We start from the raw sequence: 69561 nt of genomic DNA, 5'->3' as shown, positions 1-69561 counted from the left end.
GTCATTGAGCTATATACTGTAGGTCACAGTTGTCGTGGAGCTGTATACTGGCGGGCACAGTTATACTGTATGTGTCTTTGCTGCTGTTGTCTGGAATAAACAGGGAATTAGTGTCATCCACACACACACACACACACACACACACACACACACACACACACACACACACACACACACACACACACACACACACACACACACACACACACACACACACACACACACACACACACACACACACACACACACACACACACACACACACACACACCCCACATCAATGTCCTTACTATTTGCTTTGACCAATAAGCTGTTTGGATTAAAGAGCAGGACAACCGTTTTGCCTCGTTCTTATTGTTTTCATCTTTCTCCTTTTCCATCCCCAGGCCTCCAGCATCACAAGAAAGGGAAGGAGCTGTACTGGTTTTAACGACCCTCCTCCGTCGCCATCGACCAGCCATTACCAGATCCAATTTGGACCTCTGGAACTCTACCATTGACGCGCCCCTTCCTCCCCCTCCTCCCGTCCCCTCGTCCCTCTTTATCCCTCACCCACTACCTCCTCGTCTCCCCTCGCCTCCCCCCAGGCCCACAGTGCCAGGCGAGAGGCTCCAGGTCGGCGTGTTTGCACCGTGGAGATAAGGACTCATAGGCTGGACTCGTGGAGAGCAGAGCAGAGAAAGAGAGAGACAGAGAGAAAAGGGGTACAGCTTTGGTGACCTGTGTTCTGTGGCGTCTGGCCTCTCCTCTCCTATCAGCTGTGTGGCTGCGGTAGCATAGAGACCGTTGGAGGCCACTGGCATGGTGCTGGCAACAGTGACCTGGTTTTGACAGAAAGGCAGAGGGGGTAGAGACTTCTTTTGGACACGGGGGAAGAGCAAATAAAGATGGATGATATCTGGTAGCCCGCTGTTACACTACACCCCCCTACTGCAGATTATCTTCTCTGTGTTGACACTGTATTCGTCGTCGTCCATATTATCTGGGTAATTATCTGCATGTTAACAAATGGACATGCGCCCATCGGACTGGCTGTGTATGGATTTGGATTGTGACTGTAATCATAATGCTGTTAGGTTTTTAATGTGCATTTCTGAAATGTAATCTTCATTTGGCCAGCGCTCAGGAAATACTTTAGTTATGCTTTCTTAAAAGATGGTTGAGGTACGGATGAGGAATGATTGAAGAATGGTTGAGGTACGGATGAGGAATGTTTGAAGAATGGTTGAGGTACGGATGAGGAATGATTGAAGAATGGTTGAGGTACGGATGAGGAATGATTGAAGAATGGTTGAGGTACGGATGAGGAATGATTGAAGAATGGTTGAGGTACGGATGAGGAATGATTGAAGAATGGTTGAGGGAGGCGACCATAAAGGTGTTTGATAGTATTGGTTTATATATGAACTCATATTTTAGTTAGAGGAAGGGAAACACGACGTTAATTCAACAACATCAATCAGCCCAGCATATCAAACTGCTGATCAAGTATTTCATCATTTTAATGTGTTCCATTGATGTTACTGTCGTTTGTAAATACATGCCATTTTTTGTCGTTTTAAAAGTCGAATCTTAGTGTGTCCTTTCTCTTGCTTTTGTCAAGAAATAATATAATTATCAATAAATATTTTTATGGTAAATTCAGACTTTCTTTCACTATCTGTCTGGATTTCTTTGAGTGATTCACTTATTTATTATTGATCATTAAATGGACCAATTATTTCATTATTATATGGACCAGTCAGCATAAAGTAAAAAGTATGAACCCAGAGGCAAAACTGATAGCAATGATATCATCAGCACGTCTGGTTGTAATGATATCATCAGGACGTCTGGTTGTTAACTAACTGGTTGTAATGATATCATCAGGACGTCTGGTTGTAATGATATCATCAGGACGTCTGGTTGTAATGATATCATCAGGACGTCTGGTTGTAATGATATCATCAGGACGTCTGGTTGTAATGATATCATCAGGACGTCTGGTTGTAATGATATCATCAGCACGTCTGGTTGTAATGATATCATCAGGACGTCTGGTTGTTAACTAACTGGTTGTAATGATATCATCAGGATGTCTGGTTGTTAACTAACTGGTTGCAATGATATCATCAGGACGTCTGGTTGTAATGATATCATCAGGACGTCTGGTTGTAATGATATCATCTGGACGTCTGGTTGTTAACTAACTGGTTGTAATGATATCATCAGGACGTCTGGTTGTTAACTAACTGGTTGTAATGATATCATCAGGACGTCTGGTTGTAATGATATCATCAGGACGTCTGGTTGTAATGATATCATCAGCACGTCTGGTTGTAATGATATCATCAGGACGTCTGGTTGTTAACTAACTGGTTGTAATGATATCATCAGGACGTCTGGTTGTTAACTAACTGGTTGTAATGATATCATCAGGACGTCTGGTTGTAATGATATCATCAGGACGTCTGGTTGTAATGATATCATCAGGACGTCTGGTTGTAATGATATCATCAGGACGTCTGGTTGTAATGATATCATCAGGACGTCTGGTTGTAATGATATCATCAGCACGTCTGGTTGTAATGATATCATCAGGACGTCTGGTTGTTAACTAACTGGTTGTAATGATATCATCAGGACGTCTGGTTGTTAACTAACTGGTTGTAATGATATCATCAGGACGTCTGGTTGTAATGATATCATCAGGACGTCTGGTTGTAATGATATCATCAGGACGTCTGGTTGTAATGATATCATCAGGACGTCTGGTTGTAATGATATCATCAGGACGTCTGGTTGTTAACTAACTGGTTGTAATGATATCATCAGGACGTCTGGTTGTAATGATATCATCAGGACGTCTGGTTGTAATGATATCATCAGGACGTCTGGTTGTTGACTAACTGGTTGTAATGATATCATCAGGACGTCTGGTTGTAATGATATCATCAGGATGTCTGGTTGTAATGATATCATCAGGACGTCTGGTTGTAATGATATCATCAGGACGTCTGGTTGTTGACTAACTGGTTGTAATGATATCATCAGGACGTCTGGTTGTAATGATATCATCAGGACGTCTGGTTGTAATGATATCATCAGGACGTCTGGTTGTTAACTAACTGGTTGTAATGATATCATCAGGACATCTGGTTGTTGACTAACTGGTTGTAATGATATCATCAGGACGTCTGGTTGTAATGATATCATCAGGATGTCTGGTTGTAAAAGGAAATAGTTGCTGTCCAAAATATGGCGTCTTTCCTATCATGTGTTGACGTTGTCATGAGTATGTATACAACTGTCTTTACCTAAGATCAAATTACAACCAGACAATTACGGAATAGTCACATTACATGTCCAATTTTGCCTGCTGGGAAAGCTGGTGATAAACAAATGCCTGAAGGTATATGTGACACTTGAAATGATCATGTTTGAGTTGTCATTGTAAACAACATAGTTTTGTGGGGCATAAATGAAGTGAAACAGAATTCAGTTCCAAATTCTCAAGGTTGGTGTTCTTTTCCAGCCTCAATCCAAAGACCTTTCATTCCATTCCGTTCCACCCCCATTTGACACTTTGTCACCTATAAAGTGGGAACGAGCGGTGAATTTCAGTTATGTGTAATCAAAGATGCCTCCAACGCTCCCAGTTAGGTTCCCTGTTAAGTCTCCACGTTGAGCTAAGTTTTGCTGCTCTGTTGATATTTGTGGTACACTATCATCAGTGTCCACTGCCGTAGAGGATGTTTTCAATGTAATTGGTCATGGCGTGGGAAACTTAGAATGCACATTTGTTTTTCGATGTGCTGAAGCAGAGGTGTCAATGTGAACCACTTACTTGCAGCAAGTAGCTATGGACAGTGCTGCCCTCTGGTGGAGAGTTCTCCTTAGTACTCCAGATAAGCAAAATGCCATCCGCCAGCACCGAGAGTAAAGTACCTGAGTGAGCATAACTGCTATAGGTCATGTTCATTTATATCCACATGGGAACTGAAATAGAGAATAATTTGAGTTAAGAATGCTCATTAGGTATATTCCTGCATCAACATTTATTGACCGGGATCATGAATGACACCAGTGGGAACAAAAAAAGTATTTGTTACATAATAATGATAATATGCCATTTAGCAGACGCTTTTATCAAAAAGCAACCTACAGCCATGCATTTTTCATACGGGTGGCCCCAGCGGGAATGAAATCTACGACCCACGGCGTTGTAAGTGCTGTGCTCTACCGACTGAGCCGCATAGGACCATTCACAGTGATCATACCGTGAGTTTTTCTACATCATCAGAGGCCCTAAAGGTTGTTATTGTAAATGTTTTCTCATTGTATGGCTGGTTAGATAAAGGCAAAATAATAAATAAGTAAATAAATGCTAGACCACGAATATGCCATGTAACATGATAATCCCCAACATCATGTACAGTAACAGAAACCCAAACTGACCCAGAGTCAGTTACCAGAATGACACGTTGTCCACCTGACAGCAGGTCATCTGAGTTACTGTAATAGAATCCCAAACTGACCCAGAGTCAGTTACCAGAATGACACGTTGTCCACCTGACAGCAGGTCATCTGAGTTACTGTAATAGAAACCCAAACTGACCCAGAGTCAGCTACCAGAATGACACGTTGTCCACCTGACAGCAGGTCATCTGAGTTACTGTAATAGAAACCAAAACTGACCCAGATTTAGTTACCAGGCGAAGTGAGGCGAAGGATCATGGGATGGAGTCACATGTCTTGTAAAAAAAAATTTTTGTTGAAATTCTTACTTTCACATTTATTATGCTTATTTATTACAATTAATTAATTGAGGCCTGTTTGACACAATTGTTTTAAAGTCCTATTTAATATGACGGATGTGTTGGTGATAACATTGTTCAATGTGGTTTTATGGCAGCCTAACTTTCAGCTGATTTGACCTTATTGGTTAAATTGATTTCAAAATTGCTGGTATGTTAGCAGATCAGTTTCTTTGTTCCTTTACCTTGTTATAGACTACCAGGTTATTGGTCTTGAATTGCAGCCAGGTGACATTTCTTGGACAACAACCAAGTTTTAATGTCAGAGAATGGCTGTGCATTTGCTGGCCTAAAGTGTCTGTCACATTGGCTGCGTTTATACAGGCAGCCCAATTCTGATCTTTGCCCAATTATTGGTCTTTTGACAAATCACATATTTTGCCAGTAAAAAGACAAAAGATCATAATTGGGCTGCATGTGTAAACACAGCCAAAATGTCACACAGTACTATAATAACGATATGAACACATGCAACACTTCCATGGAACCACTGGCCCATCGATGAACATTTGACATAGTCTGACATGTGACAATATCAACATGATCTCACAAACACGAGTCAAAATTAGACGTTTGGCCAACTGCCACCTACACACCTCGTGAAAAAACACCATCAACATTGATCTATGAACTCTCCTTCCTTTCTAGTTAGTTATATGTTCTTTCTGGCAAATCAAGTAGACTTGTCACCTGACTCCAGCTGTAAATGCATTATAGGTCGTTAACTTTATGCATCCACACTTTAACTCACATAGCACCATACCAGGTGTTCAGTGGTTAATCCACATGTGAAATCATGTGATTTTTCTGTTAGGGTCTGTGTGTGCGTGCGAGCTTGCAGGAGTGTTGTGGTTTTACTGTACAACTGTGGTGGTCTCACGGTCTCATTCAGAAAGTCACTTTCGGTGGTTAAGTGACAGCACACCTCCCCCACAAGCCCTGGCCTCATTTTGATAGCTACGGTATACATGAAATCCCAGATTGAAAATAAATGTTAGCTAAATTCATTCTAATACAGTATAACACATACATATAAATGTAGTCAAAATGCAATGAAGGGGTTTGATATTACTTTGATATTTTATGATATGAATGCATAAGATGCATACAAAGAATCTTTTACATACAGTTACTGCACTTATGAAAACAGACCAATTCATTTGATAAATGTCATGGCCTTTTCTTTTCCTGTATATCATTTATGTATTTTTCTATAAATACGTGGGATCCACACACCCAGCAAGTCTTCCCCTAATAGAAAAACTGAGTTAATACTAAGATTGGTGAGGTGACAAAACCATTGCACTCATTCTAAACAACATCTTCTCTCAGTAATGTAGCCAGTTCTAGATTAATGTTAATAGTGTATTGTACCAGTCTGTTTAGAATAGTCTGTTAACACTTTACTCCTTGTAATCCATGTCATTGTCAAACAGACTGGCCTTTTGGCAATCTTCAGATATGAACAATCTAACATGACACAGAGTACAAGCAGTGGAATGTTAGCTAAACAGATTGGTACCCAGGCTAGAGGAATGTTCGGTAAACAGACTGGTACCCGGGCTAGAGGAATGTTAGCTAAACATACTGGTACCCAGGCTAGAGGAATGTTAGCTAAACAGACTGGTACCCAGGCTAGAGGAATGTTAGCTAAACAGACTGGTACCCAGGATAGAGGAATGTTAGCTAAACAGACTGGTACCCAGGCTAGAGGAATGTTAGCTTAACAGACTGGTACCCAGGCTAGAGGAATGTTAGCTAAACAGACTGGTACCCAGGTTAGTCTCTGAAGACCGGTACCCAGGCTAGAGGAATGTTAGCTAAACAGACTGGTACCCAGGTTAGTCTCTGAAGACCGGTACCCAGGCTAGTAATTTCCTACACACCTGAAGGGTTTTCTGGCTGGAGTGTGACAGACTGCATGACCTGACAGCACCAACTCCTGTCTTCCCGTCACACAGTTCAAAGAAAAGCTTAATGGATTTCAAATCAATCAAATCAAATGTTATTTGTCACATGCTTTGTAAACAACGGATGTAGACTGACAGTGAAATTCTTAATGATGGGCCCTTCCCAACCATGCTGAGAGAAAAAAAGTATTAATATAATAATGTTAAAATAATAACACAAGGAATAAATACACAACGAGTAAAGATAACGTGGCTATACACAGTACCGAGTCGAGGTAACTGATGTAGATATGTAGATATATGTACATATTTACATACCTTACCTTCCTGCCAAAATAGAACATAGATACTGAACACTTTTTGTATACAGTGTTCTTATAGCTCTGAGAAAGATAAACTACCTAGACATGTGACCAGAAGAAGGCTGACTTCGAGGTTTTACTGAGTTCATTGCCATTCCTATCAGAACGTTTGGCTTACCTTTTCATTTGTCTTTTTACTGTATTTTATTGTCTGGGGCTTTTGTTTTGACAGGAAAGTCTTGTGACTTGGAGAAACGCCCATGTCCACTGCCCTCATGAGGACTATTGTCCTACAGTGACCATGCTGAAATTCACCATTGGAAAAGTTCTGTCAGATTTAGTGACATTTAATCATTGTAAATATGTCACCTAAGCTGACATATTAGGTGTCACTGAAGCTAACATATTAGGTACTGTTGAATACTTGTTCCTGACTGGCTTGAAGGGCATTCTAGACAGTACATTATTTCTCTATATAACGCACGATATATCAGCACGGTAGTAATCAATGGCTTTAGTTCATTCTTACATGTTCTATGTTTGAGGTGCTTTGAAAGTTGAATTGAAAACATTATTGGCATTGCTGAATACGATCGTGGAACACACCTTTCACGTCGTTCATTATTTTCCATAGAACGTATATACCCCTCGTTGACTTTCCCGTACGTGTCACTTTTGGTGGCATATTACTTATGTCACTAAAATAACTTATTAGCTATATGTCACATAGAATGGCTACGATTAAGGACAGGTAAAACGAGGGAGAGAGACTTAGGAGGGAAAGTTATGTGAAAAACATTGAGAGGGAAACTTTCCAAGCTGAACTTCTAACAGGAAGTTTGTGGGTAGACAGGATGTTCTGCACTGTTGTTGATGGAAATATACAAGAATAATCTATGTTTTTTGAACAGAGCAGGCACTCAATACCTATGGCTTGAATTCACACAAGATCAGAACAATAGCAGGTTGCTGCTGCAGGAAAGAGATCTCTACTCTTGATTAGTAATTCATCAAACACTGTCTTAACTAAGGTGTTGCTATTTCATACTGATGCCAAAACATGTATGTTTGGCCCCAAAAAAAAGTAAAAAGAAAACTGAAGGAGACACGAATAAGAGACATACAGTGCATTCAGAAAGTATTCAGACTCCTTGACTTTTTCCACATTTTGTTACGTTACAGCTTTATTATAAAATTGATTAAATTTAAAAAAAAGTCCTCATCAATCTACACACAATAGCCCAGAATGACAAAGTGAAAACAGATTTTTAGAAATGTTTGCAAATGTATTAAAATTAAGAAACAGAAATACCTTATTTACAAAAGTATTCAGGCCAAAAGGCAGCTAAAGGACTCTCAGACCATGCGAAACAAGATTCTCTGGTCTGATGAAACCAAGATTGAACTCTTTGGCCTGATTGCCAAGCATCACATCTGGAGGAAACCTCTGAAGGAAACCTGGCACCATCCCTAACATGAAGCGTGGTGGTGGCAGCATCATGCTGTGGGGATGTTTTTCAGCGGCAGGGACTGGGAGACTAGTCAGGATCAAGAAAAAGATGAACGAAGCAAAGTATAGAGAGATCCTTGATGAAAACCTGCTCCAGAGCGCTAAGGACTTCAGACTGGGGTGAAGGTTCACCTTCCAACAGGACAATGACCCTAAGCACACTGCCAAGACAACGCAGGATGTGCTTCAGGACAAGTCTTTGAATGTTCTTGAGTGGCCCAGCCAGAGCCCGGACTTGAACCCGATTGAACTTCTCTGGAGAGACCTGAAAATAGCTGGGCAGCAACGCTCCCCATCCAACGTCACAGAAGAGGATCTGCAGAGAAAAATGGGAGAAACTCCTCAAATACAGGTGTGCCAAGCTTGTAACGTCATACCCAAGAAGACTCGGGGCTGTAATCATTGCCAAAGGTACTTCAACACAGTACTGAGTAAATGGTCTGAATACTAATGTAAATGTGCTATTCCAGTTTTTTTTTTAAATATACATTTAAACATTTATACAGTCTGAAAACCTGTTTTTGCTTTGTCATTATGGGTTATTGTATGTAGATTATTGAGGGGAAAACGATCTAATCCATTTTAGAATAAAGTAAATTCTGTAAGGGTCTTTTTTGTTCCAATGTGTTCTCAGTGTGGGACATGAATTAGATACTGGAACAGCTGTGATGTTACGTGTGTGTGTGTGTTCCTCTTATGCCCTTTCAGCGTCACCTATTTAAGAGGAATTAGCATGACCATTACCACAGGACATCTGGACACCCCCGAAACAGTCCAATAGGAAGACATGGTAGTGGAGAGCACTGCACACACCACTACCATGTGACACCCAGTAATAGATGAGAAATGGGGAAATTAACATCTTCTGTAAATGACACGTCAGTCATTTCTTGCAAAGAAGTTGAAGCATCACCGTTGACGGAAATCCTGATTAGAAAATGAAACTCACCCAATTCAGGCCTACATGTACACTGGAAACAAAGTGATTCAGTCAATATTGTTTCCATGCTATTTCACTTATGTTATTATGCTACTGCACTGTAATCATGTTGCATCAAATAACTGTTGACATACAGCTTTCATCTCAATCGATCCCGGGTTTAATGTGAGTGTAGCGAAATGCTTGTGCTTCTAGTTCCCACAGTGCAGTAAAATCTAACAAGTAATCTAACAATTCCACAACAACTACCTAATACACTCAAATGTAAAGGGATGGAATAAGAATATGTACATATAAATATATGGATCAGTGATGACCGAGCTGCATAGGCAATAGATGGTATAACATTTTATTTTTAATTTTACTTTTATTTAACTAGGCAAGTCAGTTAAGAACAAATTATTATTTTCAATGATGGCCTAGGAACATTGGGATAACTGCCTTTTTCAGGGGCAGAACCATACAGTATATATGTACATATGAGATGAGTAATGTAAGATATGTAAACATTCTTAAAGTGACATTTATTAAAGTGGCCAATGATTTTGAGTCTATATGTTGGCAGCAGCGTCTCTGTGTTAGTGATTGCTGTTTAACAGTCTGATGGCCTTGAGATAGAAGCTGTTTAATAGTCTCTCGGTCCCAACTTTGATGCACCTGTACTGACCGTGCCTTCTGGATGATAGTGGGGTGAACAGGCAGTGGCTCAGGTGGTTGTTGTCCTTGATGATCTTTTTGGCCTTCCTGTGACATCGGGTGCTGTAGGTGTCCTGGAGGGCAGGTAGTTTGCCCGGTGATGCGTTGTGCAGACCGCACCACCTTCTGGAGAGCCTTGCGGTTGTGGGCGGTGTAGTTGCTGTACCAGGCGGTGATACAGCCCGACAGGATGCTCTCAATTGTGCACATTTTTTCAGCCTCCTGAGGTTGAAGAGGTGCTGTTGCGCCTTCTTCACCACGCTGTCTGTGTGGGTGGACCACTTCAGTTTGTCCGTGATGTGTACACAGAGGAACTTAAAACTTTCCACCTTCTCCACTACTGCCCCGTTGATGTGGATGGGGGGAGGTTCCTGAAGTCCACGATCATCTCCTTTGTTCTGCTGACGTTGAGTGAAAGGTTGTTTTCCTGACACCACACTCCGAGTGCCCTCACCGCCTCCCTGTAGGCTGTCTCGTTGTTGTTGGTGATCAAGCCCACTACTGTTGTGTCATCTGCAAACTTGATAATTGAGTTGGAGGCATGCATGGCCACGCAGTCATGGGTGAATAGGGAGTACAAGAGGGGGCTGAGCACACACCCTTGTGGGGTCCCAGTGTTGCGGATCAGCAAGGTGGAGATGTTGTTTCCTACCTTCACCACCTAGGGCGGCCCGTCAGAAAGTCCAGGACCCAGTTGCACAGGGCGGTGTTGAGACCCAGGGCCTCAAGCTTAATGATGAGCTTGGAGGGTACTATGGTGTTGAATGCTGAGCTGTAGTCAATGAACAGCATTCTTACATAGGTATTCCTCTTGTCCAGATGGGATAGGGCAGTGTACAGTGTGATGGCGATTGCATCGTCTGTGGATCTATTGGGGCGGTATGCAAATTGAAGTTGGTCTAGGGTGGCAGGTAAGGTGGCAGTGATATGATCCTTGACTAGTCTCTCAAAGCACTCCATGATGACAGAAGTGAGTGCTACGGGACGATAGTCATCTAGTTCAGTTATCTTTGACTTCTTGGGTACAGAGACAATGGTAGCCCTCTTGAAGCATGTGGGGACAGCAGACTGGGATAGGGATTGATTGAATATGTCCGTAAACACACCAGCCAGCTGGTCTGCGCATTCTCTGCGGATGCGGATAGTGATGCCGTCAGGGCCGGCAGCCCTGCGAGGGTTAACACGTCTAAATGTCTTACTCACGTTGGTGACGGAGAAGGAGAGGGGGAGTCTCTGCCTATGGGACGGTAGAAGCAAAATGGAGTCATGGTTGGATTTGCCGAAGGGAGGGCAGAGGAGGGCCTTGTATGCATTGCGGAAGTTAGAGCATCAGTGATCCAGTGTGTTGCCTGTACAATTCCTACAATCAATATGCTGGTAGAATTTAGTTAGCCTTGTTCTCAAATTTGCTTTGTTAAAATCCCCAGCTACAATAAATGCAGCCTCAGGATATATTGTTTCCAGTTTGCATAGAGTCCAGTGAAGTTCCTTGAGGGCTGTCGTGGTATTGGCGGTGACAATCACCGACGAGAATTCTCTTGGGAGATAAAATGGTCGGCATTTGATTGTGAGGAATTCTAGGTCAGGTGAACAAAAGGACTTGAGTTCCTGTATGTTGTTACGATTACACCATGTGTCGTTAATCATGAAGCATACATCCCCGCCCTTCTTCTTCCCAGAGAGATGTTTATTTCTCTCAGAACGACGCATGAAGAATCCCGGTGGCTGTACAGACTCCGACAACATATCCCGACCGATCCATGTTTCCGTGAAACAGAGAATGTTATCATCTCTGATGTCTCTCTGGAAAGCAACAATTGTCCTAATTTCGTCTACCTTGTTGTCTAGAGACTGGACATTGGCGAGTAATATACTCGGAAGCGGTGGGTGGTGTGCATGCCTTCGGAAGTCTGACCAGGAGGTTGCTCCGTCTACCTCTTCTGCGGCGACGTTGTTTTGGGTCGGTCGTGCGAACAAAGGATCCGATTCGGGAAAGTCGTATTCCTGGTCGTAATGTTGGTAAGTTGACATCGCTCTGATATCCAATAGTTCTTCCTGGCTGTATGTAATAACATGTCTTACTCTTTTGGTCCAGACAGGATCAGATACATGGGCTACACATACTGAGACAGAGAGAAGCTGTTTCTGTCTCTCGGGTGATATATCTGGTGAAATTCAGCCACTTGTGAATTGATGTAAAATTATGAAAACACAGAGAGTGACAAAAGATAAATTAGTATCATTATTTAAAAAATGTATTGGTCATTTATTTGCGGAAGCTTGTCATCCAAGAATACACGGCACTGGATTGGTTGATTGCAAATTCAATTTGTATGTATTTTTTGCTCTGTCACAAAATACTGTAAAGACAAATGTAACTTCTCTATCTACAATAAAGAAGATCTAAATGACATACTGTTCCCTAAAACAAAGGCATGTTTGTCATGCAACTGTTCTAGTGTGATTTCCCACACCCTGTTTTCTTCCAGTAAATTGACTGGTAAGCATTCTATGGTCTGTCTCGCCCCCGTGTCTTCCCCTGCTGAAGTTTATGGCTTCGTGACAGGCACCTGACTGAACAATAACCACAGCAAGTACTTAAGCAGAGGACAGAGTGACAGTTCTCCATCACCAGCCAGTGGCTTCAAGACAATCTACACACACACACACAGGTGAGTAGTCACAGACACAGACAGACACACACACGCTTCCTGTTTCAGAAACATCTGACGCTTACTGTAGCTCCCTGTATGATCTGTCTCCTGTTGTTCTTAGTAAATCTCTGCTGTCTTTCTCCTCAGAATGAAGTTGTTGGTAGTTGTGGCTGCTGCTCTGGCAGTGGCGAGTGCCGCTAGCTTCTCATTGGAGGACTTGGAGTTCCATGCCTGGAAACTGAAGTTTGGTAAGAGAAGCATCTCTTTTCACGTCAGCTTGTTTCACTTTAGCTTCTTATCATTGACAACAATGGAGTCTGTGACTATCTCCTCATTTCTTCATGTTTCTTATCAATCTGAGCCTCTGCTCTCTTGTTATCCTGTTTAATGGAGTCTGTGACTATCTCCTCATTTCTTCATGTTTCTTATCAATCTGAGCCTCTGCTCTCTCGTTATCCTGTTTAATGGAGTCTGTGACTATCTCCTCATTTCTTCATGTTTCTTATCAATCTGAGCCTCTGCTCTCTTGTTATCCTGTTTAATGGAGTCTGTGACTATCTCCTCATTTCTTCATGTTTCTTATCAATCTGAACCCTTGCTCTCTTGTTATCCTGTTTAATGTGATGTAGAGCAGGATGACAACAACCTTTTCTTTCACAAGAGCTGCTTACAGACAACTACAAATGTCTCGAAATACTCACAGCCTGCATAGTATGTTATTATATTTGGTGATATTTAATAGAGGCACCGGTTAATCCTGAACGTCTGGCTTTATTGTTTTCTATTGTTTCCTCACGGAGGGCCTTGAGATAAGTAGATTTAACATGGACTTAAGTCAATAAAACATGGATTTACTGTAATTCAAAAATAGTCATGTTTAGTCAACTTATCTCAAGTCTGAATAAGGCCTTGAATGAACTGACTTTGACTCCTACAGGGAAGTCGTACAGCTCTCAGGTGGAGGAGGCTCAGCGTATGAGCTCCTGGATCTCTAACCGGAAGCTGGTAGTGGTTCACAACATGCTGGCTGACAAGGGCATCAAGTCCTACCGTCTGGGCATGACCTACTTCGCTGACATGGTACGGCCCAGAAACTTGTCACTGTAGACATAGAACAGATCACATACGTATATGTCAATTTATGAAGGATAAAATGATTAAATGAACAATAGAAGGATCTCTCTTTGTCTGTCCCATTTTCAGATTTACAGCATTCATAGAAAAATAAAGAAAACTGACACGATTAAATTGACAATTAAATTGACATGATTTTGATGAACTATGGACTTGTTAATATTTTTGTGATCTGTATCTTTTATCTGAACTAAATCATGAAAAACAATAGAAGGATAGACCCCCCCCCCCCCAAAAAAAAAAACAAGGGAAATAGTCTTTCTGAAATAATTTTGTCCATTGATAATAAATAATTATTATAACGGATTGGATTTATATAGAGCCTTTCTACCAACTAAGGTTCTCAATGCGTTTTACATAGTAAGTGGAAAACCTACCTCATCCACCACCAATGTATCTAATATAAATGATGTATAAATTAGTATGTGTATCTATTGTTGTGCCCCTCTATCGCAGGATAATGAGGAGTACAGACGCGTCATCTCCCAGGGCTGCCTGGGCTCCTTCAACGCCTCCAAGGCCCGCGGCTCTACCTTCTTCCCAATGCTTGGGGACAACGACCTGCCCACCACCGTGGACTGGAGGGACAAGGGCTACGTCACGCCCATCAAGGACCAGAAGCAATGCGGCTCCTGCTGGGCATTCAGTGCGGTAAGAGAGGGAGAGGGAGGGAAGGGGTTAAGAGAGTGAGTTAACTACATCCTAAACTCTGCTCTAGTCAGATGTAGTTGAGCAGTAGAGGCTGGTGGGAGGAGCTATAGGGGGATGGGCTCATTGTAAAAGCTGGAATGGAATTAATGGAACAGTATCAAACTCATCAAACATATGGAAACCACATGTTTGACTCTGTTCCGTTTATTCCATTTCAGCCATTACATTGAGAACTCCTACAGCTCCTCCCACCAGCCTCCACTGTAGAGTAATTGGTCAGCCTGTTCTAATACTTGTTCTCTTTTGTCTTGTGCGTGGTGAGAGAGAAACAATATCCCCAGTCTGTAAATGTTTCCATTTTTGTATTCAGCTGTTTTCAAAACACTGTGGGTTGTGACCCTAAAACTTAGCAAAGGTACATCTATTAGAATGTGAGCGTCCTTCATTTGACATTTCCCTGCCATGTCTCTCTAACTCCCCATCTCCCTCCCTCAGACTGGATCTCTGGAAGGACAGTACTATAAGAAGACCAATAAGCTGGTGTCCCTCAGTGAGCAGCAGCTGGTTGACTGCTCCGGCGATTTCGGCAACATGGGCTGTATGGGCGGTCTCATGGACCAGGCCTTCGAGTACATCAAGTCCTTGGCCCCTGGAGGCGTGGATACTGAGGACTCCTACCCCTACCAGGCTGAGGTAAGTACTGAGCAGTGAGCAGTGGGAAGGGTTGTGTTCATTAGGGTCAAATGTTTAAAAACATTTCCCAATGGAAAACGAAAACTAGCATTTCTTAATGAACTCATTAGGCCTTCCCTGTTTCAGTCCATTTTTAATGTCATCCTTCTCCCAATGTGGGGCACACAACGTAGTAGTAGGCCATGACAGGGGTTTTCAAACCTCTCCCTCGTTCCATGTATCTGAACTTCCAGAGCTAGCACACCTTATTGAGCTTGTTGACTAATTATGGGTAACGTCTGGGGGTCCCGGAGGAGAGGTTTGAAAACACTGGGATATGACGCCTTTCTGACTCAAGGAAGTAGCACAACACTGCCATCTATGGTATATATTTAGCGGTGCAATAGATTCTGACAGAAAGGAGCATTATTTTACAACGATGCATTTAGGTATGAATTTTAGGTTTTAAATTCGCTATGATGTATGTGCTTGCACTTCTACTAGTTCATGCTATTTTTGCCAATTTTAATGTAGAAAACTTAATATTTAAGAAAACTTCCTATTTTTACGCTCAGTCAAAATAATGCTGTGGAATCCCTCATAAAACGTTTCTATGGAAACGCGTAAACAACTAGCAACTATGCTTCTGTAGTGTTTATTTAACAATGTCTTTCCTTTGACAGGACAAGACGTGCCGCTACAAGCCCGACAGTGTGGGTGCCACCTGCAGCGGGTTTGTTGATGTGACCAGTGGTGACGAGAAGGCACTGCAGCAGGCGGTGGCCACCGTGGGACCGGTGTCGGTGGCTATCGATGCCGCACACTCCTCCTTCCAGCTCTACGACTCAGGTGAGGTCTTTTTGGACACACCTCTCTCTAGAGGAATCATGTTATGCCTTTTAAGACACGGCTCTCTCCAGCCTGAACCTACACCTGTCATCTTGGTCACACTTTAAACAAACTACACCTCTAATGTGCAATCACGCCTTCATAAACCCTTGATAAGGCCCATGTATATGCTTCACACATCTTTTATAAGCAAATAACAGGTCCTGACATCTGGTTCTTTACCAAATGTGGCATAACCTTATATAGTTTATAGTATGACATTTTCTTATGAATGATTTGTGAAGCATTTATGTAGGCCTTATAAAGGGCTTATGAAGGCTTCATTGAGACGGACTCCATAACTGGTTGTTCATAACTGTGAACTGACTGTGACTTGCGGTTCTGGACGGCAGGTAGCTTAGCGGTTAAACGGTTGGGCCAGTAACTGAAAGGTTGCTGGTTAGAATCCCTGCGCTGACTACTTGAAAATCTGTCAATGTGCTCTTGAGCAAGGCACTTAACCCTAATAGCACCTGTAAGTCGCTTTGGATAAGAGCGTCTGCTAAGTATATGCTCCCTGTGTGTTTTGTACATCGAATGCAATATATTGACTTAGGTGTCAACAACTGTGACCCCTTTCTTTTGCAAAAGCCTCACAATGTGACAAATATAAACTGATACCAGGCTGACATTGGGTGCATATTGAGAATAATGACATGTTTGTTTATTCCCAGGTGTCTATGATGAGCTAGAGTGCAGCAGTGATGATCTAGATCATGGTGTGCTGGCTGTGGGCTACGGCACTAGTGATGACGGCCAGGACTACTGGCTGGTGAAGAACAGGTAAACAACAACATATTGCATACTGTATCAAATAAAGCTAGGCCTATTGGATTGGTCAAGAGCAACCATAAATCAATGGCGTTGCAGCTGCATTCCATAATCTCAGTACTGTCAAAGATGGGCTCTGGTAAAACAGGACTGAGGACTGAGGGGGTATTTTAGTTAGCATGGTTCCTGATGTACCCATAGCAAACTGTGATGCTAAAAACAGGTGGGGGAAGCAGTCCGACACACTAATATCAATGAACGATGTTATGCTATTGCTAAATGCTAAGTCAGTGGTTGCTTGATGAACGATGTTATGCTATTGCTAAATGCTAAGTCAGTGGTTGCTTGATGAACGATGTTATGCTATTGCTAAATGCTAAGTCAGTGGTTGCTTGATGAACGATGTTATGCTATTGCTAAATGCTAAGTCAGTGGTTGCTTGATGAACGATGTTATGCTATTGCTAAATGCTAAGTCAGTGGTTGCTTGATGAACGATGTTATGCTATTGCTAAATGCTAAGTCAGTGGTTGCTTGATGAACGATGTTATGCTATTGCTAAATGCTAAGTCAGTGGTTGCTTGATGAACGATGTTATGCTATTGCTAAATGCTAAGTCAGTGGTTGCTTGATGAACGATGTTATGCTATTGCTAAATGCTAAGTCAGTGGTTGCTTGATGAACGATGTTATGCTATTGCTAAATGCTAAGTCAGTGGTTGATGTGTATGTTCCAGCTGGGGCCTTGGATGGGGAGATAAAGGCTACATCATGATGTCCAGGAACAAGCACAACCAGTGTGGCATCGCCACCGCTTCCAGCTACCCCCTGGTCTAAGGGTGAGTCTGACGGCCATCAGTGTCTATCACAACTATATCTATACTCACATACTATCTTATTAGCTACTGTAGTATTAGTGTATATCACAACTATATCTATACTCACATACTATCTCATTAGCTACTATAGTATTAGTGTCTATCACAACTATATCTATACTCACATACTATCTCATTAGCTACTATAGTATTAGTGTCTATCACAACTATATCTATACTCACATACTATCTCATTAGCTACTATAGTATTAGTGTCTATCACAACTATATCTATACTCACATACTATTTCATTAGCTACTATAGTATTAGTGTCTAACTACATATCATTCACTTATTAGCAGTGTTTATCCTAACTACATACCATTCACCTATTAGCAGTGTCTATCCTAACGACATATCATTCACCTATTAGCAGTGTTTATCCTAACTACATATCATTCACTTATTAGCAGTGTTTATCCTAACTACATATCATTCACCTACTAGCAGTGTTTATTCTAACTACATATCATTCACCTATTAGCAGTGTTTATCCTAACTACATATCATTCAGTTATTAGCAGTGTTTATCCCAAACACATATCATTCACCTATTAGCAGTGTCTATCCTAACTACATATCATTCACCTACTAGCAGTGTTTATTCTAACTACATATCATTCACCTATTAGCAGTGTTTATCCCAAACACATATCATTCACCTATTAGCAGTGTCTATCCTAACTACATATCATTCACCTACTAGCAGTGTTTATTCTAACTACATATCATTCACCTATTAGCAGTGTTTATCCTAACTACATATCATTCAGTTATTAGCAGTGTTTATCCCAAACACATATCATTCACCTATTAGCAGTGTTTATCCCAAACACATATCATTGAAATGTTAACCATGATGAGTTGATGTTGAACCACAGCCTTACTGTGTATAATCCCAGACAGAAGGGCCTTTGTGTACTGAGTGAAGATTCGTGTTGGATTGAAGCTGAGCTACTTGTAAACAACTCATACACTTATATAAATTAGGCCAAATTAAATCCAATCAAACTTTATTTATACAGCACATTTCAGACATGGAATGCAACGCACTGTTCTTTACACACACAAAAAACAACACTGAAAATAAAAGCTGAAATATTTACTACTCAACAAACATAAGCTACAAAACAAAAGATTGACAAACTGAACAACTAAAAAGCGCCTGAAGGAAAAGCAACGCAAAAAATAAGTGTTTTAAGATCTCTTCTAAATATGTCCACAAGGCCAAAAGTTCAGTCCGTTTGGCAATTCATCACATTTTCCCACAAACTGATCATATCAACTTAACCTTTGTAATTCACAGTGATTAATGGACACTAGCTATCATTATAGTCAGTACATTGGTCAGTCGGTTTCTGTTGATGGTTAATGTTTTTGTATTTCCCCTACACAGATCCAGGAGAGGATATCTGAAGCTTACGGAGGGTGAAAATGACTTGACACAGACAAACCAGAACAATAATTTAAGCAAATTTTAGTTTTTGTAGCAATAACCAGAATTTTAGATGTTGTGCATTATTTCTTTGGTAGTTGAGGGTCACGCATTTCACTATACAGTACATCCAGAAAATAGTCCTGTTCTAAGAATGTTATTCATGCGCAAAAAAAACACTAAAAATCATTCTGATTTTCGAATGTAAATAAATGTAAAAAATTGTAAAAAATGAAGAAAATAAAAGTTTTACGCCTGTGCAACTATTTGTGGTGGAAATTCAATGTGTGTTTCAATGTGGGGCCATAAAGGACAAAGTAACTACTTAAAAGGTGTTCCCTATTCTAAAGTATAGGCTAAGCATATTTTTACTTGCAGAAATATTCTCCAGAAATTACCTCATTGGACAGAAAGGTGCACATCTTTTTATCTTATTTATGGATAAAATCCCATAAAATCCCATGCTTTTATAATGACATACAGTACCAGTCAAAGGTTTGGACAAACCCACTCATTCAAGAGTTTTTCTTTATTTTCACTATTTTCTACATTTTAGAATAATAGTGAAGACATCACAACTATGAAATAACACATATGGAATCATGTAGTAACCAAAAAAGTGTTAAACAAATCAAAATATATTTTATATTTGAGATTCTTCAAAGTAGCCAGCCTTTCTTGACGAAGTTATTCAGTCTATGACTTGAACGTGGCTCGTTGCCACCCACCCTAACACACGCTTCAATAGCACTTCTCCTTAAGAAGGGGAAAGACCGCACTTCCTGTTCTTCATTTAGGCCCCTAAGCCTCCTTAATGTGGATGTAAAGGTGCTGGCGAAGGTGATAGCGAGGCGTCTGGAAGTAGTCTTACCAGGACTCATATCACAGGAACAAACCGGCTTTATGAAGGACAGATATTCATTTTTTAACATTCGTACGCTGTTTAACATTATTTATTATAAACAATTCTCCAACAATTCTCCAGGTGGTAATCTCCCTAGACGCAGAGAAGGCATTTGACAGAATTGAGTGGGAGTACCTATTTGCTGTTCTTAAAAATTTGGATTTGGGGACAAATTTAGCTCATGGATCTCCCCAGGCCAGTGTCTGTACCAATGACACCCGTTCTGATTATTTTGCCCTTGAACGTGGATCACGCCAAGGCTGCCCACTGTCCCCTTTATTATTCGCCATCGCCATTGAGCCCCTTTCAGTTGCTTTGCTGGCATCCTCCTCTTTCCAAGGTGTAACAAGGGAAGGAGTTGAACATAGGTTATCATTATATGCAGATTATTTGTTACTCTATGTAAATAACCCTGTAACCTGTTTACCTTCTATCCTTTCTATTCTGGAGAACTTTGGCTCCTTCTCCGGTTACAAGCTGAATCTCCAGAAAAGTGAGTGCTTCCCAATCAATCCAGCAGCGCTACAGCTCCAGCAGACAGACTTGCCCTTTCAGCTTAGCCGCTCTGGTTTACCTTGGAGTGAACGTAACTCGTTCATTACATGCTCTTTTTTCTGCAAACTTTGCTCCCCTTTTTTTCGCAAATAAAAAACTGATTTTCAGAGATGGGGTAGTTTACCACTATCACGTATAGGAAGGATAATGCTGTAAAAATGAACAGTTTACCCAAATTCCTTTATCTATTTCAATCTATCCCATTGTTTTTACCAAAGTGTTTTGTTAAGTCAATCAATCAGGCTGTTACCACATTTATCTGGGGAGGAAAGGTACCCAGAGTCAGTAGATCTTTACTTCAGAGATACAAGTTTATTGGAGGTCTTGCACTACCCAACATTTTATACTATTACTGGGCAGCCAACTTTCAGAAATGACCATTCTCTGGTTACATGCTCCAGATACCCCACGGTGCCACCTAGAGGCACATTTTTGTTTTTCTTCTTCTCTTTCTGCTTTACTCTGCTCTTCTTTCCCAACATCCCCGTCTCACTATACTCGCAATCCTGTAGTGCTTTCCACACTCAAGATTTGGTACCAGTTTCGACTACATTTTAAATTCTCCGCTGCATCTACTATGGTTCCTATTGATAAGAATCACTTATTCCCCGCTTCTCTAATAGATAATGATTTCTCTTACTGGACGAGGAAAGGTATTAATTCCTTCCAAGACTTTATATGTAAATATAATTTTTTCTAGTTTTCCCAACCTGGCCTCTAAATACTCTTTGCCTCCATCTCACTTTTTCTGTTACCTTCAAATTAGGCTTTGCGTTTCCTCCCAATTTTCTGGCTTCCCTGCTCCACCCCCTTGCCAACCCTGGGATGGCATATTGATTCTATTACCTCGACAGAAAGCAGTCATTTCTCAGATCTATCTGTGTATTTTGTCATTGGACAAACACTCCACCAACAAAATTAAATCTGCTTGGGAACGGGAAATGGGTGTTGAATTACATTTACATTACATTTAAGTCATTTAGCAGACGCTCTTATCCAGAGCGACTTACAAATTGGTGCATTCACCTTATGATATCCAGTGGAACAACCACTTTACAATAGTGCATCTAACTCTTTTAAGGGGAGGGGGGGCTAGAAGGATTACTTTATCCTATCCTAGGTATTCCTTAAAGAGGTGGGGTTTCAGGTGTCTCCGGAAGGTGGTGATTGACTCCGCTGACCTGGCGTCGTGAGGGAGTTTGTTCCACCATTGGGGTGCCAGAGCAGCGAACAGTTTTGACTGGGCTGAGCGGGAACTGTACTTCCTCAGAGGTAGGGAGGCGAGCAGGCCAGAGGTGGATGAACGCAGTGCCCTTGTTTGGGTGTAGGGCCTGATCAGAGCCTGAAGGTACGGAGGTGCCGTTCCCCTCACAGCTCCGTAGGCAAGCACCATGGTCTTGTAGCGGATGCGAGCTTCAACTGGAAGCCAGTGGAGAGAGCGGAGGAGCGGGGTGACGTGAGAGAACTTGGGAAAGTTGAACACCAGACGGGCTGCGGCGTTCTGGATGAGTTGTAGGGGTTTAATGGCACAGGCAGGGAGCCCAGCCAACAGCGAGTTGCAGTAATCCAGACGGGAGATGACAAGTGCCTGGATTAGGACCTGCGCCGCTTCCTGCGTGAGGCAGGGTCGTACTCTGCGAATGTTGTAGAGCATGAACCTACAGGAACGGGTCACCGCCTTGATGTTAGTTGAGAACGACAGGGTGTTGTCCAGGATCACGCCAAGGTTCTTAGCACTCTGGGAGGAGGACACAATGGAGTTGTCAACCGTGATGGCGAGATCATGGAACGGGCAGTCCTTCCCCGGGAGGAAGAGCAGCTCCGTCTTGCCGAGGTTCAGCTTGAGGTGGTGATCCGTCATCCACACTGATATGTCTGCCAGACATGCAGAGATGCGATTCACCACCTGGTTATCAGAGGGGGGAAAGGAGAAGATTAATTGTGTGTCGTCTGCATAGCAATGATAGGAGAGACCATGTGAGGATATGACAGAGCCAAGTGACTTGGTGTATAGCGAGAATAGGAGAGGGCCTAGAACAGAGCCCTGGGGGACACCAGTGGTGAGAGCACGTGGTGCGGAGACAGATTCTCGCCACGCCACCTGGTAGGAGCGACCTGTCAGGTAGGACGCAATCCAAGCGTGGGCCGCGCCGGAGATGCCCAGCTCGGAGAGGGTGGAGAGGAGGATCTGATGGTTCACAGTATCAAAGGCAGCCGATAGGTCTAGAAGGATGAGAGCAGAGGAGAGAGAGTTAGCTTTAGCAGTGCGGAGCGCCTCCGTGACACAGAGAAGAGCAGTCTCAGTTGAATGACTAGTCTTGAAACCTGACTGATTTGGATCAAGAAGGTCATTCTGAGAGAGATAGCAGGAGAGCTGGCCAAGGACGGCACGTTCAAGAGTTTTGGAGAGAAAAGAAAGAAGGGATACTGGTCTGTAGTTGTTGACATCGGAGGGATCGAGTGTAGGTTTTTTCAGAAGGGGTGCAACTCTCGCTCTCTTGAAGACGGAAGGGACGTAGCCAGCGGTCAAGGAAGAGTTGATGAGCGAGGTGAGGTAAGGGAGAAGGTCTCCGGAAATGGTCTGGAGAAGAGAGGAGGGGATAGGGTCAAGCGGGCAGGTTGTTGGGCGGCCGGCCGTCACAAGACGCGAGATTTCATCTGGAGAGAGAGGGGAGAAAGAGGTCAAAGCACAGGGTAGGGCAGTGTGAGCAGAACCAGCGGTGTCGTTTGACTTAGCAAACGAGGATCGGATGTCGTCGACCTTCTTTTCAAAATGGTTGACGAAGTCATCAGCAGAGAGGGTGGAGGGGGGAGGAGGGGGAGGAGGATTCAGGAGGGAGGAGAAGGTGGCAAAGAGCTTCCTAGGGTTAGAGGCAGATGCTTGGAATTTAGAGTGGTAGAAATTGGCTTTAGCAGCAGAGACAGAAGAGGAGAATGTAGAGAGGAGGGAGTGAAAGGATGCCAGGTCCGCAGGGAGGCGAGTTTTCCTCCATTTCCGCTCGGCTGCCCGGAGCCCTGTTCTTTGAATTCACACAGGATTGGTGGGATGAGGCGATTGATAGAGTACGATCCACTACGTCTTGTGCTCGTCTTGGTCTCAGACAATTTAAGGTTTTACATAGGGTGCATCTTTCCAAATCCAGATTGTCTGACATACTGTATATCCAAATGTAAATGATGAGTGTGATAGATGTCATGTCTCACCATGTGACCTTAGTCACAAGTTCATTCAATGCTCTAAACTACAAAATTACTGGGATTCTATTTTTAAAACTTTGCCTGAGGTGCTTGAAATGAACCTGCAGCCTTGACCCTTGATAGCTGTCTTAGGTGTTCCAGAAGACTTGCTTTCCTTGGACCCCAAACATGCCGATACTGTTGCTTTTACATCCTTATTAGCTCGACGTATAATTCTTCTCCAGTGGAAGTCTGCTCAGACCCCCTCTACTTCTCAATGGCTCAACGATGTAATGTTCTTCCTAAAGCTTGAGAAAATGAAGTATTCTCTATGGGGTTCCAATGATACATTTATTAGAAAATGGCAACCATTTATATCATACTTTAATGGCTTGCAGAGGCTCCCCTCTGATGAGATGCTTTAAGGTTTCCCCGTAGGTATTCCCAGTAGTCATTACATAATAGGTACAGTCATCAATATTATCAATATTATTATTGGGAGCGAGGGAACCGAGGTGGGTGGACTGAGGTAGGGCGGAGAGGTAGGGAAGGGACTAGGGGGGTTGGGTGGATGTGTTGTATGGAGGGAGGGTGGTTGGGATATGGCAAAATCTTTGTACTTACAATGATGTACATTTTATAAAAATAAAAATAAAAATAAATATATTAAAAAAAGAGTAGCCACCCTTTGCCTTGATGACAGCTTAGCCACAGGACTACCTGGCCTGATGACTCCTGGCGGTTCCCAATCCACCTGGTCGTGCTGCTGTTCCAGTTTTAACTGTTCTGCTTGCAGCTATGGAGCTCTGACCTGTTCACCTGACGTGCTACCTTGCCCCAGACCTGCTGTATTAGACTGAAGGTCATTCACGCCAGCAGGAATTTTAAAGAAGAAGACTGGGAGAAGAAGTTCCTTCACGCCAGCAGGACAATTAAAGAAGAAGGCTGGGAGAAGAAGTTCCTTCACGCCAGCAGGACAATTAAAGAAGAAGGCTGGGAGAAGAAGGTCCTTCACGCCAGCAGGACAATTAAAGAAGAAGGCTGGGAGAAGAAGGTCCTTCACGCCAGCAGGACAATTAAAGAAGAAGGCTGGGAGAAGAAGGTCCTTCACGCCAGCAGGACAATTAAAGAAGAAGGCTGGGAGAAGAAGGTCCTTCACGCCAGCAGGACAATTAAAGAAGAAGGCTGGGAGAAAACAGCAGCCTAGGAGCAACAGCTCTCTTTCTCTCAATCTCTTCCTTTCTCTCTCTCTCTCTTTCTCCTCCTTTCTCTCTCTCTATCTCTTTTGCTCTCTCGCTCTCTCTACCACACCTGCTGTCTCGACCTCTGAATGCTCGGCTATGAAAATCCACCTGACATTGACTCCTGAGGTACTGACCTGTTGCACCCTCTATAACCACTGTGATTATTTTTTGACCCTGCTGGTCATCTATGAACGTTTGAACATCTTGAAGAACAATCTGGCCTTAATGGCCATGTACTCTTATAATCTCCACCTGGCACAGCCAGAAGTGGACAGGCCAAACCTTAGAGCCTGGTTCCTCTCTAGGTTTCTTCCTAGGTTCTGGCCTTTCTGGAGAGTTTTTCCAAGCCACCATGCTTCTACATCTGCACTGCTTGCTGTTTGGGGTTTTAGGGTATTAGCACTTTGTGACATTTGATGATGTAAAAAGGGCTTTATAAATATATTTGAATTTGAATTTGGTGGCAGCTGCAGAGCAATATTTGGGCATACGAGATTTGACTTCAGAAGAGTTACAGGGTGTGTTGAGTGGTGGTGTCCCGTCCTCCCAGGCCGTTGGCATGGTGCAGGAGCAGATAGGGTCAAATTAGTGGAATGAGGTAGTGGGTTTTTAATGAGTGTAGGGTTAGTTGGAAGGGTGTGTTTTTCATAAAGTATAATGGATTCATAATATAGTCCAGTTGGGGGCGGTAATGCAACATATTGAATGCCAACCGCCGTTAAACCCCAAAGAAGAAGAACGGTTAGGCTGATCCGATTTAGCAAGGAAATTCAGGGGGGGTCATGAAAGAAAATGGCGGACAAGGAAAAAAGAAAGAAAGGGGGAAAAAAAGAAAAAAAATATTATGAATAAATATGGAGTGGGGGGTTCCAGAAACCTTCTGGAAGATCTGGTGAAGGAGAAGATGGTAGATAAGGAAAAAATTTGAAAAGTGGAAAATGTTTTGATGGAATATGGAATGAAGGATCAAACAGAATTTTTGGAAGAGCTAGAGAAGGAAATTGAAAGTGACGAGAGTGAGGATGAATTAAATGTGGTGGCAGGTACAGTGATGACCGCCGAGAAGGAGCTGAGAGTAGAGGGAAGCGGTGTGATGAGTAAGGTTGGCGTCAAGTGCAAAAAGAGGGATACCTGCTCCAGTAGTTCAGAGATGGAACCTGACGAGAGTGAGGATGAAGTACCTGCCGTGAGGACCGCCGAGTTCGAGCCTCGTCCCGAGGATGAAAAGGATTATTTTGGCCCAGTGGGAGTGAGGTTTGTGGAGAGGATCCTTGCATTTTGGTTGATCCATATGTGGTGTCAGGTTGGGTGGAGAAGAGGTTGGGGACTGTTGACTTGGTGAGAGCACCTCGAAGTGGATTAGTGATGATTCATTGTGTTTCTTCAGTCCAGAGGGAGCGGGCGCTCCGGATCAACGATTTAGGGACAAGAAATGTGACGTTCTTTACTCTCCAGAGCAGGGCGCCATTGAAAGGAGTGACATTAAGTGTTGAGGAGGATCAGTTGAAATGGAAGATTCCCGGTGTCTGTGTTGCCCGCCGTTTGGTGCGACACAGATCCGATGGAGAGCGTGGGGAAATGGAGGAGAGTCTTTGGCAGACAAGGTCAAGTTATCCCGTGAGAGCTTTTGTTCCCGAAAATACAACAGTGTTTTTAGGTGTCAAGTTTATGTTGCAGCAGTGTGTATGAGGGAGATTCCTAGATGTGAGAGGTGTGCAGGAGGGAATGTGTAGTAACAGTGGAGAAAGTTGCACGTAAGCTGTGTGTGTGATCATGGAGCTGGAGATATGAGGTGTTCGGTGCGAGAAAGGCAGATTGAGGTTGCCAGGGTCAGAGTAGAACAGAAAGCTGGAGATATGAGGTGTTCGGTGCGAGAAAGGCAGATTGAGGTTGCCAGGGTCAGAGTAGAACAGAAAGCTGGAGATATGAGGTGTTCGGTGCGAGAAAGGCAGATTGAGGTTGCCAGGGTCAGAGTAGAACAGAAAGCTGGAGATATGAGGTGTTCGGTGCGAGAAAGGCAGATTGAGGTTGCCAGGGTCAGAGTAGAACAGAAAGCTGGAGATATGAGGTGTTCGGTGCGAGAAAGGCAGATTGAGGTTGCCAGGGTCAGAGTAGAACAGAAAGCTGGAGATATGAGGTGTTCGGTGCGAGAAAGGCAGATTGAGGTTGCCAGGGTCAGAGTAGAACAGAAAGCTGGAGATATGAGGTGTTCGGTGCGAGAAAGGCAGATTGAGGTTGCCAGGGTCAGAGTAGAACAGAAAGCTGGAGATATGAGGTGTTCGGTGCGAGAAAGGCAGATTGAGGTTGCCAGGGTCAGAGTAGAACAGAAAGCTGGAGATATGAGGTGTTCGGTGCGAGAAAGGCAGATTGAGGTTGCCAGGGTCAGAGTAGAACAGAAAGCTGGAGATATGAGGTGTTCGGTGCGAGAAAGGCAGATTGAGGTTGCCAGGGTCAGAGTAGAACAGAAAGCTGGAGATATGAGGTGTTCGGTGCGAGAAAGGCAGATTGAGGTTGCCAGGGTCAGAGTAGAACAGAAAGCTGGAGATATGAGGTGTTCGGTGCGAGAAAGGCAGATTGAGGTTGCCAGGGTCAGAGTAGAACAGAAAGTGTCGTATGGTGAATCAGTGAAGAGTGGTAGAGGAAGATGGGTACAGGGTGAAGGATCATATGAGGATTCCTGTGAGTAGACAGAGACCAATAGAGAGGGCTGGAAATAATATGTGCTTCAGTAAGGTGGGTTTCTTAGCATTCAAAGCCGTGGTTGACAACTGTACTGCAGAAATGGAACGCAAGTCACAGAAAATAGAGGTTATGGTTGCAGCTGCAGAGAAGTACTTGGGATTGCAAAGTTTTAGTGCAGAAGATTTGCAGGGGGTGTTGAGTGGTAGTGTTCTGCCCTCCCAGACCGTTGGCCTGGAGTAGGATTAGATAGGGTTACATACTGGAATGAGGTGGTGGGTTTTTTAGTGAGGGCTAATAGTTGGCAGTGTAATTGTCCTTTTTTGGAATGTTGTATTACCGTATCAAGAATTGAATGTAGGTAGGCCGTGAATGGCAACACTCACCAGTACAGTAGGTGGCGGTGTTGGCACATGAAAGTTGGATGCGATCCGCCAACCAAATCCTAAAGAAGAAGAAGGAGCGGGGGCAAGAGAACAGTTAGCACCAGTGTTTGGAATACATTGAGCTTGCTGACAAAACAGACCATGGGACGTCTTTTCACATGGATATTTATTTAAGGTCTGCGGTGGGTCTGTGTGAGCTATGCAATTATATTGGAGACCGGTTTATAGTAGTGAATGTCATCTATTAATTTACTGTTATAGTATTTCTAAGTAGCAGCCATATAACAGCCAGGGAAACTAATTGTTCTCACGTTATGATAGAATATTCTGTTTTTTTCTGTCTGACTGTGCACTCTTTCCTTGAAATGTTAGGATTTTCTTGTGATCACAACAAAACTATTTATTTTACTCAAATAGAGATATAATTAAATAGTATTTTCTATGAAAAGATGAGCCTGGCTGAGAATAGGACATTCCGTTTTCTGCCTGAGTGTGGCGATGTTTACCATAATTTTTTAAATTATTTTGTGACCAGGACAAAAATATTTATTTTACTCAACTAGAGATTTAAATAAATGGTGTTTATTTAAAAAGCTGGTCCTGACTGACATGGACAGTTTCCTCACCTTATTCTCCTTGTGGTTATCCATGGTTGTTGGTTATTTACCAGGTAACAACAAGTGAAAAGGAAACAAGGACCGAAGCAATAGATTCCTTACATTACTCAACTAGAGGTTAAAATAAATGGTGTTTCTTTGGGAAAATGGGCGTGGCTAACGTGAACATACATTAAGGTGAAAAGATTCTGATTCTTTTTCTGCACATCTCTTTGTTTACAATGCTGGTTGCCATGGTTAACACACATGCAGGACATTGAATGGTTCCTGAATTGACTCAGTAAAGTAACATAAGTAGTCCTACAGTATCACAGCCAGGTCAAACAGGTGCAGTAGTCCTACAGTATCACAGCCAGGTTAAACAGGTGCAGTAGTCCTACAGTATCACAGCCAGGTCAAACAGGTGCAGTAGTCCTACAGTATCACAGCCAGGTCAAACAGGTGGACTAGTCCTACAGTATCACAGCCAGGTCAAACAGGTGCAGTAGTCCTACAGTATCACAGCCAGATCAAACAGGTGCAGTAGTCCTACAGTATCACAGCCAGGTCAAACAGGTGCAGTAGTCCTACAGTATCACAGCCAGATCAAACAGGTGCAGTAGTCCTACAGTATCACAGCCAGATCAAACAGGTGCAGTAGTCCTACAGTATCACAGCCAGATCAAACAGGTGCAGTAGTCCTACAGTATCACAGCCAGGTCAAACAGGTGCAGTAGTCCTACAGTATCACAGCCAGATCAAACAGGTGCAGTAGTCCTACAGTATCACAGCCAGGTCAAACAGGTGCAGTAGTCCTACATTATCACAGCCAGGTCAAACAGGTGCAGTAGTCCTACAGTATCACAGCCAGGTCAAACAGGTGCGGTAGTCCTACAGTATCACAGCCAGGTCAAACAGGTGTGTTAGTCACATTATACGGTGTCCAACACTTTTGACTATTCTCTACCCCCAATGCGTGTGGTTTACTAATCTTAGCCATTCCTAAGGCCAAGATATTTTGTCAGTTATCAAAAATAGTTACTTACAGGGAAAATGTATGGGAAATAGGGTGCCCTTTGGGACTCATTCCACCTGTCGAGGCCCACCCTGCCTATTGTAAACCATTTCTCCATCCCATTCCTCTAGTTAAGCACATTAGAGAGAGGCTGTGATGTAAATTAAAATTATAAATTAAATGTAAATTAAAAACTTCCTTTATTGTGCCTGTATGTCCCCTTTGAAGGTCTGATAAAAACGTTAATTCAGCCAAGAAATCCATATTTTCAATTAGGAATATTAAACAGACTGAACAGTCATGTACCAATGAGATTAAACAGACGGAACAGTCATGTACCAATGAGATTAAACAGACGGAACAGTCATGTACCAATGAGATGAACTACATTAAACAGACGGAACAGTCATGTACCAATGAGATGAATTACATTAAACAGACGGAACAGTCATGTACCAATGAGATGAGTTAGATTAAACAGACGGAACAGTCATGTACCAATGAGATGAATTACATTAAACAGATGGAACAGTCATGTACCAATGAGATGAATTACATTAAACAGACGGAACAGTCATGTACCAATGAGATGAATTACATTAAACAGACGGAACAGTCATGTACCAATGAGATGAATTACATTAAACAGACGGAACAGTCATGTACCAATGAGATGAATTACATTAAACAGACGGAACAGTCATGTACCAATGAGATGAATTACATTAAACAGACGGAACAGTCATGTACCAATGAGATGAATTACATTAAACAGACGGAACAGTCATGTACCAATGAGATGAATTACATTAAACAGATGGAACAGTCATGTACCAATGAGATGAGTTAGATTAAACAGTCATGTACCAATGAGATGAGTTAGATTAAACAGACTGAACAGTCATGTACCAATGAGATGAATTACATTAAACAGATGGAACAGTCATGTACCAATGAGATGAACTACATTAAACAGACGGAACAGTCATGTACCAATGAGATGAATTACATTAAACAGACGGAACAGTCATGTACCAATGAGATTAATTACATTAAACAGACGGAACAGTCATGTACCAATGAGATGAATTACATTAAACAGATGGAACTGTCATGTACCAATGAGATGAACTACATTAAACAGACGGAACAGTCATGTACCAATGAGATGAACTACATTAAACAGACGGAACAGTCATGTACCAATGAGATGAACTACATTAAACAGACGGAACAGTCATGTACCAATGAGATGAATTACATTAAACAGACGGAACAGTCCAATTTGTAAGTCGCTCTGGATAAGAGCGTCTGCTAAATGACTTAAATGTAAATGTAAATGTAAACAGTCATGTACCAATGAGATGAATTACATTAAACAGATGGAACAGTCATGTACCAATGAGATGAATTACATTAAACAGATGGAACAGTCATGTACCAATGAGATGAGTTAGATTAAACAGTCATGTACCAATGAGATGAGTTAGATTAAACAGACTGAACAGTCATGTACCAATGAGATTAACTACATTAAACAGACGGAACAGTCATGTACCAATGAGATGAACTACATTAAACAGACGGAACAGTCATGTACCAATGAGATGAACTACATTAAACAGACGGAACAGTCATGTACCAATGAGATTAACTACATTAAACAGACGGAACAGTCATGTACCAATGAGATTAACTACATTAAACAGACGGAACAGTCATGTACCAATGAGATGAATTAGTTGCCAATTTGCCATTCAGCCTCATCTAGCCTTGGTATGAAATAACTGATATCTGACTAAATACCTCAGCCGTAGGAAATCATTAGGGAAAGAAGTCACACTTCCAATTGGCACTAATCTGTATCAGACTTGCTGTAATACAGAGATACAGACCGTGTAAAAACACACATTCAATCTTCATTGTGTCTTAATTGAAAATGAAACCACACTATATTCCTTTATTCACCCTTTCAACAAGGAAATAGCAATACCGGTATTAGGATTCTGATTGGGGAGACAAAATCCTACAAAACGGATTTTTAAAAAAACTATAGGATCCAATCGGATGACTTTTGATTTCCAATAGAAACAAAGGTAGAACAATAGGATTTCAATAGGATTGATAGAGCTGACACAACATGAGAACCAGATGATCCCAATCATTTAGATAGCCTAGTAAACAATAACCTCCTCTGGTATGTTCTATTGCGAACTGTCTGCGACTCGTTGTTGTTTTCCTGTTTTCTCCTCAAAGATATTTTATGAAATCAAAGACTCAATTAACTGCAATACAAGCGCTCTTATGAAAAAAGGGCTCGTATCGTCATATACTGTAGCAACGGATCGAGTTACAGTATCTCACACCGGCATCACGCTCCAAAGCATTACAGAGATTAAATACTTTTATAGAATGGTTATTTTTCATAGAAAGCAATGTGTATTAAACCATAGCCGTTCTATATGAATGTATATCTATGATTCTGCTTCGGGAAGTGGGCGGTACCATTTTCTAGCTTTCATTTGGTCCGTTGGGTGTTACAGCAGAACATTCCAGATTCACAGCTTTTCAGAAGGTATTTCTCATTGTTTTGTACAGTACAACCCTACTGTGCGCTACACTTTGATATTATGATTGTTAGATTAATAATCCACAACACAAAACGCGTACAAGGAGTCAAGTGTACAACGGGTTTGTGGTGTTAGTAAATAGTAACCTACACACACAGTGCATCGGATAGGTGTATTTATCCGATTCTAATTACCAAATACACTTTTGGCAGTTTACATGGCAAATCTGGTGTTTCAACTATGAGAATAAAGACTGGCAGCTAATGAGAGAATATAACATTGGGCAAAGAAATACGACTTCCTCTGACGTCTGTCCCCCATCCCTCCCTTCGTTAGTGAGCATCTGCACTGCTAACTTGAAAACCCATTTTTGCTCCTGCACTCTGGAACAGGTAAGGGGGAAAAAAACTATATTTTCTCTCTCATAGAGTATGACGATATTGTCTGAGGAACGTTTTTACTAATAGCTTCATTAAAGGTAGAATCTTCACTATGTACAGCTGTTCCATGGTCAATTCCCCGTGGGCTCCCGAGTGGCGCAGCAGTCTAAGGCACTGCATCTCAGCGCTTGAGGCGTCACTACAGACACCCTGGTTAGAACCCAGGCTGTATCACAACCAGCCGTGATTGGGAGTCCCATAGGGCCGTGCACAATTGGCCCAGCGTCGTCTGGGTTTGGCCGGTGTGGTGTATGCCGTCATTTTAAATAAGAATGTGTTCTTAACTGACTCGCCCAGTTAAATAAACCAAAGATCAATTAATGATATACAGTGCCTTCAGAAACATTTTGTTGTGTTACTGCCTGAATTTGAAATGTATTAAATAGAGATTTTGTGTCACTGGCCTGCACACAATACCCCACAATGTCAAAGGTGTTTTATTTAATTATATTTTTTACAAATTAATAAAAAATGAAAATCTGAAATGTCTTGAGTCAATAAGTATTTAACCCCTTTGTTATGGCAAGCCTAAATATGTTCAGGAGTGCACATTTGCTTAACAAGTCACATAAGCAAATAATGAGGCAAAGAAATTAACTTTATGTCCTGAATACAAAGCGTTATGTTTGGGGCAAATCCAATACAACACATTACTGAGTAACACTCTTCATATTTTCAAGCATGGTGGTTATGGGTATGCTTGTCATTGGCCAGGTATGGGGATTTTTTTTAAAGAATAAAAAATAAACAGAATCACGCGAATCAACGGCAAAATCCTACAGGAGAATCTGGTTGTCTGCTTTCCAACAGACACTGAGAGACAAATTGACATTTTCAGCAGGAGAATACAAATGTTAGAATGTGTCTTACACTTTGACATTAGAGTATTTTGTGTAAATCGTTGGGAATTACATCCATTTTAATTCCGCTTTTTTTTTTTTTTAGTCCAGGAGTGTGTATACTTTCTGAAGGCACCCATTGATTCACGAAGAATATAAAGCCTCATGAACTTAGAACTACTATTTATAAACTCACAATTTAGGATTGTGGCTTCAATAAATATAGTTGCACATATTCACATAGGACATAACTTGTCATGTTTTTTCAGTTTGAAGCTTCTTCTGTTCTGCCTGGTTGTGGCCTGCGAGTGAATATGGCAAGTGAACGTCAAGATGTGGACAAAGAGTTTGAAGAGTGGAAAGAAGAACATGGTAATAATGATAGGTTAAATAAGACCCATTCAATTGTTGTAAGCATCCAGATTACCAGTGTGCTGGAGTTTTGCTTTTGATTGAGTTCGCTTTTTTTCTCTGTGTACCTGATAGAATGTGATTACTTTCTTATAATATATATATTTTTTTCTTCAGTGTCACACATTTTGGTTACACAGCCCATATGGGCTTATTAAACATGCGTGTGCTTTATTCAATTGCTTGTGCTACAAAACTGAAAACAAAAGTAGATTTGTTTTATGCTTATTTGATAATTGTCGCATGATCATGATAAGATTAATTCACACAGACAATACATGTTTCCTTCTCCCCGAGCTTTGAATATTTTTGGGGGGCTATATCAAATACGTCCTGTCGGAAAAACAATCCTAGCCTGTGTTCGTCATGTAGACAGAACACTTCAATACAACACGAAGAATACAGAGATGAGACTGAAAATCTTGTACACCGCACAGTTTAACAAAGTACTTAGAATTCTCATTTACAGAATGTGTGTATTTACAGGGAAGAAGTACAAATCCAAGGAGGAGGAAGCCAAGCGCAAGAAGATCTGGCTAGAGTCTAGGACCAGAGTCATAGAACACAACAAGAAATATGACAGTGGAGAGTCAACCTACCATTGTGGCATGAACCACATGTCTGACTTGGTATGTTACCATTTACACCAAGTCATTCTTCTTACTGACATAACTAGGATTTGTTAGAGTAGCCTGGGTACCAGTCAGTTTTAATGATTGAATGAATTGAATTCTTGTTTGATTGGTACCCCAACGTTTTTTTTCTAACACGTTTAAACATTGTGTTCATGAATGCATCCCTGGGTTTCATACAGTATGCTGCTGTATTCTGAAAAGGTGCTTTGTGCAGTCTATGAGCATCTCTCTACTTTCTCACAGGAAATGCATGAGGTTTGCTGTGGTGGCATGAGGAGCTGTCGGGAAGAGAAGAATGATAGTTAGATCTCAAAGTTTCTGTCCTCCAGCTTTCTGACATAGAAACAACACGAGGTCTGATGGCTGCATGATGAATACGAAGGTCCAAATGCTTGTTTTTACAACAAGACGACATTTGTAATATGAAGGAAATATACACAAAATAAGAAAGAAATAGTTTACCAAACCTTTGAACTTTACACATTTAATTTACAGTAAATAAAGTTGGAAGGCAGCTTTACTGTTGGCATTTTGTTGTTACTTTATGGTAAGAAATGCTTTTTCACAATGTAATGTGCCTAGCATGCGTGGCTGTGCGTGCGTGCGTGGGTGTGTGCGCTTGTGTGTGTGTGTATGTGTGTGTGTACAGTGCCGGTCATGATGAGTCAAGATGAATTGAGGGAAATGTTCCACAATCACAAAACTCCATTTCTGAGAAGTGAGGGGATCTTTCAACCCTTAGTCATCAAATTGGATTGGTCACGTACACATACGGAATGTATTCAGACCTCTTGACTTTTTCCACATTTTGTTGTGTTACAGCCTTATTCTAAAATGGACAAAATTGTTATTGTTTTTTCTCATCAATCTACACACAATACCCTATAATGACGAAACCAAAAACATTTTTTAGAAAATTTGACAAATCTAATACAAATAAAGATGGAAATATCACATTTACGTAAGTATTCAGACCCTGTACTCAGTACTTTGTTGAAGCACCGGTGGCAGCGATTACAGCCTCAAGTCTTCTTGGGTATGATGCAACATTTACATTTACGTCATTTAGCAGACGCTCTTATCCAGAGCGACTTACAAATTGGGAAGTTCATACATATTCATCCTGGTCCCCCCGTGGGGAATGAACCCACAACCCTGGCGTTGCAAGCGCCATGCTCTACCAACTGAGCCACACGGGCAACAAGCTTGTCTATTCTTCTCTGCAGATCTCCTCGAGCTCTGCCAGGTTGGATGGGGAGCGATGTTGCACAGCTGTTTTCAGGTCTCTCCAGAGATGTTAGATCCGGTTCAAGTCCGAGCTCTGGCTGGGCCACTCAAGGACATTCACAGACTTGTCCCGAAGCCACTCCTGCGTTGTCTTGGCTGTGTACTTTGGGTCGTTGTCCTGTTGGAAGGTAAACCTTCAACCCCAGTCTGAAGTCCTGAGCACTCTGGAGCAGATTTCATCAAGGATCTCTCTGTACTTTGCTCCGTTCATCTTTCCCTCGATCCTGACTAGTCTCCCAGTCCCTGCCGCTGAAAAACATCCCCTCACCACCATGCTTCACCGTAGGCATGGTGCCAGGTTTCCTCCAGATGTGACGTTTGGCATTCAGGCCAAAGAGTTCAATCTTGGTTTCATCAGACCATAAAATCTTGTTTCTCATGGTCTGAGAGTCCTTTAGGGGCCTTTTGGGAAACTCCAAGCAGGCTGTCATGTGCCTTTTACTGAAGAGTGGCTTCCATCTGGCCACTCTACCATCAAGGCCTGATTGGTGGAGTGCTGCAGAGATGGTTGTTCCATCTCCAAAGAGGAACTCTAGAGCTCTGTCAGAGTGCCCATCGGTTTATTGGTCACCTCCCTGACCAAGGCCCTTCTCCCCCGATAGCTCAGTTTGGCCGGGTGGCCAGCTCTAGGAAGAGTCTTGGTCGTTCCAAACTTCTTCCATTTAAGAATGATGGAGGCCATTGTTCTTGGGGACCTTCAATGCTGCAGACATTTTTTTGGTACCCTTTCCCAGTTCTGTGCCTCGACACAATCCTTTCTAGAAGCTCTACGAACAATTCCTTCGACCTCATGGCTTGGTTTTTGCTCTGACATACGCTGTCAACTGTGGGACCTTGTATAAACATTTCCAAAAATCTGTTTTTGCTTTGTCATTCTAGGGTATTGTGTTTAGTTTGATGAGGATGTTTTTTTATTTTATTCATTTTACAATAAAGTTGTACTGTAACAAAATGTGAAAAAGGTCAAGGGGTCTGAATACTTTCCAAATGCATAGTGACATCAGAAAGTGTTCACACCCCTGAACTTTTCCCACATTTTGTTGTGGTTCGGCCTGAATTTAAATTTGAATAATTTGAGATTTTTGTCTCGTTGGCCTACACACAATACCCCATAAAATCGAAGTGGAATTACAGGACCAGTCAAAAGTTTAGACACCTACTTATTCAAGGCTTTTTCTTTAGTTTTTACTATTTTCTTCATTGTAGAATAATAGTGAAGACATCAAAACTATGAAATAACACATATGGAATCATGAAGTAACCCAAAAAAGTGTTAAACAAATCTAAATATATTTGAGTTTTGAGATTCGTCAAAGTAGCCATCCTTTGCCTTGATGACCGCTTTGCACACTCTTGGCATTCTCTCTTCATGAGGTAGTCACCTAGCATGCGTTTCAATTAACAGGTGTGCCTTGTTAATTTGGAATTTATTTCCTTCTTTCTGCGTTTGAGCCAATCAGTTAAGTTGTGACAAGGTACGGGTGGTATACAGAAGATAGCCCTATTTGGTAAAAGACAAAGTTCGTATTATGGCAAGAACAGTTCAAATAAGCAAAGAGAAACAACAGTACGTCAATAGGTCAGTCAATGCCATCAAGGGTTATGATGAAACTGGCTCTCATGAGGACCACCACAGGAATGGAAGACCCAGAGTTACCTCTGCTGCAGAGGGTAAGTTCATTAGAGTTAACTGCACCTCAGATTGCAGCCCAAATAAATGCTTCACAGAGTTCAAGTAACAGACACATGTCAACATCAACTGTTCAGAGGAGCCTGCGTAAATCAGGCCTTCATGGTTGAATTGCTGCAAAGAAACCACTACTAAAGGACACCAGTAAGAAGAAGAGACTTGCTTGGGCCAAGAAACACGAGCAATGGACATTAGACCGGTGGAAATCTGTCCTTTGCTCTGATGAGTCCAAATTTGAGATTTTTGGTTCTAACCTCCGTGCAGAGTAGGTGAACGGATGATCTCTGCACGTGTGGTTCCCACCGTGAAGCATGGAGTAGAAGGTGTGACGGTGTGTGGGTGCTTTGCTGGTGACACTGTCTGTGATTTATTTAGATTTCAAGGCATGCTTAACCAGCATGGCTACCACAGCATTCTGCAGTGATACGCCATCCCACCTGGTTTGCACTTAGTGGGACTATCATTTGTTTTTGAACAGGACAATAACCCAACACACCTCCAGGCTGTGCAAGGGGTATTGGAGCAAGAAGGAGAGTGATGGAGTGCTGCATCAGATGACCTGGCCCCCACAATCACCTGACCTCAACCAAATTGAGATGTTTTGGGATGAGTTGGATCGCAAAGTGAAGGAAAAGCAGCCAACAAGTGCTCAGCATATGTGGGAAACGGTGGTATGACAGAAAGAGAGGAGAGAGGTATATACATCTGGCCTGAGAAATGGTGGTATGACAGAAAAAGAGGAGAGAGGTGTATACATCTGGCCTGAGAAACAGTGGTATGACAGAAAGAGAGGAGAGAGGTGTATACATCTGGCCTGAGAAACAGTGGTATGACAGAAAGAGAGGAGAGAGGTGTATACATCTGGCCTGAGAAACAGTGGTATGACAGAAAGAGAGGAGAGAGGTGTATACATCTGGCCTGAGAAACAGTGGTATGACAGAAAGAGAGGAGAGTAATACAAGAGTCGAAGGAAAGTGTGAGAGAGAGGAAAGGAAAGGATGGGAGAGAAGGAAAGGATGGGAGCGAAGCAAATTAATTGGTTTGGTTAAAGCCTCCTCGAATTGTGGAAGATAATGTGGTCTCACAAAAGACAATTAATGGCAATCAATTTAAATCTGTTTTACCTATCCCACAGAAACCAATTAGGGCGGTTAATTTGCCTTTTTGATTCCAAGCATATCCTACCAAAGAGGGAGTCCAGTCCACGCCATGATGGGATGAGCGAAAACATCCTGAGGTGTTGTTGGAAGCAGTAACTAACCACACACAGTTCTATCAATGAAGACAAAAGGAGAGAGACTGAGCAGGAAACTATACTGTATTAATGAATGTGGTGTTTTAAAGGGGGGAAACAACAAGGACCTGAAGTAACCCACAGCAACCGTTTGAACCAGCCACGCTACTTACTGTACTATACACAGTCGCTGCTCGTTAGGCAGGCTTCATGATCTGATTGTATTAGTGTATCGAGCTCTGTTGTTTACGTGTAGACTGCATTTATACAAGCAGCCCAATTCTGATCTTTTGCCCAATTGTTGGCAAAAGCTCTGATCTGATTGGTCAAAAGGCCAATTATTGGCAAACAATCAGAATTGGGCTGCCTGTGTAAACGCAGCCATATAGTATAGGCTTACACCACAGGAGGTCATGGCATTTTAATTGTGGAGGATGGGCTCGTGGTAATGGCTAGAATGAGTGGAATGGTATCAGATACATCAAACATATGGTTTCCATGGTTTCCATGTGTTTGATGCCATTCCATTCGCTCCGTTCCAGACATTATTTTGAGCCGTCCTCCCCTCAGCAGCCTCCACTGGCTTACATTCAGCAGATTGGCTTCAGGGTCTTTTACATGATATTTGTATATTTACATGATATTTGTATATTTATGTGTATATTTACATGATAGAGCTCAACTTTAAATCTCAGAGGAATTGTACCTTGGTAATGTCTAGTGCACAATCTGTGTTCAGTAGATTAGAAACAGAGTTTGGCCTTTTAGCACAGGTATGTACAAGAGACTAAACCAACTATCCTTCAGAGTGGGGTAAGTACTATACATATTACAGGTATGTACAAGAGACTAAACCAACTATCCTTCAGAGTGGGGTAAGTACTATACATATTACAGGTATGTACAAGAGACTAAACCAACTATCCTTCAGAGTGGGCCAAATTGAGCCATTTGTTACATTCAGCGTACCTCTGTCAAAGGAAATACAGTATTCTATCTAACAACGTTGTCTACATATATTTCAGGATGTTGCGTATCGCTGGAAATAATCAGAATTCGTGTTAACATTACAGATTTTGAAAACATCCCACTGGAAACAGATGTCAATTCGACCTTTATTCCACATTGATTCACGTCATTTCATTGGAATGACATGGAAACAGCGTTCAATCAAGTACAGGTTTAACTGAATGACAACAGAGAACGAATACAATATTTTAATTTTATTGAATCGTTTGGGGTAGGAGTAGCGTATAAATACCTGCTATGCTGATGAGGTAACATGATAAACACTACCATAGATACCTGCTATGCTGATGAGGTAACATGATAAACACTACCATAGATACCTGCTATGCTGATGAGGTAACATGATAAACACTACCATAGATACCTGCTATGCTGATGAGGTAACATGATAAACACTACCATAGATACCTGCTATGCTGATGAGGTAACATGATAAACACTACCATAGATACCTGCTATGCTGATGAGGTAACATGATAAACACTACCATAGATACCTGCTATGCTGATGAGGTAACATGATAAACACTACCATAGATACCTGCTATGCTGATGAGGTAACATGATAAACACTACCATAGATACCTGCTATGCTGATGAGGTAACATGATAAACACTACCATAGATACCTGCTATGCTGATGAGGTAAACATGATAAACACTACCATAGATACCTGCTATGCTGATGAGGTAACATGATAAACACTACCATAGATACCTGCTATGCTGATGAGGTAACATGATAAACACTACCATAGATACCTGCTATGCTGATGAGGTAACATGATAAACACTACCATAGATACCTGCTATGCGGTTCCTAAAGTATTAAAATGCTACAATGACTATGAGGTTAAAGTTCATATTGTCAGCTTTAATTTGAGGGTATTTTCATCCATATCGGGTGAACCATTTAGAAATTACTTTTTTTGTACATACAGTTGAATTCGGAAGTTTAGAGTCATTAAAACTCGTTTTTCAACCACTCCACAAATTTCTTGTTAGAAAACTATAGTTTTGGCAAGTCGGTTAGGACATCTACTTTGTGCATGACACATGTAATTTTTCCAACAATTGTTTACAGATTATTTCACTTATAATTCACTGTATCACAATTCCGGCGGGTTAGAAGTTTACATACCCTAAGTTGACTGTGCCTTTAAACAGCTTGGAAAATTCCAGAAAATGATGTCATGGCTTTAGAAGCTTCTGATAGGCTAATTTACATCATTTTAGTCAATTGGAGGTGTACCTGTGGATGTATTTCAAGGCCTACCTTCAAACTCAGTACCTCTTTGCTTGACATAATGGGAAAAAGCCAAGACCTCAGAAAAATTATTGTAGACCTCCACAAGTCTGGTTCATCCTTGGGAGCAATTTCCAAACGCCTGAAGGTACCACGTTCATCTGTACAAACAATAGTACGCAAGTATAAACACCATGGGAGGACGCAGCCGTCATACCGCTCAGGAAGGAGACGCGTTCTGTCTCCTAGAGATGAACGTACTGTGGTGCGAAAAGTGCAAATCAATCCCAGAACAACAGCAAAGGACCTTGTGAAGATGCTGGAGGAAACAGGTACAAAAGTATCTATATCCACAGTGAAACGAGTCCTATATCGACATAACCTGAAAGGCCGCTCAGCAAGGAAGAAGCCACTGCTCTAAAACCGCCATAAAAAAAACAGACTACAGTTTGCAACTGCACATGGGGACAAAGATCGTACTTTTTGGAGACATGTCCTCTGGTCTGCATCATGTTGTGGGGGTGCTTTGCTGCAGGAGGGCCTGGTGAACTTCACATAATAGATGGCATCATGAGGCAGGAAAATTATGTGGATATATTGAAGCAACATCTCAAGACATTAGTCAGGAAGTTAATGCTTGGTCGCAAATGGGTCTTCCAAATGGACAATGACCCCAAGCATACTTCCAAAGTTGTGACAAAATGGCTTAAGTACAACAAAGTCAAGGTATTGGAGTGGCCATCACAAAGCCCTGACCTCAATCCTATAGGAAATTTGTGTGCACAACTGAAAAAGCGTGTGCGAGCAAGGAGGCCTACAAACCTGACTCAGTTACACCAGCTCTGTCAGGAGGAATGGGCCAAAATTCACGCAACTTATTGTGGGAAGCTTGTGGAAGGCTACCCGAAACGTTTGACCCAAGATAAACAATTTAATGGCAATGCTACCAAATACTAATTGAGTGTATGTAAACTTCTGACCCACTGGGAATTTGATGAAAGAAATAACAGCTGAAATAAATCGTTCTCTACTATTATTCTGACATTTTACAATCTTAAAATAAAGTGGTGATCCTAACTGATCTAAGACAGGGAATTTTTACTAGGATTAAATGTCAGTAATTGTGAAAAACGGAGTTTAAATGTATTTGGCTCAGGTGTATGTAATCTTTCGACTTCAACTGTAGTCCCCCCCATTTTAGGGACCGAAAGTATTGAGACATATTCAATAATATGTTTATTAAAGTAGTCAAAAGTTAACTATTTGGTCCCATGTTCATAGTACACAATGACTACATCAAGGTTGTGACTACTAATTTGTTGGATGCTTTTGCTGTTTGTTTTGGTTGTTTTTAAAAGTATTTTGTGCCCAATTGAAATGAATGGTAAATAACGTATTGTGTCATTTCGGAGTCACTTTTATGGTAAATAAGAAAATGATTGTTTCTAAACACTTCTACATGAATGTGGACGCTACCATGATTATCCGTATTCATGGTAGCATCCACCTAATGAACACTTAAAACACTTTTAACATAGGCCAGTGACCTCATATCCCAGCGATAATGCCTTGCATTACACCTGGAAACTTCAATTTGCTAAACTTGCCATTGGCTCAACCATTGGCTCGGCTTACCCCATGGCCATTGGCTCAACTATTGGCTCAACTTACCCCATGGCCATTGGGTCAACTATTGGCTCAACTTACCCCATGGCCATTGGGTCAACTATTGGCTTAACTTACCCCATGGCCATTGGGTCAACTATTGGCTCAACTTACCCCATGGCCATTGGGTCAACTATTGGCTTAACTTACCCCATGGCCATTGGGTCAACTATTGGCTCAACTTACCCCATGGCCATTGGGTCAACTATTGGCTCAACTTACCCCATGGCCATTGGGTCAACTATTGGCTCAACTTACCCCATGGCCATTGGGTCAACTTACTCCAAGGCAAACATTTTGACTCTACTACCCCTCACAGCTACAAGGATGCTCTTTCATGCCAGGTTTAGGACCTCATATTGAAGCTTATAGAGACCCAACTGATGTATAGAACAATCTTAAAATGATCTACTTTGGTTTAGATACAAGAATCATGAACCCTCTAACACAATAAATTCATCTGACTTGGTGAAAATCCGTTTTTTTTCTGGCCCCAACTTGTTGGCCACTTTGTCCACGTGGTTTGTTCCTTCACAGACTCCATGTAGTGATGACCTCGTCCTAAACATTTTGTGTATTGTTTCCTTAGAAAACAAGGGTGGCTCAACTTACCCCGTTGGCTCAACTTAACCCACTCTGCCCTACAGGTAAACTGGATCAGCTTTTGCAAACTGGTGAATGCTAAAGCCTACAGGCTACTCAACAGTACCAATAAGCTCCATACTAGCAGGCCAAAAGGTCGGATCGGAATGGTCAAAAGACCAGTTAGTGGCAAAAGATCAGTATTGGGCCCTAGAGGTGGTCCTCACAGGATGTGACTGAAACATTACTGACTCACAGGGGCAGCAACTAGAGCAGAAATATGCAGTTCTCCATGTAAACCACAAGATGGCAGAAACTAGAGCAGAAATATGCAGTTCTCCATGTAAACCACAAGATGGAAGCAACTAGAGCAGAAATATGCAGTTCTCCATGTAAACCACAAGATGGCAGCAACTGAATGCTGATGAGACACCACCCACCACCACGCCTTCACACTACCACCATCAACAGCTATAGTGGCCCACCTCAAACGAGCAACAATGAGTCAGTAGAGCTTGTGACCAGATACACTCACACACGTGCACACACACTCATACACACTCACAGACAGATGGACACACACACAGCAACATCCGGTACAGTACACAGTTGGAGCTCAGAACTTTGTGACACCACGTATCCATCACAGTCCCACTGCTCCGATGAATCCGCCAAATGTTATCTCATGTCAAGAAGCAGCATGTTGAGCATCGAAACGTCTGGTCAGCTTAGTTAAGAGTGTCACAATGCATTTCTTCCCCGTTTCCTTACTCGTCCTGAACCTGCCCTTCACTCGGTACGGCGTCAGGTGCCAGTCATGCGTGTCAGCCATTTTGGTTAGTGGCGGCGGCAGCTCCTCTGGGGTCCCAGATGGGGCTGAAGCATGCATGCGCTGCTCGGCGATGGCAGGATATCAACTTCCCATCATCCATTTGGTGTCGCGTGTGGGGAAATGGGATGTCAAGTGTGTTTGTCATATTAATGGGGAACATTGTGATTGTGACAGACTGGAGCACTCCGCTGCCTCGCTTACACACGCAGAGAGAGAGAGAGAGAGAGAGAGAGAGAGAGAGAGAGAGAGAGAGGAGAGAGAGAGAGAGAAGAGAGAGAGGAGAGAGAGAGAGAGGAGAGAGAGAGAGAGAGAGAGAGAGAGAGAGAGAGAGAGAGAAGAGAGAGAGAGGAGAGAGAGAGAGAGGAGAGGGAGAGAGGAGAGAGAGAGAAGAGATAGGAGAGAGAGAGAGAGAGGAGAGAGAGAGAAGAGAGAGAGAGAGAGGAGAGAGAGAGAGAGAGAGAGAGAGAGAGAGAGAAGAGAAGAGAGAGAGAGAGAGAGAGAGAGAGAGAGAGAGAGAGAGAGAGAGAGAGAGAGAGAGAGAGAGAGAGAGAGAGAGAGAGAGAGAGAGAGAGAGAGAGAGAGAGAGAGAGAGAGAGAGAGAGAGAGAGAGACATATAGATACACATAGATAGATAGTGGGACCTCTATCCACACATAGATAGATAGAGGGACCTCTATCCACACATAGATAGATAGTGGGACCTCTATCCACACATAGATAGATAGTGGGACCTCTATCCACACATAGATAGATAGAGGGACCTCTATCCACACATAGATAGATAGAGGGACTTCTATCCACACATAGATAGATAGAGGGACCTCTATCCACACATAGATAGATAGAGGGACTTCTATCCACACATAGATAGATAGAGGGACCTCTATCCACACATAGATAGATAGTGGGACCTCTATCCACACCTAGATAGATAGTGGGACCTCTATCCACACATAGATAGATAGAGGGACCTCTATCCACACATAGATAGATAGAGGGAACTCTATCCACACATAGATAGATAGTGGGAACTCTATCCACACATAGATAGATAGAGGGAACTCTATCCACACCTAGATAGATAGTGGGACCTCTATCCACACCTAGATAGATAGTGGGACCTCTATCCACACCTAGATAGATACAGGGACCTCTATCCACACATAGATAGATAGTGGGACCTCTATCCACACATAGATAGATAGTGGGACCTCTATCCACACCTAGATAGATAGTGGGAACTCTATCCACACCTAGATAGATAGTGGGACCTCTATCCACACATAGATAGATAGAGGGACCTCTATCCACACATAGATAGATAGAGGGACCTATATCCACACATAGATAGATAGTGGGACCTCTATCCACACATAGATAGATAGTGGGACCTCTATCCACACATAGATAGATAGAGGGACTTCTATCCACACATAGATAGATAGAGGGACCTCTATCCACACATAGATAGATAGAGGAACTCTATCCACACATAGATAGATAGAGGGACTTCTATCCACACATAGATAGATAGATAGAGGGAACTCTATCCACACATAGATAGATAGAGGGACTTCTATCCACACATAGATAGATAGATAGATAGTGGGAACTCTATCCACACATAGATAGATAGAGGGAACTCTATCCACACATAGATAGATAGAGGGACTTCTATCCACACATAGATAGATAGATAGTGGGAACTCTATCCACACATAGATAGATAGAGGGAACTCTATCCACACATAGATAGATAGAGGGACTTCTATCCACACATAGATAGATAGAGGGAACTCTATCCACACATAGATAGATAGAGGGAACTCTATCCACACATAGATAGATAGAGGGACTTCTATCCACACATAGATAGATAGATAGTGGGAACTCTATCCACACATAGATAGATAGAGGGAACTCTATCCACACATAGATAGATAGAGGGACTTCTATCCACACATAGATAGATAGATAGTGGGAACTCTATCCACACATAGATAGATAGAGGGAACTCTATCCACACATAGATAGATAGAGGGAACTCTATCCACACATAGATAGATAGTGGGAACTCTATCCACACATAGATAGATAGTGGGAACTCTATCCACACATAGATAGATAGTGGGACCTCTATCCACACATAGATAGATAGTGGGAACTCTATCCACACATAGATAGATAGTGGGAACTCTATCCACACATAGATAGATAGTGGGAACTCTATCCACACATAGATAGATAGTGGGAACTCTATCCACACATAGATAGATAGTGGGAACTCTATCCACACATAGATAGATAGTGGGACCTCTATCCACACATAGATAGATAGTGGGAACTCTATCCACACATAGATAGATAGTGGGAACTCTATCCACACATAGATAGATAGTGGGAACTCTATCCACACATAGATAGATAGTGGGAACTCTATCCACACATAGATAGATAGAGGGAACTCTATCCACACATAGATAGATAGAGGGAACTCTATCCACACATAGATAGATAGATAGTGGGACCTCTATCCACACATAGATAGATAGTGGGAACTCTATCCACACATAGATAGATAGAGGGAACTCTATCCACACATAGATAGATAGAGGGAACTCTATCCACACATAGATAGATAGATAGTGGGACCTCTATCCACACATAGATAGATAGTGGGAACTCTATCCACACATAGATAGATAGAGGGAACTCTATCCACACATAGATAGATAGATAGTGGGACCTCTATCCACACATAGATAGATAGTGGGAACTCTATCCACACATAGATAGATAGATAGATAGATAGTGGGACCTCTATCCACACATAGATAGATAGTGGGAACTCTATCCACACATAGATAGATAGATAGATAGATAGTGGGAACTCTATCCACACATAGATAGATAGAGGGAACTCTATCCACACATAGATAGATAGATAGATAGTGGGACCTCTATCCACACATAGATAGATAGAGGGAACTCTATCCACACATAGATAGATAGAGGGAACTCTATCCACACATAGATAGATAGATAGATAGTGGGACCTCTATCCACACATAGATAGATAGTGGGAACTCTATCCACACATAGATAGATAGAGGGAACTCTATCCACACATAGATAGATAGAGGGACCTCTATCCACACCTAGATAGATAGATAGTGGGACCTCTATCCACACATAGATAGATAGATAGATAGTGGGAACTCTATCCACACATAGATAGATAGAGGGACTTCTATCCACACATAGATAGATAGAGGGACCTCTATCCACACATAGATAGATAGTGGGACCTCTATCCACACCTAGATAGATAGTGGGAACTCTATCCACACCTAGATAGATAGTGGGACCTCTATCCACACATAGATAGATAGAGGGACCTCTATCCACACATAGATAGATAGAGGGACCTATATCCACACATAGATAGATAGTGGGACCTCTATCCACACATAGATAGATAGTGGGACCTCTATCCACACATAGATAGATAGAGGGACTTCTGTCCACACATAGATAGATAGAGGGACCTCTATCCACACATAGATAGATAGAGGAACTCTATCCACACATAGATAGATAGAGGGACTTCTATCCACACATAGATAGATAGATAGAGGGAACTCTATCCACACATAGATAGATAGAGGGACTTCTATCCACACATAGATAGATAGATAGTGGGAACTCTATCCACACATAGATAGATAGAGGGAACTCTATCCACACATAGATAGATAGAGGGACTTCTATCCACACATAGATAGATAGATAGTGGGAACTCTATCCACACATAGATAGATAGAGGGAACTCTATCCACACATAGATAGATAGAGGGACTTCTATCCACACATAGATAGATAGAGGGAACTCTATCCACACATAGATAGATAGAGGGAACTCTATCCACACATAGATAGATAGAGGGACTTCTATCCACACATAGATAGATAGATAGTGGGAACTCTATCCACACATAGATAGATAGAGGGAACTCTATCCACACATAGATAGATAGAGGGACTTCTATCCACACATAGATAGATAGATAGTGGGAACTCTATCCACACATAGATAGATAGAGGGAACTCTATCCACACATAGATAGATAGAGGGAACTCTATCCACACATAGATAGATAGTGGGAACTCTATCCACACATAGATAGATAGTGGGAACTCTATCCACACATAGATAGATAGTGGGACCTCTATCCACACATAGATAGATAGTGGGAACTCTATCCACACATAGATAGATAGTGGGAACTCTATCCACACATAGATAGATAGTGGGAACTCTATCCACACATAGATAGATAGTGGGAACTCTATCCACACATAGATAGATAGTGGGAACTCTATCCACACATAGATAGATAGTGGGACCTCTATCCACACATAGATAGATAGTGGGAACTCTATCCACACATAGATAGATAGTGGGAACTCTATCCACACATAGATAGATAGTGGGAACTCTATCCACACATAGATAGATAGTGGGAACTCTATCCACACATAGATAGATAGAGGGAACTCTATCCACACATAGATAGATAGAGGGAACTCTATCCACACATAGATAGATAGATAGTGGGACCTCTATCCACACATAGATAGATAGTGGGAACTCTATCCACACATAGATAGATAGAGGGAACTCTATCCACACATAGATAGATAGAGGGAACTCTATCCACACATAGATAGATAGATAGTGGGACCTCTATCCACACATAGATAGATAGTGGGAACTCTATCCACACATAGATAGATAGAGGGAACTCTATCCACACATAGATAGATAGATAGTGGGACCTCTATCCACACATAGATAGATAGTGGGAACTCTATCCACACATAGATAGATAGATAGATAGTGGGACCTCTATCCACACATAGATAGATAGTGGGAACTCTATCCACACATAGATAGATAGATAGATAGATAGATAGTAGGGGAACTCTATCCACACATAGATAGATAGAGGGAACTCTATCCACACATAGATAGATAGATAGATAGTGGGACCTCTATCCACACATAGATAGATAGAGGGAACTCTATCCACACATAGATAGATAGATAGATAGATAGTGGGACCTCTATCCACACATAGATAGATAGAGGGAACTCTATCCACACATAGATAGATAGAGGGAACTCTATCCACACATAGATAGATAGATAGATAGTGGGACCTCTATCCACACATAGATAGATAGTGGGAACTCTATCCACACATAGATAGATAGAGGGAACTCTATCCACACATAGATAGATAGAGGGACCTCTATCCACACCTAGATAGATAGATAGTGGGACCTCTATCCACACATAGATAGATAGATAGATAGATAGATAGTGGGAACTCTATCCACACATAGATAGATAGAGGGAACTCTATCCACACATAGATAGATAGAGGGAACTCTATCCACACATAGATAGATAGATAGATAGTGGGACCTCTATCCACACATAGATAGATAGTGGGAACTCTATCCACACATAGATAGATAGAGGGAACTCTATCCACACATAGATAGATAGAGGGAACTCTATCCACACATAGATAGATAGAGGGAACTCTATCCACACATAGATAGATAGAGGGAACTCTATCCTCACATAGATAGATAGTGGGAACTCTATCCACACATAGATAGATAGAGGGAACTCTATCCACACATAGATAGATAGTGGGAACTCTATCCACACATAGATAGATAGAGGGAACTCTATCCACACATAGATAGATAGATAGATAGTGGGACCTCTATCCACACATAGATAGATAGTGGGAACTCTATCCACACATAGATAGATAGAGGGAACTCTATCCACACATAGATAGATAGATAGAGGGAACTCTATCCACACATAGATAGATAGAGGGAACTCTATCCACACATAGATAGATAGTGGGACCTCTATCCACACATAGATAGATAGATAGAGGGAACTCTATCCACACATAGATAGACAGAGGGAACTCTATCCACACATAGATAGATAGAGGGAACTCTATCCACACATAGATAGATAGATAGTGGGACCTCTATCCTCACATAGATAGATAGAGGGAACTCTATCCTCACATAGATAGATAGAGGGAACTCTATCCTCACATAGATAGACAGAGGGAACTCTATCCACACATAGATAGACAGAGGGAACTCTATCCACACATAGATAGACAGAGGGAACTCTATCCACACATAGATAGATAGAGGGAACTCTATCCACACATAGATAGACAGAGGGAACTCTATCCACACATAGATAGACAGAGGGAACTCTATCCACACATAGATAGACAGAGGGAACTCTATCCACACATAGATAGACAGAGGGAACTCTATCCTCACATAGATAGATAGAGGGAACTCTATCCTCACATAGATAGACAGAGGGAACTCTATCCACACATAGATAGACAGAGGGAACTCTATCCACACATAGATAGACAGAGGGAACTCTATCCACACATAGATAGACAGAGGGAACTCTATCCACACATAGATAGATAGAGGGAACTCTATCCACACATAGATAGATAGATAGTGGGACCTCTATCCACACATAGATAGACAGATAGTGGGAACTCTATCCACACATAGATAGATAGTGGGAACTCTATCCTCACATAGATAGATAGAGGGAACTCTATCCTCACATAGATAGACAGAGGGAACTCTATCCTCACATAGATAGATAGATAGTGGGAACTCTATCCACACATAGATAGATAGTGGGAACTCTATCCACACATAGATAGATAGTGGGAACTCTATCCACACATAGATAGATAGAGGGAACTCTATCCACACATAGATAGATAGAGGGAACTCTATCCACACATAGATAGATAGAGGGAACTCTATCCACACATAGATAGATAGAGGGAACTCTATCCTCACATAGATAGATAGTGGGAACTCTATCCACACATAGATAGATAGAGGGAACTCTATCCACACATAGATAGATAGAGGGAACTCTATCCACACATAGATAGATAGAGGGAACTCTATCCACACATAGATAGATAGAGGGAACTCTATCCTCACATAGATAGATAGTGGGAACTCTATCCACACATAGATAGATAGAGGGAACTCTATCCTCACATAGATAGACAGAGGGAACTCTATCCTCACATAGATAGATAGAGGGAACTCTATCCTCACATAGATAGACAGAGGGAACTCTATCCTCACATAGATAGACAGAGGGAACTCTATCCTCACATAGATAGATAGACAGAGGGAACTCTATCCACACATAGATAGATAGATAGTGGGAACAGAGGCAGAAAAGAGGGAGTGAAACACATTCCAGCTAAGAAAGCATCCAATACTGACCAATACAAATCAAAGCCACAAAAGAAGCCAAGAAATCCCTCCCATCTTCCTCCTCCTCTTCCCTCTTCCTTCTTCTTCTTTTTCTCCCAGCTGCATTTCTTGGATAGAAAGTTGGTAGGCTTTCACTGAGTGCTGAGTGAATAATATAAACGCTTCACAAACTATCCAGGCAATCCCAGCTTGACTCTAAATGATTGCAATGTTATTGTTAATAATTTATGTTTGATTTTTTTTTTTTAAGAGTTTGGATAAGAATTCACAATGGACTTTTATCTTCCTAACATCATGCACATACTGACTCTTACAAATATACGTCTCCCCCTCTACCCCCCTCTCTCTCTCTCCCCCTCTATCTCTCTCTCTCAAACACACACTCAAACTCCCCCCCACACCCCCCCCCCCTACAAACACACACATATCAATAAAAACAACCTGTTCCTTGATCCTACTGCACTCTCCCTTTCAGTTGTATCTACGGTTCCACCCAAGAGGTGTGTAGAGTGCTGTTGAAAGTGCCTATACAGGGGTGGTAGAGAGGTGTGTAGAGTGCTGTTGAAAGTGCCTATACAGGGGTGGTAGAGAGGTGTGTAGAGTGCTGTTGAAAGTGCCTATACAGGGGTGGTAGAGAGGTGTGTAGAGTGCTGTTGAAAGTGCCTATACAGGGGTGGTAGAGAGGTGTGTAGAGTGCTGTTGAAAGTGCCTATACAGGGGTGGTAGAGAGGTGTGTATAGTGCTGTTGAAAGTGCCTATACAGGGGTGGTAGAGAGGTGTGTAGAGTGCTGTTGAAAGTGCCTATACAGGGGTGGTAGAGAGGTGTGTAGAGTGCTGTTGAAAGTGCCTATACAGGGGTGGTAGAGAGGTGTGTAGAGTGCTGTTGAAAGTGCCTATACAGGGGTGGTAGAGAGGTGTGTAGAGTGCTGTTGAAAGTGCCTATACAGGGGTGGTAGAGAGGTGTGTAGAGTGCTGTTGAAAGTGCCTATACAGGGGTGGTAGAGAGGTGTGTAGAGTGCTGTTGAAAGTGCCTATACAGGGGTGGTAGAGAGGTGTGTAGAGTGCTGTTGAAAGTGCCTATACAGGGGTGGTAGAGAGGTGTGTAGAGTGCTGTTGAAAGTGCCTATACAGGGGTGGTAGAGAGGTGTGTAGAGTGCTGTTGAAAGTGCCTATACAGGGGTGGTAGAGAGGTGTGTTGGCGTGTATGTGTGAGAGAGAGAGAGAGAGAGAGAGAGATAGAGAGGTACAGTACTATAGCATCTTCGGTAGAAAAGAGGAAGTTCCGACATGACAACTTCACTCCCACTCACATCCTATCGCAATGGCACTTCCCTGTGCATGCAGCACGTACACTATGATGGCAACCCACAGATAAAATGTGAATAAAATGCTGAGATACAATAGGAATGAAGGACAGATCGATAGGAGAGAGCTACGGAGAGAACGCAACATGTTGTGTTTTGACTTTGCTGAACAATGAAAAGCACCTACATTTCTGTAGAATTCTGTAGAGAATGCAAAGCCTGTTGAGGCCATGTCACCCATCCAAGGATGTGCAGTGTGCAGGACCCCCCACAAGCGTCTTGAGACTCATCTGCAGTCGATACAGCCGACTTCTGTCTGTAGTGTACGAACATTTTGGGCTACACACTAATATGCACAAAAAACTGCACAACTGTGTTAACATCCCTGTTAGTGAGCATTTCTAATTTGCCAAGATAATCCATTCACCTGACAGGTGTGGCATATTCAAGAAGCTGATTAAACAGCATGATCATTACACAGGTGCGCCTTCTGCTGGGGGACAATAAAAGGCCACTCTAAAATGTGCAGTTTTGTCACACAACACAATGCTACAGATGTGTCAGATTTTGAAGGAATATGCATTTGGCATGCTGACTGCAGGAATGTCCACCCCACCAAATTTGTTGTGAGCAGTTTGCTGATGTCAATGTTGTGAACAGAGTGCCCCATGGTGGAGGTGGGGTTATGGTATGGGCAGGCTTAAGCTACGGACAACAAACACAATTGCTTTTATCGATGGTAATTTTAATGCACAGATACCGTGACAAAATCCTGAAGTCCATTGTCTTGCCATTCATCCGCCGCCATCACCTTATGTTTCAGCATGATAATGCACGGCCCCATGTCGCAAGGATTTGTACACAAGACCTGGAAGCTGAAAATGCCCCAGTTCTTCCATAGCATGCATACTCACCAGACATGTCACCCATTGAGCATGTTTGGGATGCTCTGGATCGACGTGTACAACTGCGTGTTCCAGTTCCTGCCAATATCCAGCAACTTCACACTGCCATTGAAGAAGAGTGGGACAACATTCCACAGGCCACAATCAACAGCCTGATCAACTCTATGTGAAGAAATGTGTTGCGATGCATGAAGCAAATGGTGTTCAGATATTGACTGGTTTTCTGATCCCCGCCCCTACCTTTAAAAAAAGTTATCTGTGACCAACAGATGCATATCTGTATTCCCAGTCATGTAAAAGCCATAGATTAGGGCCTAATGAATTCATTTCATTTGACTGATTTCCTTATATGAACTGTACATGTTGTGTTTGTATAGAGACAGAGATATAACTACATGTAGAGACAGACAGAGATATAACTACATATAGAGACAGAGATATTACTACATATAGAGACAGAGATATAACTACATATAGAGACAGAGATATAACTACATATAGAGACAGACAGAGATATAACTACATATAGAGACAGAGATATAACTACATATAGAGACAGAGATATAACTACATATAGAGACAGAGATATTACTACATATAGAGACAGAGATATTACTACATATAGAGACAGAGATATTACTACATATAGAGACAGAGATATAACTACATATAGAGACAGAGATACAACTACATATAGAGACAGAGATATAACTACATATAGAGACAGAGATATAACTACATATAGAGACAGAGATATAACTACATATAGAGACAGAGATATGACTACATATAGAGACAGACAGAGATATAACTACATATAGAGACAGAGATATAACTACATATAGAGACAGAGATATAACTACATATAGAGACAGAGATATAACTACATATAGAGACAGAGATACAACTACATATAGAGACAGAGATATAACTACATATAGAGACAGAGATATAACTACATATAGAGACAGACAGAGATATAACTACATATAGAGACAGAGATATAACTACATATAGAGACAGAGATATAACTACATATAGAGACAGAGATATAACTACATATAGAGACAGACAGAGATATAACTACATATAGAGACAGAGATATAACTACATATAGAGACAGAGATATAACTACATATAGAGACAGAGATATAACTACATATAGAGACAGAGATATAACTACATATAGAGACAGAGATATAACTACATATAGAGACAGAGATACAACTACATGTAGAGACAGACAGAGATATAACTACATATAGAGACAGACAGAGATATAACTACATATAGAGACAGACAGAGATATAACTACATATAGAGACAGAGATATAACTACATATAGAGACAGAGATATAACTACATATAGAGACAGAGATATAACTACATATAGAGACAGAGATATAACTACATATAGAGACAGAGATATAACTACATATAGAGACAGAGATATAACTACATATAGAGACAGAGATATAACTACATATAGAGACAGAGATACAACTACATATAGAGACAGAGATATAACTACATATAGAGACAGAGATATAACTACATATAGAGACAGAGATATAACTACATATAGAGACAGAGATATAACTACATATAGAGACAGAGATATAACTACATATAGAGACAGACAGAGATATAACTACATATAGAGACAGAGATATAACTACATATAGAGACAGACAGAGATATAACTACATATAGAGACAGAGATACAACTACATATAGAGACAGAGATATAACTACATATAGAGACAGAGATATAACTACATATAGAGACAGAGATATAACTACATATAGAGACAGACAGAGATATAACTACATATAGAGACAGAGATATAACTACATATAGAGACAGAGATATGACTACATATAGAGACAGAGATATAACTACATATAGAGACAGAGATATAACTACATATAGAGACAGAGATATAACTACATATAGAGACAGAGATATAACTACATATAGAGACAGAGATATAACTACATATAGAGTCGAGTTGTAACTATATACAGTTGAAGTCGGAAGTTTACATACACCTCAACCAAATACATTTAAACTCAGTTTTTCCACAATTCTTGACATTGAATCCTAGTAAAAATTCCCTGTCTTAGTTCAGTTAGTAAAACAACTTCATTTTAATTAAGAATGTGAAATGTCAGAATAATAGTAGAGAGAATGATTTGTCAGCTTATATGTTTCTCTTCATATTTCCAGTGGGTCAGAAGTTTACATACACTCAATTAGTATTTGGTAGCATTGCCTTTAAATTGTTTTACACATTTTTCGGGTAGCCTTTCACAAGCTTTCCACAATAAGTTGGATGAATTTTGGCCCATTCTTCCTGAAAGAGCTGGTGTATCTGAGTCATTTTTGTAGGCCGCCTTGCTCACACAGGCTTTTTCAGTTCTGCCCACAAATGTTCTATAGGATTGAGGTCCGGGCTTTGTGATGGCCACTCCAATACCTTGACTTTGTTGTCCTAAAGCCATTTTGCCACAACTTTGGAAGTATGCTTGGGGTCATTGTCCATTTGGAAGACCAAGCTTTAACTTCCTGACTGATGTCTTGAGATGTTGCTTCAATATATTCACATACTTTTTCCTCCTCATGATGCCATCGATTTTGTGAAGTTCACCAGTCCCTGCTTATTGATTTGCACTCTTCGCACCAAAGTACGTTCATCTCTAGGAGACAGAACGCGTCTCCTTCCTGAACGGTATGACGGCTCTGTGGTCCCATGGTGTTAATACTTACCTAGGTCTGGTCTGATGTATTTTGATTTTCCCATGATGTCAAGCAAAGAGGCACTGAGTTTGAAGGTAGGCCTTGAAATACATCCACAGGTACACCTCCAACTGACTCATATTATGTCAATTAATTATATTAATTATCAGAAGCTTCTAAAGCCATGACATCATGTTCTGGAATTTTCCAAGCTGTTTAAAGGCACAGTCAACTTAGTGTATGTAAACTTCTGACCCACTGGAATTGTGATACAGTGAATTAGAAGTGAAATAATCTGTCTGTAAAGAATTGTTGGAAAAATTACTTGTGTCATGCACAAAGTAGATGTCCTAACCGACTTGCCAAAACATTGGTTTGTTAACAAGAAATTTGTGGAGTGGTTGAAAAACAAGTTTTAATGACTCCAACCTAAGTGTATGTAAACTTCCAACTTGAACTGTATATATATACTGATGGCGTTAGAGAGATGACATGTGTGAGTAGAAACAGAAAAGTAGGATGTAAACACTGGTTAGGAAGGAAACAACAGAAACGTTCTGAACAGACGCCCTGCGCCCGTCGCTCTACTCTCCGGCTCAGGAATACAAAGCCTTGATTACAGGAGGAGAGAACAACATAAGCCTCATGTCTCCCTGTAATCACTGAGCTAGAGGGATCAGGAGAGAAAGAGAGGAAAGAGAGGAGGAGTGAGAAAGAAATAAAGAAAAAGAAAATGAACAGACGTAGATGGTGGAGTTCAGAACAACAAAGAGGACTGTAGAGAAAGAAGAGAGGGATAGAGAAGAAGAGCGATAAAGAGAGGAATAGAGAGAGATAAAGACAGGAGTACAGGGAGATAAAGACAGGAATACAGAGAGATAGAGGAGTACGGAGAGATAAAGACAGGAATACAGAGAGATTGAGGAATACAGAGAGATAAAGATAGGAATACAGAGAGATTGAAGAATACAGAGAGATAAAGATAGGAATACAGAGAGATAGAGGAATACAGAGAAATAAAGATAGGAATACAGAGAGATAAAGATAGGAATACAGAGAGATAAAGACAGGAATACAGAGAGATAAAAAGAGGAATACAGAGAGATAAAGACAGGAATACAGAGAGATAGAGGAATACAGATAGATAAAGAGATAACCCAGTAGATAAAGGGAGGAATACAGAGATATAGAGAGGAATACAGAGAGATAAAGAGAGGAATACAGTGAGATAAAAAGAGGAATAGAGAGAGATAAAGAGAGGAATACAGAGATAAAGAGAGGAATACAGAGATAAAGAGAGGAATACAGAGAGATACAGAGAGGAATACAGAGAGATAAAGAGAGGAATAAAGAGGATAGAGAGAAGAATACAGAGAGATAAAGACAGGAATACAGAGAGATAAAGATAGGAATACAGAGAGATAAAGACAGGAATACAGAGAGATTGAGGAATGCAGAGAGATAAAGACAGGAATACAGAGAGATAAAACGAGGAATACAGAGAGATAAAGAGAGGAATACAGAGAGATAAAGAGAGGAGTACAGAGAGATAAAAAGAGGAATACAGAGAGATAAAAAGAGGAATACAGAGATATAAAAAGAGGAATACAGAAAGATAAAGACAGGAATACAGAGAGATAGAGGAATACAGAGAGAGAAAGACAAGAATACAGAGAGATAGAGGAATACAGATAGATAAAGAGAGAACCCAGTAGATAAAGGGAGGAATACAGATATATAGAGAGGAATACAGAGAGATAAAGAGAGGAATACAGTGAGGTAAAACGAGTAATACAGAGATAAAGAGAGGAATACAGAGATAAAGAGAGGAATACAGAGAGATACAGAGAGGAATACAGAGATATAAAGACAGGAATACAGAGAGATAAAGAGAGAACCCAGTAGATAAAGGAGGAATACAGAGAGATAAAGAGAGGAATACAGAGAGATAAAGGGAGGAATACAGAGAGATAAAGGGAGGAATACAGAGAGATTAAGAGATAACACTGAGAGATAAAGGGAGGAATACAGAGAGATTAAGGGAGAAGGGAGAATAAAAGGCATGCAATAGAGAACGAGAGAGGGAGGGGAGAGAGGGTTGGAGGGGAGAGAGGGAGGGAGAGGGAGGGAGGGAGGGGAGAGAGGGTTGGAGGGGAGAGAGGGAGGGAGGGGAGAGAGGGAGAGAGAGGGAGGGGAGAGAGGGTTGGAGGGGAGAGAGGGAGTGAGGGGGAGGGAGGGGAGAGAGGGTTGGAGGGGAGAGAGGGAGTGAGAGGGAGGGAGGGGAGAGGGAGGGGAGAGAGGGAGAGAGAGGGAGGGGAGCGAGGGAGTGAGTGGGAGGGAGGGAGAAACAGAGACAAGAGGGAAGGTGTAATTGGCGATGTGTTTAACACCTCTGTCTGTGTGCTGAGCCATAGCAGACTAGTGAACAAGCCTCTGTCTGTATCTGAACCATAATACTCCAAGATTGAGAGAGATTGGCGGGGGGCGAGAGGAGAGGAAGAGGAGCGAAAGAGAAAGAGGTGGCAGTGGCTGCAATTAAGGGAGCGATGCTTTGCCAGGGGAAAATGCTAATTTTAATTTAGCTTCCTTTGTGTAAGCAGCTGATTGGCTATCTATTAGGATGCCAGGGTCTCTGGGGGAAAAAATATGTGTTTGGCACAACGTCGATCACAGGGCCTCATTTAGTTCGATATTGGCATACATAAACACACACGCTCATGCACACGCACACACACACACGCGCAAACACATACACACACACACACGCAAACACATACACACACACTGTCGTGGGCCTTCAGGAGATGCTTTGTCAGCACTCTTCCTCAGCCACGACTCCTTGTTCCATCCTGGGGTTGTTCCAACCTACATGACACTACAGTTCAGGAGCAAGTTACCATCTGGCTCCGAACGGAGGGAGGGCACAGCAGTACCCCTCACGGCCCACGCGGTCTCAGGCACACGCAGGCCCTGCCACCCACCCACACATTCTGCTGCCAGGTACAGAAACACAGTCACCCTATCTGCTATCCCAATCTCTATCTCTATCTAGCACTACGGCCAGTTCCACTCTTCATAGTAGAATGTTAGCATAGGAAGTAGAATGTATGCCCAATTATCACAGCATAAAACTACTTACAATGCATGCCTAATGCATTACTTTACAGTCATAGCATATTTCCTAGAATGCACACTTTAATACATTAATTCAAGTACACTATGCATGTATGCATGTCCAATCTACAGTATTATTTATTTGTAAGTACAGTACACTCTTAAATCCATGTTAAGACAGTTTATTTTAAGTCTACATGGGGCCCATAGTGAATGTGGATCAACTAATCAACAGATTATAGTGATCAAATTGTCCTGAAGAGAATTGATCATTATTAGAGGGGTGCATTAGTACAGTGTGGATATTGGAAAAGGGAATATGGCTCCCATTGCACACAGACATTATCCTGCATACACAGAGATATGCAGCACATGCCAACATGGTATCATTGCAATAAAGAAAAAGAGAGAGATCCCATGGGACATCGCATTTTCTCCTCCACCTTTGACTCTCTCATTTGAATCCGCCTTTATTCTCACAACTAGCTTTCTGGGGCTCTCTCTGTCTCTGTCTGGTTTATCTCTGTCTGGTTTATCTCTGTCTGGTTAATCTCTGTCTGGTTTCCACTCTGTCTGGGGTTCCCTCTGTCTCTGTCTGGTTTCCACTCTGTCTGGTTTATCTCTGTTTGGTTTCCACTCTGTCTGGTTTATCTCTGTCTCTGTCTGGTTTATCTCTGTCTGGTTTCTTCTCTGTCTGCTTTCCACTCTGTCTGGTTTATTTCTGTCTGGTTTCCACTCTGTCTGGTTAATCTCTGTCTGGTTTCCACTCTGTCTGGGGTTCCCTCTGTCTCTGTCTGCTTTCCACTCTGTCTGGTTTATTTCTGTCTGGTTTCCACTCTGTCTGGTTAATCTCTGTCTGGTTTCCACTCTGTCTGGGGTTCCCTCTGTCTCTGTCTGGTTTCCACTCTGTCTGGTTTATCTCTGTTTGGTTTCCACTCTGTCTGGTTTATCTCTGTCTCTGTCTGGTTTATCTCTGTCTGGTTTCTTCTCTGTCTGCTTTCCACTCTGTCTGGTTTATTTCTGTCTGGTTTCCACTCTGTCTGGTTAATCTCTGTCTGGTTTCCACTCTGTCTGGGGTTCCCTCTGTCTCTGTCTGGTTTATCTCTGTTTGGTTTCCACTCTGTCTGGTTTATCTCTGTCTCTGTCTGGTTTATCTCTGTCTGGTTTCTTCTCTGTCTGCTTTCCACTCTGTCTGGTTTATCTATGTCTGGTTCCCACTCTATCTGGTTTATCTCTGTCTCTGTCTGGTTTATCTCTGTCTCTGTCTGGTTTATCTCTGTCTGGTTTCCACTCTGTCTGGTTTTCTCTGTCTGGTTTATCTCTGTCTGGTTTATCTCTGTCTGGTATATCTCTGTCTGGTTTCCTCTCTGTCTGGTTTATCTCTGTCTGGTTTCTTCTCTGTCTGGTTTATCTGTGTCTGAATTTCCTCTGTCTGGTTTATCTCTGTCTGGTATATCTCTGTCTGGTTTCCTCTCTGTCTGGTTTCCTCTCTGTCTGAATTATCTTTGTCTGGTTTCCACTCTGTCTGGTTTCCCCTCTGTCTGGTTCCTCTTTGTCTGGTTTCCCCTCTGTCTGGTTTATCTCTGTCTGGTTTATCTCTGTCTGGTTTATCTCTTTCTGGTTTATCTCTGTCTGGTGTTCCACCCTGTCTGGTTGATCTCTGTCTGGTTTTACTCTGTCTGGTTTCTTCTCTGTCTGGTTTCCTCTCTGTCTGGTTTATCTCTGTCTGGTTTCTTCTCTGTCTGGTTTCAGCTCTGTCTGGTTTCAGCTCTGTCTGTTTTCATCTCTGTCTGGTTTCTTTTCTGTCTGGTATCATCTCTGTCTGGTTTATCTCTGTCTGGTTTAATTCTGTCTGGTTTACTCTGTCTGGTTTATCTCTGTCTGGTGTTCCACTATGTCTGGTTTATCTCTGTCTGGTTTTCTCTCTGTCTGGTTTAAATCTGTCTGGTTTATCTCTGTCTGGTATAACTCTGTCTGGTTTCTCCTCTGTCTGGTTTCAGCTCTGTCTGGTTTCATCTCTGTCTGGTTTCTTCTCTGTCTGGTGTTCCCCTCTGTCTGGTTTATCTCTGTCTGGTTTAACTCTGTCTGGTGTTCCACCCTGTCTGGTTTTTCTCTGTCTGGTTTATCTCTGTCTGGTTTCCTCTCTGTCTGGTTTATCTCTGTCTGGTGTCCCACTCTGTCTGGTTTAATCTCTGTCTGGTTTCCTCTCTGTCCGGTTGCATCTCTGTCTGGTTTCCTCTCTGTTTGGTATCTCTTCTTCTGGTTTCATCTCTGTCTGGTTTCCTCTCTGTTTGGTATCATCTCTGTCTGGTATCATCTCTGTTTGGTATCATCTCTGTCTGGTTTCATCTCTGTTTGGTATCTCTTCTTCTGGTTTCATCTCTGTCCGGTTTCATCTCTGTCTGCTTTTCTTATGTGTCTCATTATGGTAATTGGTGAAATATGTATAGCCAGTTATAATTATAATGGCTTAGCAGATAATAAGAAAAGACTATCAGTGTTTACCTAGCGAAAAGAGAAGGAATATAATATCTATTGTTTACAGGAAACTCATTCAACAATTTTAGATTACGTTTTGTGGGAAAAGGACTGGGGAGGACGAAACATATTTCTCCCATGGGCAAAAACATTGAAAAAGGGGTGATGATATTAATTAATAGTAATTTTGATCAAAATGTGCAACAGATCCTCAAGGTAGAGGGATGATTTTAAATATGTTATTGGACCATAACAGATATGGCTCATTAACGGTCCAAATAATGATGATCCATGCTTCATTGAAAATATAAACTCAGCAAAATAAGAAATGTCCTCTCACTGTCAACTGCATTTATTTTCAGCAAACCTAACATGTGTAAATATTTGCATGAACATAACAAGATTCAACAACTGAGACATAAACTGAACAAGTTCCACAGACATGTGACTAACAGAAATAGAATAATGTGTCCCTGAACAAAGGGGGGGTCAAAATCAAAAGTAACAGTCAGTATTTGGTGTGGCCACCAGCTGCATTAAGAACTGCAGTGCATCTCCGTCTCATGGACTGCACCAGATTTGCCCGTTCTTGCTGTGAGATGTTACCCCTCTCTTCCACCAAGGCACCTGCAAGTTCCGGACATCTCTGGGAGGAATGGCCCTAGCCCTCACCCTCCGATCCAACAGGTCCCAGACGTGCTCAATGAGATAGAGATCCGGGCTGTTCGCAGGTCATGGCAGAATACTGACATTCCTGTGTTGCAGGAAATCACACACAGAACGAGCAGTATGGCTGGTGGCATTGTCATGCTGGAGGGTCATGTCAGGATGAGCCTGCAGGAAGGGTACCACATGAGGGAGGAGGATGTCTTCCCTGTAACGCACAGCGTTGCGATTGCCTGCAATGACAACAAGCTCAGTCCGATGATGCTGTGACACACCACCCCAGACCATGACGGACCCTCCACCTCCAAATCGATCCCGCTCCAAAGTACAGGCCTCGTTGTAACGCTCGTTCCTTCGACAATAAACGCGAATCCGACCATCACTCCTGATGAGACAAAACCGCGACTCATCAGTGAAGAGCACTTTTTTCCAGTTCTGTCTGGTCCAGCGACATTGGGTTTGTGCCCATAGGCGATGTTGTTGCCGGTGATGTCTGATGAGGACCTGCCTTACAACAGGCCTACAAGCCCTCAGTCCAGCCTCTCTCAGCCTATTGCGGACAATGTGAGCACTGATGGAGGGATTGTGCATTCCTGGTGTAACTCGGACAGTTGTTGTTGCCATCCTGTACCTGTCCCGCAGGTGTGATGTTCGGATGTACCGATCCTGTGCAGGTGTTGTTACACGTGGTCTGCCACCGCAAGGACGATCAGCTGTCCATCCTGTCTCCATGTAGTGCTGTCTTAGGCGTCTCACAGTACGAACATTGCAATTTATTGCCCTGGCCACATCTGCAGTCCTCATGCCTCCTTGCAGCATGCCTAAGGCACGTTCACGCAGATGAGCAGGGACCCTGGGCATCTTTCTTTTGGTGTTTTTCAGAGTCAGTAGAAAGGCCTCTTTAGTGTCCTAAGTTTTCATAAATGTGACCTTAATTGCCTACCGTCTGTAAGCTGTTAGTGTCTTAACGACCGTTCCACAGGTGCATGTTCATTAACTGTTTATGGTTCATTGAACATTGAGCATGGGAAACAGTGTTTAAACCCTTTACAATGAAGATCTGTGATTTTATTTTGATTTTTAGAGACGTTTCTTTTTTGCTGAGCTTATAATAATTATTTTTGCAAACAGTTTTTTACTTTAATTTACAATCTGTAGAAGCTATGAGAATAGAAAGGTTCAGTACTTTTGTGAAGCGTCACAGCACAGTTATAGGCAAATAGAAATCCAAAATGGATGGTGTTAAGAGATAGATGGGAGGGGTTGAATGGAACTGAAGGGTGGGACTAATAACAACAAGATAACCATGGTCTTGCCTACACCTAGCGACATGTTTTCAAAATTATATGCGCAAAAAATATTCAATTTTGATTTGGAATGGCAAACCAGACAAAATTAAAATGGCCTATTTATATAATTTAATTTATTTAATATATATGAATTCAGAGGGCAGAATGTATACAACATTTAAACATTAGACCTCTCAATAAAGGCATCAGTCATACCAAAGTTACAATTAAATCCAAGCTGGTTCTCCTTCAAATTAGGAAGAATGTCTCACCCCATACTCAAAAATGGCCTTTTTCCCTTTATTCAGATTATTACTCTCACTTTCGGTTATTTGAAAACAAAATCATCTCCAAAATATATTTATTTTTAAAACAAGCCATAGAAAGTTAGTTGCAATTTCAGTGTAATCCAGAAAATGACAGAACAAATAATAGAACAAATATTGTGGTTAACCTGATGAGGACAGAGGGCGCTGTTTTCACTTTGGGGGAAATTCGTGCCCAATTTAAACGGCCTCGTACTCAATTCTTGCTCGTACAATATGCATATTATTATTACTATTGGATAGAAAACACTCTCTAGTTTCTAAAACCTTTTGAATTTTGTCTGTGAGTAAAACAGAACTCATTTGGCAGCACACTTTCTGACCAGGAAGTGGAAAGTCTGAAAATGATGCTCTGTTCAAGGGCCTGCCTGTAAATGGGCATGATACGTATGAGTATACATGCACGTCATACACCATCCCCTAGATGTCAAGAGGAAGTGAGAGAAGAAATGAAGTGTTTATCTTGGTCTGAGGTGGAATAAATCCTCTTGGAATGACGTGTCCGCCATTTCCTGCTTTCTGAAAAGCGCGAAGTTGGACCTGGAATTGCCTTCTGGAAAGCTGTCGTTATAGGCGAATACTATCTCCGGCTTTGATTTTATTTGATACATGTTACAATATCATCGTAAAGTATGTTTTTTCAATATAGTTTTATTAGATTATTGAAATTTTTTCGGGACGTTAGGCGTGTTGCGTTGTCTGTGTTTGTTGACGATGGAGAGCTTCGCGCCACTTGGCCAGTGTGCTTGCTAATTCAAGAGGGAAAAACGATGTTCTAAATCCAAACAACGACTGTTCTGGACAAAGGACCCCTTGTACAACATTCTGATGGAAGATCACCAAAAGTAGGACCCATTTTGTGATGCTATTTCATATATCTGTCGAACTGTGTACTAGTAGTTTTGCGCCCAGGTTTTGGCCACTCTCTCGCTATAACGTAAGCCTTATGTCGTAATGAAGATATTTTTTGAATTCTAACACTGCGATTGCATTAACCTTTACAGCCCCGGCGTTCCGCTAGCGGAACTCCTCCCACATTCCACTGAAAAGGCAGAGCGCGAAATTCAAAAAATATTTTTTGGAAATATTTAACTTTCACACATTAACAAGTCCAATACAGCAAATGAAAGATACACATCTTGTGAATACTCATCATAAAACATTTCTGAAAAATACATGGTGTACAGCAAATTAAAGACAAACATCTTGTGAATCCAGCCAATATTTCCGATTTTTTAAGTGTTTTACAGCGAAAACACAATATAGCATTATATTAGCTTACTACAATAGCCTACCACACAACCGCATTCATTCATCAAGGCACGTTAGCGATAGCAATAGGCACGTTAGCGTTAGCGAATAAACCAGCAAAAGATATTAATTTTCACTAACCTTCATAAACCTTCCTCAGATGACAGTCCTATAACATCAGGTTATACATACACTTACATACATACAATCAGTGGTTATCCATTATGCTAACGTAGCATCTTTTTCCAGAATGTGCGGATATTTCTATTAGACTCTCACCTATTCTGACCAAATAGCTATTCATAAACATTACAAAAAAATACATGCAAATGTAAAATATATTGTGTCAGTAAAATGTATATACCAGGCTGCTCGTTATGGTGCTGTGCGCCATCAGACTCACCTGGACTCCATCACCTCCCTGATTACCTGCCCTATATATGTCACTCCCTTTGGTTCCTTCCCCAGGCGTTATTGTTTCTGTTCCAGTGTTAAGTCTGTGTGTTGTTTGTGTTTCTTGCTTTGTGTTGTGTTTATTTATTAAAAGACTCACTCTCTGAACTTGCTTCCCGACTCTCAGTGCACATCGTTACAAAATCAAACTGGATGGACATCATAAATAGATGGGGGAGGTTGAGGATAGAGGAAGGACGAAAAACAAACAAAGTATAACTATTGTAAAATTGTTTCCGTGAAATGTTTATAGCATGTATAAATCTTCTTCAGGCTGCAAGCCCGACACCGGTACACTTATGACAACATCCAGCTCAAGTGCAGGGCGCGAAATTCAAAATATATTCTTTAGAAATATTTAACTTTCACACATTAACAAGTCCAATACAGCATTTGAAAGATAAACATCTTGTGAATCCAGCCAACATGTCCGATTTTTAAAATGTTTTACAGCGAAAACACCACGTATATTTATGTTAGCTCACCACCAAATACAAAAAAGGACAGACATTTTTCACAGCACAGGTAGCATGCACAAAGCCAACCTAACTAACCAAGATCCAACCAAACTAACCAAGAAACAACTTCATCAGATGACAGTCCTATAACATGTTACACAATAAATCTATGTTTTGTTCGAAAAATGTGCATATTTGAGGTATAAATCAGTTTTACATTGCTGCTACCATCACAGCTACCGTCAGAAATAGCACCGAAGCAACCAGAGTAATTACAGACACCAACGTCAAATACCTAAAATACTCATCATAAAACATTTCTGAAAAATAAATGGTGTATAGCAAATGAAAGACAAAGATCTTGTGAATACAGCCAATATTTCCGATTTTTGAAGTGTTTTACAGCGAAAACACAATATAGCGTTATATTAGCTTACTACAATAGCTAACACACAACAGCATTGATTCAAGGCAAACGGTAGCGATAGCACAGTTCGACAGATATATGAAATAGCATCATAAAATGGGTCCTACTTTTGGTGATCTTCCATCAGAATGTTGTACAAGGGGTCCTTTGTCCAGAACAGTCGTTGTTTGGATTTAGAACATCGTTTTTCCCTCTTGAATTAGCAAGCACACTGGCCAAGTGGCGCGAAGCTCTCCATCCTGAACAAAGGGACACAACGCAACACGCCTAACGTCCCGAAAAAATTTCAATAATCTAATAAAACTATATTGAAAAAACATACTTTACATTGATATTGTAACATGTATCAAATAAAATCAAAGCCGGAGATAGTATTCGCCTATAACGACAGCTTTCCAGAAGGCAATTCCAGGTCCAACTTCGCGCTTTTCAGAAAACCGGAAATGGCGGACACGTCATTCCAAGAGGATTTATTCCACCTCAGACCAAGATAATCACTTCATTTCTTCTCTCACTTCCTCTTGACATCTAGGGGAAGGTGTATGACGTGCATGTATACTAATACGTATCATGCCCATTTATAGGCAAGCCCTTGAACAGAGACCTCGATTTCAGAAATCTCACTTCCTGTCAGGAAGTGGGCTGCAGAATGAGTTCTGTTTCACTCAGAGAAAAAATTCAAACGGTTTTAGAAACTAGAGAGTGTTTTCTATCCAATAGTAATAATAATATGCATATTGTACGAGCAAGAATTGAGTACGAGGCCGTTTGAAATGGGCACCTTTTTCCAAGTTACTCAATACTGCCCCTGCAGCCATAAGAAGATAAGCTGGAAGTAGAAGTCTACAGCGCCTTCGGAGAGTATTCAGAGCCCTTGACTTTTTCCATATTTTGTGACGTTAATCTTTAGGGATCTCGGACGATACGAAAGAGAGGTTAAAACCTTTCAGTGATACCCATCCCGGATCCGGGATCCTCCTCATCAAAAACGCTGACTAGCATAGCCTAGCCTAACGGGACAGGGATATCATATAATATAATTTTCATGAAATCACAAGTCCAATACAGCAAATGAAAGATAAACATCTTGTGAATCCAGCCATCATTTCCGATTTTTAAAATGTTTTACAGCGAAAACACAATATGTATTTCTATTAGCTAACCACAATAGCCAAACACACAACCGCATATTTTCACCATGTTTCCACCGCATAGGTAGCTTTCACAAAACCGACAAAATAGAGATATAATTAGTCACTAACCAAAAAACAACTTCATCAGATGACAGTCTTATAACATGTTATACAATACATTTATGTTTTGTTCGAAAAATGTGCATATTTGAGGTATAAATCATAGTTTTACATTGCAGCTACCATCACAAATAGCACCGAAGCAGCCAGAATAATTACAGAGAGCAACGTGAAATACATAAATACTCATCATAAAATATTTATGAAAAATACATGGTGTACAATATTTCCGATTTTTTAAGTGTTTTACAGCGAAAACACAATGTAGAATTATATTAGCTTACCACAATAGCCAAACACACAAACACATTTATTCACCGCAGAGGTAGCTTTCGCAAAAACCAGCAAAAGATATAAAATTAAATCACTAACCTTTGGACAACTTCATCAGATGACAGTCTTATAACATCATGTTATACAATACACTTATGTTTTGTTCGAAAATGTGCATATTTAGCGCTGCAATCGTGGTTATACATTGTGAATATTTAGCAACATTTTCCCAGAATGTCCGGAGATATTATGGACACTCACCTAATCTGACCAAAGAACTCGTCATAAACTTTACATAAAAATACTTGTGGTATGGCAAATGAAAGATACACTGGTTCTTAATGCAACCGCTGTGTTAGATTTTTAAAAATAACTTTACCATAACATACAGCTTGCGTTATTGTGAGACAGCACTCACCAACACGGCGGAGAATAGGAGTCAATATTTTACACAGAAATACGAAATAACATCATACATTTTTTTTTACTTTTGCTGAGCTTCCATCAGAATGTTGTACAAGGAGTCCTTGGTCCAGAATAAATCGTTGTTTGGTTTTAGAATGTCCATTTCTTCTGTCGAATTCGCGCCACAATGCTAGCTAAGGTTACTAACATTCCCACCCTCTCTTGGCGCAAAGAACGGAAAACTCCAAAAGTCCCAATAAACGTTGAATAAACTGATGAAACTCGGTTGAAAAAACCTACTTTATGATGTTTTTCTAATACAGTGGGGAGAACAAGTATTTGATACACTGCCGATTTTGCAGGTTTTCCTACTTACAAAGCATGTAGAGGTCTGTAATTTTTATCATAGGTACACTTCAACTGTGAGACGGAATCTAAAACAAAAATCCAGAAAATCACATTGTATGATTTTTAAATAATTAATTTGCATTTTATTGCATGACATAAGTATTTGATCACCTACCAACCAGTAAGAATTCCGGCTCTCACAGACCTGTTAGTTTTTCTTTAAGAAGCCCTCCTGTTCT

The 69561-nt window shown here is 41.5% G+C and overlaps 3 protein-coding genes across 6 annotated transcripts in view; all 3 read left to right on the top strand.

Annotated features, from left to right (window-relative positions):
• LOC139553869 (transcription cofactor vestigial-like protein 2) overlaps nt 1–1646 on the top strand; it is a 12744-nt gene extending 11098 nt beyond the window's left edge. The window contains exon 4 of the mRNA XM_071366624.1: nt 387–1646. Coding sequence (XP_071222725.1) covers nt 387–430 — 44 coding nt within the window. The 3' untranslated portion in view covers nt 431–1646. The remainder of the gene's footprint in view (nt 1–386) is intronic.
• Nucleotides 1647–12705: 11059 nt separating this feature from the next.
• ctsl.1 (cathepsin L.1) lies at nt 12706–19499 on the top strand. Of its 2 annotated transcripts, XM_071366622.1 has the most exons (9): nt 12706–12826; nt 12956–13056; nt 13746–13888; nt 14399–14593; nt 15089–15286; nt 15949–16114; nt 16828–16936; nt 17660–17761; nt 19198–19499. In XM_071366622.1, the coding sequence occupies exons 2-8, from the start codon at nt 12957–12959 to the stop codon at nt 17757–17759; spliced, it is 1011 nt and encodes a 336-aa protein (XP_071222723.1). In that variant the 5' UTR covers nt 12706–12826; nt 12956; the 3' UTR covers nt 17760–17761; nt 19198–19499. The 2 variants fall into 2 exon arrangements, with proteins under 2 accessions (XP_071222723.1, XP_071222724.1); XM_071366623.1 differs by lacking the exons at nt 12706–12826; nt 12956–13056; nt 13746–13888; nt 14399–14593 and adding an exon at nt 14905–15008.
• Nucleotides 19500–32270: 12771 nt separating this feature from the next.
• LOC139553867 (cystein proteinase inhibitor protein salarin-like) lies at nt 32271–35207 on the top strand. Of its 3 annotated transcripts, XM_071366620.1 has the most exons (5): nt 32284–32367; nt 32699–32754; nt 33911–34013; nt 34539–34681; nt 34931–35207. In XM_071366620.1, the coding sequence occupies exons 3-5, from the start codon at nt 33956–33958 to the stop codon at nt 34991–34993; spliced, it is 264 nt and encodes an 87-aa protein (XP_071222721.1). In that variant the 5' UTR covers nt 32284–32367; nt 32699–32754; nt 33911–33955; the 3' UTR covers nt 34994–35207. The 3 variants fall into 3 exon arrangements, with proteins under 3 accessions (XP_071222722.1, XP_071222721.1, XP_071222719.1); XM_071366621.1 differs by lacking the exon at nt 32699–32754 and having other exon boundaries at nt 32271–32367; XM_071366618.1 differs by lacking the exon at nt 32284–32367 and having other exon boundaries at nt 32485–32754.
• Nucleotides 35208–69561: the final 34354 nt, after the last annotated feature.

The sequence above is a fragment of the Salvelinus alpinus genome, chromosome 25 (assembly GCF_045679555.1).
Source record: "Salvelinus alpinus chromosome 25, SLU_Salpinus.1, whole genome shotgun sequence".
Lineage (NCBI taxonomy): Eukaryota > Metazoa > Chordata > Actinopteri > Salmoniformes > Salmonidae > Salvelinus > Salvelinus alpinus.
Note: the sequence above shows the minus strand (reverse complement) of the source record. Positions and strands in the feature narration are given on the sequence as shown.

Bases quoted from the DNA above. Each gene is read 5' to 3' on its own strand.
- LOC139553867 (XM_071366618.1), top strand. From the start codon at position 32,626: ATGAGAGAATATAACATTGGGCAAAGAAATACGACTTCCTCTGACGTC. The intron at 32,755-33,910 runs GTAAGGGGGAAA...ATGTTTTTTCAG, and splicing joins GCTCCTGCACTCTGGAACAG to TTTGAAGCTTCTTCTGTTCT. The intron at 34,014-34,538 runs GTAATAATGATA...GTGTATTTACAG, and splicing joins AGAGTGGAAAGAAGAACATG to GGAAGAAGTACAAATCCAAG.
- ctsl.1 (XM_071366622.1), top strand. From the start codon at position 12,957: ATGAAGTTGTTGGTAGTTGTGGCTGCTGCTCTGGCAGTGGCGAGTGCC. The intron at 13,057-13,745 runs GTAAGAGAAGCA...TGACTCCTACAG, and splicing joins TGCCTGGAAACTGAAGTTTG to GGAAGTCGTACAGCTCTCAG. The intron at 13,889-14,398 runs GTACGGCCCAGA...CCTCTATCGCAG, and splicing joins TGACCTACTTCGCTGACATG to GATAATGAGGAGTACAGACG.